This window comes from Lytechinus pictus, chromosome 17, assembly GCF_037042905.1.
Source record: "Lytechinus pictus isolate F3 Inbred chromosome 17, Lp3.0, whole genome shotgun sequence".
NCBI lineage: Eukaryota > Metazoa > Echinodermata > Echinoidea > Temnopleuroida > Toxopneustidae > Lytechinus > Lytechinus pictus.
The window spans coordinates 23222669-23294757 of NC_087261.1; the positions used below are offsets into that span (position 1 = coordinate 23222669).

Consider the following 72089-nt stretch of genomic DNA (forward strand, 5'->3'; position numbering starts at 1 on the left):
ATTACAGACATGACAGAAGTCGATTATGTCAGTTATTGGCAGGAAAACAACAATCTAAGTCCCTCCTTGTTCGTGAATGCGGGATGAATAATAGGCAACTTGTCGTCCACAAGGTTCATCTTTAACAGGAGGTGTGGTTATTTTAGATGAATAGTATACTTGTGAAGGGATGCCTTGGAGAGGCTTACAAGTATCACTTTCTGGTTTGGTTATTCTGGTGGAATAGTACAGTCTTTGAGGAAGTGGAGGAGTTGGGGTAGGATCCGTAGGGGTAATGTATCCATCTTCATTTGCGTGACTGTCATCCCCATTTATAGAGTTCGGTTTGATAGGTTTTGCGTAAGTGTACTCGTGATACTCGTCCGTCGAGCTTTTCTTGGACGGGTCTGACGGGGTTCGATGGCTATGTGGTGATTTCGGGTCAAGTCTAGGGTGATCAGCTTCTTCGTAATAGTGGTTTAGCAGATCCTCTGGAAGGTCGCGACGTCCTGGATTCGGCACATACGCAGCATCAGGGACAGGAAGGCTACCGGAAGTGGGTGGCTGATTTAGCCCTTGATACTGTTGATTAGGTTTATGTGACCGTCCACGACCGTCCTTGCTAGTTAATGGCTTTTGCTGAACAAAGACCGCTGTGGCGTTTCCACGAACGTTTCGCAGTCGCCGACGAATCAGTGCGGCACAACTAATTGTTACGAAGACAGCTATGCATACTGCAGGAATAGTTATTGGAATAACAAGACTCCGGTTTTCATCGTGCCCATCAGTAATTATTGCTAAAAAAAAAGGGGAAAATATGTAAAAAATAGTTAAATAAAGGATTTATGGAAGAAATAAATGTTGTATTACATTTGCATATTTTGGATATAATTGTCTTGAAACATTATTATTAATATACGTGTCACTAACTGTATTAATATTGTTATTATTATTAATTATTATTATTATTACAGTTATTATTATATCTATATTATTCTTTTATTTGGGGGGGTTACATAATTAAATGATTTTTTTTACTTATTCATAAGCTACTAAGTGCATTTACATTTTCCTTACCATTTTGATGTTTTTGTTTAATATAATGAGTATATCGATCACATATACATGAGAGATAAAAGCACCAATCAAATTCGCGATACTGGTTCATTCGGGTGTTCTTGAATCATCATAATTCTCAACAAATTCATGTGTTTATGCATCGGCAACACGACATGCCCTTTTATAAATTCAATTTACAAACAATCGTGATGTACAAGTTAACCAATAATAATACATGTATGTCGTCTATCATTAGTGAAATTTAAACGCGCTGTATCGACGTCTGTGGAATTAATCATTCCATGGCAGTAATTCGGAAATTAATCTTTTATTATTTCTTACCATTCTGATCTGTTGACGGTCCATTCTTACCCGTCCCCTCAAGCTTAATATGTAGTGGAGAACCACATTCCTCACTCGAGTTGATATAAACTGTAAGAAATAAATATGAAAAAAAGTACTTTCATATTATAAGTGTATGTAATTCATTCAAAAGATAGGAAAAAGAAAATGGTGAGCTTAATCAACTCGGGACGAAAAAAATGATATTACAATCCGTCCCTTTGGAGCGGTAAAAGTGTAAATATTAGGAATCTGTTTAGGATTTCTCCAAAAATCAAATTCAAACATCTTGACGAACGTTTCATCAATAGTTCTGTCCGACAAGTTTTCGGTTCTGACAACTTTCTTTGATTTTGATTTGATGAGAAATGGTGTTATCATGGTGCACATGTATTGTCATTCGACTTGCAGGCTGATACTTTACCATGTTCCTTTCATGCTTTTCTATATTTTTATGGAAATAGATTATTGTTTATTATTACTATTACTCTGATGATGTATTAAGCATTATATAATTATGGAATTAATCCTTGTTTACATATATATATTTTTTTTTAGGGGGGGGAATCCACAAACAAAATTTGCCTTACCGGTATATAGAGACACAGAGTTAAAGCTTCCACAGAACATGCCGGAGTCTCCCAGACAAGGCACGCCACAATACGTGTCTGGCAGCGGCTTGCTCCTACACGTCTGCTGGCATAAGCACGAACATTTCGAGCGATTGAAGACACCGGCCAAAGGAAATCCACTTTCTTTACATGCTTGTGTGCAGGACCCTGGAGTTACTGTGATGTTGGAAAGTAAGTTGACGACGTGGTGGAATTGTAAGCATCCGCGGTCATAGCAACCGATGTATTCCCCATCTGTAAATTAAAAATATACATATATTATCATGTACACATGCATTTATCATTTAGGGTTATTATTCCATTTAATCGAATTCATTTGTTAATGTCATTAAGAGTCATTTCATTTCATGCTCATTCTTTTTTCTTTCTCTTTATCTCTTTCTTCTTGTCTTCCTTTCTTGCTATTGATTCTTTTTTTTTCTGTTGATTAATTAGTGGGCACACTGTAAAAACTGTGGTGTTAAAACTGACACCAATTGGTGTTAATAGAGGACCACACCCTGAGGTGTTAAAATAACACCCTAGAGATTGAACATAACACCAAAGAGTGTAAATGTAACAACCATAGGTGTTGTAATAACACCTAAAACTAGCACCACCAATTTAACACCGGTGTAAAAAATAACACCACAGTTTTTGCTGTGCATAGTCCGACAGGCATAGTAGGATTAATGTACAGTAAAAGAAAGATAATTGTTATTTAGTCAGATATTTGTTTAGTTTGTTATTAAAGGCCAAATTTATTTTTGCGACAATGATGTGCTTTATTTATGTATTTTATGATATTTTTTATTATAATACTACGAATACAACATCATCTCAGAAATAATGAGCTTCTCACCAGATTGGTTGGATTGTTAATGGCATGTTATGTATTTGAGAAAGGTTTATTTGTTGTTGTTTTTTTCAAAGGAACTTATAAAACATTCACACAATATTGATATGTTTTACTAAAGCCTTTAGTGCACCAGCAAAGCTGAACATTTTCGAGCAATCAGCCACAGATTCGCTATCGCTATTACCCACATTACTTCTCGATATGCATTGGTGTCTATACAGCATAATGAATGTTTGATCCCATTATATCTTAGCAGCATAATATTGTGTAATTAAGTTATTATTTTGGTATACTAAAGTACTGCAGAAAATTAATATTTAATGGTATATACCCCAAATATATAAATACGTAAATACATGTATACTCACATTCAGCACTATATTTCGAGTCGCTGCCGCCACTAGATCCAATAACGTGACTTATCAAAACAATGGGAATAACATACATCTTCATTTTAACTACGCGATATTTCGAAGAAAATGAGGGAAGGTAGTTTTTAAAAAGATGCCAACACGAGTTCGATTGATTACCATAATAGTCTAACCAAAACTGGCGCAAATCAATATAAAGTCCGTACAATGAGGATATGTGGTATTTATATACCTAGGCTCATCATCTTGACAGAAGTAAGATTGTTCTGTAATTTGCGTTTCCCATCATCAATGACTTAAAGTATGTGAGATGATAAAGCATTTCATAACCGGGGGGAGGGGGGGGGAGAGGGCAGAAACTTGGGGTGACAACATTTTGTTTACAAATAAAGAAGACCCTTTGCTGTTATGCATGTTGCCTTTTAAAATAATTGCAAAACGGGGTTTCCATAATACCCCACATTTAAAACATATTATCAGAACGAAACGTAGTTACAAGACGGAAAGGGCTCTTAATATGGTAAATTTAGCACAACATTCGGCCAGGGCGAGAGGTACGTACCCCCTCTCCCCTTTCGCCTACCCACACATGAAAGTAGTCGAGAGGTTCCAGGCCACTTATGTTCAGTAAACAAATTGAATGAATGCGAGATTAATCACCATTATTGTTAATCAAGGATCATTACAAGTTTCGATCAACAATTAATTTTAATCAATCAGATTGTTTAAGTGTATAATAAAGACATGTTCGATTTGGTAATTGCACGGTCCTTTATATCACGTGGTTCACAAAAGGTTTTTCTCGAGATAAAACTTCAAATATAATTTGTGAATAATCTTTTAAACCATGTTTGCATGATTTGTGTAACCCCAATTAAACCGCTTGTTTATATACAACACACATCGTCACACATCGTGCACTATAGCACACATTCACACTAACTGACTATTACAAAGTGTCACTTGGGGTCCATTTAAAATTTGACCTTCAACTAGGCTGGTTTTCAGACTTAATAAACAGAAAAAAAAGTGAGCATAATGCTGTTTCTGTGTGAAATATGATGATCAATATATTGCCTAGTGTTCGGAAAATTAATCTGGACAGGGGACATCCCTGATGGTTGGGCGCTCCTGGTTAGTTTCTTGAATTTAAAAAATTGCCCCCCCCCCCCCAAAGAAAAAAAACCGAGCTTTCCCTCCCCACATAAACACGCACTCCCACCCCACATACACACGCACACCCATACACGAGGAAATGTTTCTCCATACCATTATACTTATTAATCTTAGAAGGACAAATTAAGACAATGGCATACAATCCATAGAACCATGATAACGTTTTGTAAAATATGCTATGGATATCTCTTAAGATATATTTTGTGTCGGAAATATATAGATGATGTTAGTCTAGGCATTTATTTGTCAGATGAAGGGAGTGATTGAAAGTGAGACTCATTTATAGTTTTATTAATTAAGTTCAGGGCCATTAGATTCTGACACAATGGGCTTGGTGAGAAATAAAATCATTATAGAGTGTAATTTGCTTCCCGCTTACTCTAGTTGGTTTCAAATTCAAGACCTTACCATTATTAGGTGAAATTACCAAAAAATAAATTAGTATAAAAATTGTGTTCATTTTCATAATCATCAGCATCATCATCACTGTCAACATCATCATCATCATCATCCTCATCACCATAATCATCATTATAATCATCATCGTCATCATCATCATCATCATCACAATAATCATCATTATCATCATCATCGTCATTATCATCCTCCTTATGTTTGTTTTGATAAGAAAAAAAAGAATGGCAATGTCCCTGGAATAAAAAAAAGTTGTACGTCAATGTGAATCAAAATCAGAAAATTATTTTTTGTATTGTAATGAGGTCCAATTTTATACATTCATATTTGTTTTATTTCTTAACTACAATTTCTAATTTGCTGGTCATTTTTATAAATGCAAACTTTTAATAAGTATGCTGCTTGTTGCAGGAAATGATCCTCTTGTAATGCCCAGAAAAGACTGCCTATACGAGCCCTTGGGTTCACTGCATGGTGACCCAAAAAAGATAGATGAATACAAGTTTTCGTTTTAATAAGGACAAACATGTAACAAAAGTTTTGTGTAGATACCAATACAGAGCTTTCTGTTTCTTCTACAGGTTTCTTCTATAAGAAAACGGTGAACAATATCAGCTCCCTTTTGCTAGGCAATGTACAATTCACCATTCCGCTTACCAAAAATGCAAGGTTAGGACCGGCAGTAAACTTAAGATCCAGTGTATGGAAGAGTGCAAAATGTTATACATTTATATAAATATATATGTATATAGTGTGATGATAAGTTTACTTCTACCAATCGCTGTAGAGTTGTGAATATTAAACATAAATGAGATGACTTTCCTAAAGAACGAGATAGGATACGGTCATACTTAACTATCACAATAGTCTGTAAATACAGACGCTTCTGACGAAGTCTCAATTAAAAGACGAAAGCTAAAGCAAATAATGGTGTCCTGCGTCATCTGTTGAGTTGGCCTCGCCTCATCTCATTATATATATATATATATATATTTATATATATATATATATATATATATATATATATATATATATATATTAGATTTATATCAACTGTGTAAATACTTCTGTACTTAGGTCCTCACTCACAGGTACGTACACTCTGGTTAATAGCGTTTATTCTGTTCTAAGCATGACATATTATCAATCAGTTCTTCGCGACGCCGTCATTCTATTACTTCGTCACTATCAGTTTTGGAGTATAATTCTAACGTTTGATTTCCTGAACCTGCTGAACGATGTACGTTCCTTGAATAGTATACTTGCATGTTCTCGACGTCGAGTGAATCTTCCAATTTTGCTCCACCGATCGGTGCAGGGTCATTTTCATTGGCATATGCTTTTGAAGGTTCGTCTTTCATATCACATTTCGGTAAACGTGAAGAGTAATAGACCTTTGGCGTAGGATTCGGCACGGGATGTATGTCAGGTTCTGCCAAAAGGTATCCATCCTCAGCAATCCTGTTCACCCTCGCAGGACCTTTGAATTGACTTCGCTCGAGCTTGGGGTAAGTATACTCGTGGATCTCATCAACAGAGGGAGTACTTCTTACAGGATCCCCTTGACCTGAGTCAAGGTACTCGTGGCCCAGGGCGATGCCAACCGAAGGTACAGAACTTTCTACAAAGTCCGGCTCATGGTAGATTCTTTCCTGTAATACATCATCCGATGTTGGCGTTGGTTGCACAGCTTCTTTCGGAATGTTCGGCAGTTCCGGCATTATCTTTGGAGGCTTGGATTCTCCTTTTAGGGGAACTTCTTCTTGAATTGTCTTACCATGGACACCTATTCGGTAACGATCATTGACAGTTGCTTGTCTGTCTGCTCTGCTTGTGTCTTTCACTGAAAGGGGCCTTTGCGCGGCGTGCTTTCGTCGACAATATACCAATATACCAACAGCAACAGACAGTAAGACAAGTGATACTGCAGTGCAGACTGGTATGATGATTGGAACACGTAAATCTGAAGGAGAATCTATATACATGTAGGAAATAAACAAACAACAAAATAGTAAAATGAAAAAGGAGAGGACCGTAAAGTATGCAAATGTGTATCATCGTTTTGTCTGACAATTTACCTACCCCCCAAAAAAAAATCGACAAGTTGTACATTAAATGAATGAATAAATAAACACATAATAAATAAATAAATGAATAAATACATGAATAAATAAGTGAATAAATGAATGAATAAATAAATAAATAAATAGGTAAATGAAGCGAACTAGACTGAAGAGGAAATAATAACAATAACAGTTAAAATGAATAAAGTGGTGTATTTATGAGTCAAAAGTTAATCTTATTCTACTCTGTATATACAAGCAGATGGAATATAACCACTGATAAAGGAGAACAGGAGGTTCATTGAATAATACATCAAGAGCTGAGCGACTGATATGGTGTTGCGATGTCAATCATAAGTCTTACTATTAATTGTCAATTTGTTACTGATCGCTTGTCTTATTTTTAATCAACAAGTATGAAGTGATTGGCTTTCGTGAATATTGATGTTTCACTAGTTCATTGGCAACTTACCACTTGACTGGATATTGATAATCTTGATTGTAGACATCCTCTCGTTACTCTGGTCGAAGGGGTTTTTGCAAATAATGTTCAATGATACCGAAGCGTTCACTGCAAGTAAGAAGAAATAACAAAAAAAAATCAATTCTAGATTAGAAGCACTATCAATAGACTAGGTCATAATTGTATTTCGCGCATGAACAGAAACGTCGTTTGAATTTTGATATCCAAGGTGGGCCACAAAGTGAATGACAGTAGTAGATATTTTAATGATGATCAAACTTGTCCATTAAATTGTTAAAAAATACTTATTTTTAGCTAAATCTACTGAAAAGCAACATCTGAAAATATCCCCAAGAACATGGACCTACTAGTAGGTCCGTGCCAAGAATAACCAACGTGCCAACGGTGCCAGAGTAATAGCATATTTCCAAATTCGATCACTGACGTATCATTGTAGCCATATTCTCTCTCAATTTGAAAAGCGTTTGTTTTTTATCCTAATCTGCTAATGAAAATAGGCCGCATGCCATGTAATAAAATTTGGTCATGGGGCAACCTAGACATTGCTGTCATGCTCGAAACTGAAGATAACGGATAATAACATGAATTGTGGTGATTCAAATTCAGATTCGAGAACATCAATATGAATATTGGTGGATACTACTGATATTACTACTGATAACAATACAACGAGACCCATCATTACGATCATTATATTTGAAATCAAACATCTGTGATAGATGTTTGATACCGATTGGATGAAAAGCAGTGTTAAAGAAACCTACATTTTACATTTAAAAAAAGATTTTGCAGAGAGCAATAACAGAATCATTCTGTAAATTCTCAAAACAGGAACTTTTCTGCAATTTAACAGAACAGGACTGTTTAAAAAAAAAAGGAAAATTATGTTTTATTTCAGGAAATGTGTAGGATTCCATACATCAAATACATATTTTCTGTAATTTTACATGAAACAATGTAAGATCTGGTATTGATTACAGGTGGTCTCGAGACTCTGCTGCAGGAACTTTTTTAAGGATATATTTTCTAACAGTGTATGTTACAATTATATTATTGCTGTCAAGTATATCAGTTACAGGGATTTCTACTTATTCTATTTTTTGTCTGTGCGTTACCTTTGTAAAGAGACATGGTTCTGTACCCTCCACAGAAGCTGTCCCGGTCTCCAATGCAGGGGACACCACACCGGCTGTCTTCCAGGGACTTGCCAAGACATCCTTGTTCCCCATGAGGACAGGAGCAGGAGCACTCTACCATGGAGAGAATGGCGGCAAAGGCAAACCCTCTTTCCTCGCAGGCTCTACTGCAAGTATTTGGAGAGTTCATACGCTTGTCTTTGAAGGTAACGTTGTAATCTTGGTCCAGGCAGCCGATGTTGTAGCACCCGACGTAGTCCCCGACTGAACAAAAACAAAATACCACAGTATAGCACATCTCATTTTTTGTGACGAATTCTTCAAACGATAAGGCCTAGAGGTATTTAGCAAAGCTGAACAGCCAAAAATGTCAAAACGTATCTGCATGTCGAATTTCCGGGGGGGGGGGTCAGGAGCCCAAAGGTCATACATCATATTGAACTTTTTTGTTCGTATATAAACGCACGCATTAAACGCATTAAAATGACTTCCCTGTTACTTTCCCCCAACATGCCTTTCTCTAAAGGTCTTACGTTACACACATCCTACTGTAATTATGGACACTACAAACAAATCCCTGAATAGTTTGACATGAAGCTTCAGCGAGATAGAGAGAGAAAAAAAATAATAAACTGGTAGAAATTACAAAATTGATACAACTCCTACCTAAGGAACATCGGCCATCGCAGTTCGAATTGTCATTCTCACTTGTAGAATTTTCCTTTTGGCTTCTGCACAGTGGAATTAAGATGAAATATAAAATTCCTATCAGCAAAGTATCCATGTTGTTTTGAGACCCAACTCAAATGCATTGTACCTTGTTAAAGTTAACACTATCTTTAGTGAGAACATCGAAACTGAAATTATGACAATTATAAACGACAAAGGACTTGACGTCTCAATAAATGGCAAAGGATAAACTTTTCCCGCAGCTGCTTGCAACTGTGGTATTCGAAGCTCTAAATTTTACTAGATGCAACTGTCGGTGCGAGGCTAGAACCCTGTCGGGCGACCAACAAAAGCAATCATCGTGCGATTGTGGCACGTCGACGCGCTATTCAATGCAATAGCTCGCACGATTCGAACGGATCGACGGTCGAGTCGCTCTTGAACAGTTGTATTCAGAGACCATATGCATGATCTATTGAAACCAATTCGTGATTTCAACCCATATAAGCCGTACAGACACTACACGATCCACTTGCGAAAAAATATAAATATTTCCACATATTGATAACTTAAGACTTAAATATTAAAATAATGGCATGGAACCTAAAAATCGATAGTCCATCCTCTCTCTATAAAAAAAAATGAGAACACACCCTTCTCCAAATCCCGATGACGTTATCATGGGTTGCAATTAAAAACTTATTTGGAATTTAATCTGAAAAGAGAAGAGTTGTGGTGAAAATACATACTAGCAACCATTGTACAGAACCTCAAGTTTTTTATAACTTTTGAGTGGAATCTGAATTTCATAAATGTACAATTCATTCCATTGTGCTTCGTCGAGATAAACTCTACTTCCCGAGATCGAAAAATGGCGATGTTTTTGGATATCATCATAGAATAAAGTGATGATTTGGGATATTGTAACGGGGGGGGGGGAATCTTAATCAGTTGTGAAAATCTGAATTATCGTCAAATAATTTTTTTTAAGTCTTGGATATCTGTTTTTTTAATCATATTTCACATATCTACACACACCATGATATTTCATTACTATTGACATTATCTCTCTTAATGAGTTAACTATTTAATCTAAATTGCTCTTAAGGTTTATTTTCAATATTTTGCTATTATTTCACTAAATTCTGATAACATCTTCATAAGTTGTAATACAACAAAAACAAATAATCAAAAATGTTTTCCCGGCAGCAAAGTTGGAATACTTAGAAAGGGTATCTAACGATTTTAATCATAACTAATTTGTTACGGGAAATACTATTTCTAACCAATTTCTAAAAAAGAAATCCAGCATGACGCAATTTTTACTACATGTTATTTTTTTTCTCAGAAAATCTGAGACCTAAAAGTACACGGAGTTAAACTTAGAAATGGACCCTCTTCATTATTCCTTATCTCATCTTTAATTGATTATATCGTGCATTAAATACACAATTTTCAATATCAATCGAAAGATACTTGCACTTTATTTGACGTCAAAACGTTGTGTGAAGAATAGGGTGTTGGGGAAAGAATTCAGGGAAAAAAGACTGGGAATCAGGATATATTAATTTCATTCCGGCAAGTGATAAACGGATATTACTTCCGCCGGGGTATAAAGTGTACCTGAGACAGGTTCAACCAGAACATTCTATAAACAGGCTTAAGTTTTAATAAATCATATATTTAAAGGATAGTTAAATTCATCGTTATTTGGTGCCAAAAGGGTGGCTTTTTAACACGTGAGGATCCCCATTTGCCTAGGGTTAGATAAAACGATCATGATGACCATATTGCATTGTGCAAGAATTTTCTTTAGGGCGGTCCACGTGGTGTTTTGCCCATTTTATATTAAATGAAGTATTTATGTGAATGTCTCGGAAAAACTTTACGAACTTTGGACTATTTTGGCAAACAATGAAACTCCCTAGTACCGGCCTGGAACTCGATATAGCCGTTAACCAAACAAACCTTGCGTATCTTAAGGTCCAATATACAGTTTTAATAGATCCTAGTCTTATAATAAACACATTCTATGGTCACCTATTTTTACCGGGGATCTCCGGTATTTTAGATGAGTCATTCGAATTAACTTTTATCCATCAGAAATGGGCTTTTGCTCAGTAGAAGTTATGGTGCTTTAAAGGGGAGCGGAAATTGTGTGTTTTTATTTAGAAGGAACTGGGTCCCAGATCCGCTTTTTCCCTCATCAAGAATAGGCTTTGACCTCACAGCTTCCCGGCAAAATATGACATAATCAATGCAGCGAGGGTATATAAGAGCTTGGGATTAGGTTGACTAGTAAGAAACACCTGAGCAAATCTGAAGCATCTAGTTAAAGAAAGAGGTTCCTGTAGTTCATCTAATTCTGATTCACTTAAAAGAAAAAAAAGAGGCTAAGTTGGTCAAAGGCACTCTTTGAACAAAAGACAAAAAAGGCTGATAGATACCAACGCGGGCGAAATCAAGAATCTTCACACCCTAGTTGTAAATACACGTTTTTGATGATGAAGGTACGTAAAAACTTCAAACTATCCTTCTACCTCTATTTGCTCACAACCGCTTATTTAATTTCTACCCCTCCACTCTCTCACTCTCTCTCTCTCCAGCCCCCCTCCCTTCACTCCCTCTCTCTATTCCCAATTTTCTCACATCCCTTTCATTTGTTTTATATCCCAATATCATCATTAGATTCCTTGACATGATTCCCTAAAAAATTATTTACGTATCTTAATTAGTAGTTATTTTGTTTTCTTTAGCAAATTACGTTTTCGTGACTTCAAAAAAACAATTTATATAATACAGCATTAAGCTCTGTTTAATTAAGGTCAAGTAATTCAGGTTTGGCATCCTTTACGTAAACATGTCTACTGTAGGTAGGAACATGTGGTTGCAAACTTTAAAGAGGGGGGGGGGGTGAAATTGCCCGCAACAATACCATATGCATTTCGATCCTTCATATTAAAGCATGTGTACAAGAAAAATTACAGTTATGGTTTATGATGATACTTTCTTATATAAGTACGGGTATATTATGAATCATTGAGGGATTATGATAGAGATAGATGATTGTATTTACATGTATACTCCTAAAAAGCTGTTTATCCTGAACATACAGTTATTTTTTTTCTCTCTTTCATATTTTGTTTTCTTCCCCAGATCTGTCTTGTAATCGTCGCTCTTATTCACACTGTCGCATCGTCACCTGTGCCAGCATCGTCATCATCAACATCGTCATCATCGCCGTATTGTCTTCCAATGAACCAAGCTGACTACGAATCACGAGAAAGAAACGGCCATCTCTTCTATCCAAACCAAGATGCATTCGCCGTTCAGAGTTTTAATATTAGCGACGTGGACCTGGGAAGGAAAGAAGCATCAAGCTGTCCGTATGATGGCCTTTCCAGCGCGAAGAGCTGCCCGAACGGCGCCAAACCAAGTGCTTCTGAACCAACCAACGCCAACCAGGATGGACTGTGCCCGTGGACCTACGTCGAGTGCTTCGACCCCGATCGCATCCCGATGTCAATTAGCATGGCGCAGTGTCAATGTTCAGCGTGTTTAGACCCTTACACCCATATGGCTGATCCTAACTTGCGATGCCAACCTATCTTTCATAATATGAAAGTCCTGAGAAAAACCCAGTGTGTGGATGGTCTCTTTCGATATGAGGAGGAGACTATCAATATACCGGTAGCGTGTGCATGTATGAGACAACGAGTTGCTTAAACTTGTCCCGTGCTGAGCAAGAAAAAACCCGCCAAAATACCAAAGATGACCATCACCTTGCCTCATTTACCATCTATAATAAATTATTTAATATCAGAGATATATTTTGTATTCATATGTAATATTTTTATTTTTGGCCTTTTAATTTATTCTTATATTTGTCAGAAATATTCATTAATTCAAACTATATTTGAAGCGATATTTGTGCAAAATATATATTTATTGTTATAATATTTCATACTTAATCACTGATATTTTTTTACCTTTGTCTTTATTTTTATATGTGTGTTTAAGCAGGTTTTGATAAACAGGTTCTGTTTTGGAAACAGCTTACTCGTAGACCATGTCAGTTTGGCAAATGTGTGTATCCACTGTGTGGAGTGTTTGTTGCGAAGTGATGATTTCTTCAATCCCGTAGTTATAACTTATATTCTTTACATGTATAGGATTACCAACGTGATGTATTACACATGACAAGGATTTTGTTTTCTTAATCCGAAGTCTGATGCTTATTGTATTTATTGTTTGACATTTAGACCAATATGTGTATGCTATGTAACTTATTTGTATTTATCCAAATTATTGATAGTTTTCATATCACATTTGTACAATATATATATATATATATTATGTCAATATGAAAGGACTGATATTTGTTGTGTATGCTATGTAACTTATTTGTATTTATCCAAATTATTAAAAGTTTTCATATCACATTTGTACAATATATATATATATATACTATGTCAATATAAAAGGACTGATATTTATTGTTTGTAGAATAATGTTTCTTTTGCTGCTTTATCATTATTATAAATATTTTTGCGTTTTAGAACGTTTTGCATAAACTGTTTCTGTGAAGCAAACAGCGTGCTCGTAGACAGTGTCAAGTTTGGCAAATGCTTGTATCCATTGTGTGGAGTGTTTGTTTACGAAGTTAGAAATCGAAATGTATTTTGACAGACATGGCATCAATACTAGAAATTACAACTCCTAAAACGCAATCTTGCCAAAATCCAATAAGGAAATTTTCAAACTCTCATCAATATATGCTGCTATAAAAGTCTGGAACTTTTCTTATTTCTACATATTTCTTAAGTGAATTCTTATACATATACTTTGTTTTTACTTTGTAATTCATTTAGATTACTATATTATTTTTGTAACTCTCTATCATCTACTCTCTAGTCATTTTGTTATATTGAATTGAATTTGTTATCTTTATATTTGGATGATTCTTTTTCATATATTCAATCTTTTAAGTTGTTGTATCAGGACCATGATGTAAAACAGCTGTGCTGATCATGTTTTAATCCTGTATAAATAAATTCAAATAAATACATAAATTTAATTTAAGTAAACGGTTGCCTTTTTTAATTGTTTAGCACGTCTACAGTCTTGATTTGAATACATGAACTGTCGTTATTGTTTTAAATAGTCAAAATATATTAATCCTATATTATGTCTAAAAAATGATCTAAATTTTCAAACGATACAAACGTAATTCTTTCTTTGAAACACCAGCTTCTTTATATCATTCACTGTTAAATGTATATAGGGTACCAGTAGTATGACGCCTCTCTCATGTATCTTGTGCAAGTTGTCCAAAGGACATCGTTTATGCTATACTATTGGATTTATACTAATTTAGGCTTCATAGCCATTATCATTATCCTATCAACTGTTTTCTTCAATATTGTTAACATGCATGTGTTAAAATTCAAATTACACAGTAAATTATTTATGGATATTCCAAAAAAAAACATTTGTTTGTTATTTTATTATCAGGTTTTCCACTGTCATGACTATATGGTGATTATACTGCTTGTCGACCTAACGCTGGGCTTTTGCTCTAAAAAAGAATATACATATCATTTAGATTTGATGTTCTTGATGCGTTTGTTTGTAGATTTATTTGAGTAAATGGGTAACTTTGAAAAAAAAAGGCTGACCAGAACGTTTGTTTTCTCTCCCTATTATTTGTTAAATTTTACAAGAAGTGATAAAAGGAACTTTTGGCTTATTACCGCCCCCGTTAAAAATATAATATAACTTAAATAAAAGAGGAAAATAATGTTTTTGTGCATTTTAAAAACCTCGAAATCTAAAAGTACATTTTAAAACGAGAAAAGGAAGGGAAACAAATCGAAAATAATGTAATTTTGCAACGTGAGTGTGTGTGAAGATTAGGTATGTGTGTGCGTACGTGCGGAAGGGTATATATAATTATGTTAAATGTGTTTGGGTGTGAATGCCACGGTGTAGGTGCGTATGTGGGGTTGTCTGTGTGTCCATAAAATTCTAAGGGTTATTCAGGATGTGCTGTATGTGAACGTGTATATTAGTTGCGGAGGTGCGGTGGCCGAGTTGTCTACACTGTAAAAAATATTGGTTTTTTTTTTTACCACCACGAGGGTAATTATATGTCCAACCAATTTGGGGCAGTATTTTACCCAATGCGGGAAGCATGTTGTCAAGTAAGGTTCAAGATACAAGCAACAATTACTTTAGAACGGGCAAAATTTTCATCACACTTGATAAATGAAAATGCCCCAAAGAAATGCCAGAGTTGGGTAGACACTTAATTATCATCTTGGAGCACTGTTACCCACTATTTTTTACAGTGTAAGCCGCCTGACGAGACACAAGCAAGTCTGGGTACGATCCTCGGCCATGGCACCGATATCCGGGAGCAAGGCATATAATTAACGGTGGTATATGCAATCCCCCTTAAAATGAATGAAATTGCTCTAGGCACTACTGGAAACAAAGAGTGCAATAAATAAATAAATAAATAATGACTAAATAATAATAATAATAAACAGTTCTTGTATAGCCGTATCACAATTATGAATAATATATCTATGCGCTTCCAAAGGACTTGTATATTATTACCCGAGCTGTAGCTTGGCAGCCGTAATTACTAAGATTACAGCGCACACGCATTTCAAGGAATACATTCCTGCCGGGTACCCATTTATCTCACCTGCAGCACAATGTGGATAAATTTCTTGCCGAAGGAAATTACGCCATGGCTGGGATTCGAACCCACGTTCCTCTGTTTCAAAGTCCGGAGACTAATCCACTGGGCCACAACGCTCCATCTAAATAAATAAATAAATAAATAAATAAATAGATACATACATACATAAATAAATAAATAAAAAATAATAAATAAATAAATAAATAAATAAATAAATAAATAAATAAATAAATAAATAAATAAATAAATAAATAAATAAATAAATAAATAAATAAATTAATTAATTAATTAATTAATTAATTAATTAATTAATTAATATTAAACAAATAAATGAATAAATTAATGAATAAATAAATAGATAAATAAATAAATTAAAAATAAAAATGAAAATAAATAAATAAATGAATTAATAAATAAATGAAATATATAAACATTTTTCCACTCTTCATCTAGCCATTGAAGTGAACCAGAGTGAAATGAAAACGAAAGAAAGGAGAGGGAAAGAAAAAGAAATATTCATAATAAAAGTCATTAGTAGCGGAAGGATTAGTAGTGGTAGATAACTATACTGCATCATGTCAGTATACTGCGGATAGTGGATATGACACACCTGAACGTGCCGCCAGCGCATACCTAGGCACGTAGGTTTGTAAATCCGTTTGCCTTATCCAATATCTTGACATCAAAAATCGCATTTGATTAAACAACTGTAACGGTATTCTTTATATTAACAATTTTATTTGTTAATTTGATCTTGATCTCTTTGTTTAATGCCTGATATATTGTGATGCACGTTGTAAACATTCGTCCCTATCAGCAACATGTTATTCCGATTTTTTCTTTTTTTCTTCTATAATATTATTATCCTTTTGTCTGATTGTATGACCTTAATGCAAATTTTGTCAGTAGAATTGGTTATGTCAGCACACAAATCCGGTCTGTATATCGACGTACACGCACACCCGACCCTTCACATTCACCCACGCACCTCAGTTTAAGGGGAGGCCCACCCTGACAAAAAAGTTTATTGTAAAAAATCGCAGAAAAAATCATATACATTATTGAGGGGCTTTAAGGAGAATCCATCAGAGAATTGAAATATCATTAGAAATTCGATTATTTGATTTGTGACGTCATATGCGAGCAGCTTTCCTGCAGATGGTATGATAACAACAAATCAATGAAATGTCATATTCTCAGAAAATTGAAAATGATCTTCATCGTACCTTTAGTATATCAATCCACAAATCTTTTTCAAATCTTTTCCTAAAGAAGGAAAATAAAAAATAATTCATCACAAACCATAAAAAACAATCTTTATGCATTTAATATTACATAACATATGGGGCAGCTGCTCCTTAATGACATCACAAATAAATAAATTGAACTTCCAATAACTTTCTTAATCTTCAATGGATTATCGTCAAATCTTCATCGATATTTTTGATTGTTTTTTTTTTCTTCTATTTTTACAACAAAGTTTTCACAAAGTTTCACTCAAACTCATTATCTGTTTATACTTACAATTCCTTGCACTGTCATGACAGTTTTGTATACACAAATTCACATTTCGCACTATACCCGTATGTCCCCTCCGTTAAAATCTAATAAGGTATTCGATCCTGTTAGTTCTCAACAAGTAGTTAAGTTTTTAGAGAGATCAACATTCAATGTGTGTGTGTGTGTGTGTGTGTGTTTTTTTCCCCCTGAAAATCTCAAATGTTCACTTCTATACCTTCCATACTTTTCTGTTTTGTTCTTACAGAGTAAACTTTAAGTTTATTTTGCGAGTCATATTTAGAGCCATGTTACATCTGCAAACGTGCATAAACATAATCATGAACGCACATATAATTATGAATATAATCTTCAACATTTATTTATCTCAAAAGAAAAGTACATAGAAATAAAATATCAAAGCAGTATAAACAATTTGTTCTCTTCACATTAGACAGGAGGTATTTCAATAAATCTTGCCAAAAAAAAGCCGGAAAACGTTTTAGCTGGGAACGCCCAGTTTTGTTCTTCTGGGTTACTCAAAACAGTTATTGATAGGAAGAATGTTTGGCACCATTCAGCTATCTTCATTTTATTATGAAATTACAAAAAAAGAGAAAGAAACCCAAGTTACCTGGTGCTTGTATGTTAAGAGCGACTTAACGAACGACTGATCTTTTCCTGGGATAAATGGTATACACTAAAATGTTCATTCGTGATGATTTAGCGCGTAAGAAAGGTTAACCAGTCGCTCTTAACTTACGAACAACGTTATGAAACGACCCACAGGATGCGGATAGTGACATTTCATTATACCCGGTATATTGTCCGTAAAACTCATTATCCTATTTAACATCAGGCAGTCAATTTGAGCATAGAATACATCTGTACATAAGAAAGATATCCTTTATAACAATCATTTCGCCCTTAAAGTTGTTGTTAAACATATGCATATACTAATTTAATAGAAATATATTTAGAAAGTTGAACATTGTGTGTCTTTAGAGTTATACGTCTTCCTAGAAATAGCAGCATACACCTGTATGCATTTCGAGTAGTTATCACCACAAAAAAAACGGTCATTACAAAATATAATTTTAAATAATTTACACTGGCTCCCTATTAGACAACGGATTATTTTTAAGTTACTTCTCTTTGTATACAAATCTCTCTATAACCTAGCCCCAAAATACTTGTCTGATTGTTTAGAAATTTATGTCCCAGGTAGAAAAACTAGATCCTCTGAAGACCCACTTAAATTAACATATCCAACAAAAAGAAAACAGACCGGAGATAGAACATTCGCCGTTGCATCCTCAATGGAATGGAACAAACTCCCTCTCACAATAAGACAATCCCCAACAATTGAGTCCTTCAAGAAGTCTCTTAAAACCCTTTTGTTCTGGGCAACTGCCTTCATTTAATATGTCATTCTGATTTTTGTTTGTATAAATAAGTTAACTGAAATTGTGAGCGCTTTGGGCCATGTGGGAAAAGCACGTTATAAATATTGAGTATTATTATTATTATTATTATTAATGTAATATTTATATTGTTGTTTTTCTGATACAGCATTTCGGGGTTAAATTGTTCCGATGCAACGTTTCAGGTTTAGATTTCCAATGTATTTTTAAAACGCCCTCTAAGAACCCAAACGAGATTATATCGCTTACAAAATCAGAATGGTGTTAATATTAGATTACTAATGTTTATGATTGTGTATCTAACTGTATGCAGCTCTCGGATTAATGCATGAAAACTCTTTATAACAACAATGATTCCCCTTCTTTACACAAAATAATAAACATTTACGGGCGACGAATTCTATGACCAAAACTTTTAAGAAAGGCTCACATGAGCATGTTTTCATTGAACAAACACTCCACATAGCGGATACAAAATATTTGCCAAACTTGACATGGTCTACGAGTACAATGTTCAATAAACAGAAGCAGTGTACTAGAAGGAAACGTGCTAAAACGCACAATAAGATAAACATAACAATCGATTTAAAGCGCACATCTTAAATATCAGTCATTAGATTTGCATGTAGGTTAGACAATATATGGATACATCATATGGCTTCAATAATAATATATTTTTTATAAACAAATAAGTTAAGCAACATATTCTTAGATAATAGATATGAATACAAATGCATACAATTCTGATATTCAATAATTTATAATTGTAAATGTAAAATGAGGCAAGGTGATGTTAATCTTTGGTATTTTGACGGTTTTTTTCATCATTCTCAGCTTGAGACAAGTTTAAGCCACTCGTTGTCTCATACATGCACACGCTACCGGTATGTTCATAGTCTCCTCCTCATATCGATAGAGACCATCCACACACTGAGTTTTTCTCAAGACTTGCATGTTATGAAAGATAGGTTGGCATCGCAAGTTAGGATCAGCCATATGGGTGTAAGGGTCTAAACACGCTGAACATTGACACTGCGCCATGCTGATGGACATCGGGATGCGATCGGGGTCGAAGCACTCGACGTAGGTCCACGGGCACAGTCCATCCTGGTTGGCGTTGGTTGGTTCAGAAGCACTTGGTTTGGCGCCGTTCGGGCAGCTCTTGGCGCTGGAAAGGCCATCGTATGGACAGCTTGATGTTTCTTTCCTTCCCATATCCACGTCGCTAATATTAAAACTCTGAACGGCGAATGCATCTTGGTTTGGATAGAACAGATGGCCGTTTCTTTCTCGTGATTCGTAGTCAGCTTGGTTCATTGGAAGACAATACGGCGATAACGTTGATGATGAGGATGATGCTGGCACAGGTGACGATGTGACAGTGTGTACGAGCACGACGATGGCGAGATAGATCTATTGAAAGAACAATAATAAAATAAAAATAAAAACATATGACACCAATGAATCATAACTTTGATCAAAATAAACGTATAAGGGGGAGGGTTCCCCTGAATAATTGAGAATCGTTAATTTCTCACTTCGTCTTTATTGATTTCTGATTGCATTATTAGGCCTTCGTCTCGTTTGAAGATAATACATTATTATCAACCAGTATAGGCCCTATCTCTTTGATCACGAAGATTCCTTGAGGAAAAAGAACATAATGAAATTATGAATTTCTATAACTCCACTGATCATAGGTTTAGCTCATGAGCACTGTACCTAATCATTTTGTCGAGTGGATCCACAAGTCACTAATTCGGTCCTTTATAAGCTCATTTGTCTTTGTCTACAGAAGGCGAATGTATTGAAAAGATATCGCACCCATTTATAACCTGCATTATAGAAAGCTTAATGTTGTAATTAAATAATAAAAAAATAGAAAGGAAGAAGATGTTCGTGTTATTTGGACTTTTCGATGACAATAATGATGTCTATGAAATGAAATGGAAGAAAGCGGGGGGGGGGGTCGAGAGTTTTAAAAGACGTTGAATAAGAATGGACAGAAAAATAATACAACGAGGTATGATAACTCTACGTACCTTCATTATAAATAAGAATATATTTTCAAAGGAGCTGCAAAGGAAATTATTTTGATTCCCGTGGTTTGGTAGTAGCAAGCTTTCTTCTTCTCTGTTTTCTTCGTCCAACTTAGCCTGTTCTCACGAAGTGAATCAGAATTAAGTGAAATACATAAGACACGTTTCTTCGATGTTTCTGATTTGTTGGGATGTTTCTTTCTCTTATATACACCATCGTCGCCTTGATAATGTCATTATTGCCGGAAAATTATGAGCTCGGTTCTTTTTCTGGCTCAGGGAAAATAGCGGATCTGGGACCAGGTTCCCTCTTTATAATTAAAGCAAATGATTTCCGCTCTCCTCCAATTATGCATGCCAATACGCCATAATTTCTACTGCCCGAAAACACATTTCTGATAGTAAGCGTCCATTCGAATGACGCGTTTCATTCTTGGGGATCCCCGGTAAAACTCAATGAACACTGTATGTGTCAATTCAAAATACATGTTGATCCTAAAGATACGATGTGTTTATTTGGCTAACGGCTATTTAGAGGTCCAGGCCGGTACTACACAGTTTCATTGTTTGCTAGAGTAGTCCAAAGTTCGTCTAACTTCGGCCTACTGGGCACGCATGTGGAGCACTTGTAATTTTTTTTTTTTCAAGTCTAACCGGTAAACTGCCCATTTCTTAATTTGAAAAAAAAAAGTTTTATTTTTGACCAGTTACCTCTGTAAAAGAATTAGGGTTAATAAATCACCCATTTAGATAATATATATGGCGATGTACGGCTAACACAGACGATGGTGACAGCAAGACCAAAACGTCAAATTATAATATCTGATAATTCATGTCTGACCAGAACAAGGTATGCCAGCCGGCTCATTTTGAAAATAAATCAACATTTATGAAAGCATTCGGTGACGAGATATCAATCATTACATGAAATGTTTAAATATCCCTAATTCTTCAGCCAAATAATAACAGAAGCGATGTTATTTTTATTCCCCTGTTTGGTGATCTCCCTTCCTAAAATTAGTGGCGAGTCATAGACATGCACTTGTCAATTAGCTATATCGGATTAAACATCTTGAGAATGGGCTGGGTCGAATGAATATATTTTGCCTTCCTGTTCCATTAAGAAAAAACAAGCCCTTTTTTCAAAATATGGAGTAGACATCTAAATTAGTGCATGTGTTGTGGCTCCCTTGAGAACCGCGGCATCCAGATAATTATATGTATTACTAAACTCAAAAACTTCCCTGAACTTTGCTACACCAAACATCAAACTCTCTTATCCAGAGCCAATTAAAACCTTGTTATCTGTTTAATGGCTAGTTCAACCCTTAAATCCTGCAAATCAAGGGCAATAATTGAGATTTTATAGGCTAATTTAAAGGAATCACAAACCGGGAATTCACTGTTATAATATATCAATAGTCCTAATTATGTTTTCTGGAAGCAAGCACCGCAAATCACATTGATTGTTGAGTTCTACAATAATTTCATGCTTTTTCATTATGAATTACAACCTGGGTAAGGAGAGGGGCAATCTGGTTCATTTTATTTTTCTCTGCTTCCTTTTTCTTTCTTTTGATCTCCATCTTTTTATCAGTTCTTCTTCCTGCGTGTGCTCTCTTTTAATGTATTCATCTAAATCTATCATTTATATATTTATATAGTGTTTCGGAGAAAATACATACTGGCGACAATTAAGATCCTTCTTACATGACGTCAAATTTATCAAAATAAATTGAATGTCTCATTTCGCGATGACCTTTGGAACCATTCAAGTTCAAAAACAAGTAGGCCTTCCTAAAAGAACTTGAAAGTCCAGATGTAAATAAACAAATTATACGAAATACAAAGTGTCATTTAGTACGCAGGTAATGCGCAGAAAAGACAAAAATAGGTCTTTTTTGATAATCAACGTCACCCAGAGTCACATTGATTTTGATAATTATGATAATTGAGTTTTCTAGGAACAATGAATACTCTGACCATACTTCCCAGTTGGGTAAGAACATCCGTCCATGTGTTAAACCCCAATACAACACAATGGAGTAGGAGGAGGGACCTACATTTTTTTCGACTTGCTATTTAAGGTCGCAAAAGAAAGATACATGTACGGAGCACACGCAACGTATATTCTTGTTTTAAATAATACCTGTATTTATCATATAAAATGATACTTTAAATTACTGAACAATAACCATATTGAAAAATTAGTTTAAGCAAATCAAGCACTTGCGTTGCATTTTAAAAAAAAAAATGTTATGTTTGTTTAACTACATGTATGTCATATCTGCACTTGTTTGTATTACAAGAAGATAATGCTATTGCTTCCTAATAAAGTGTGTATCTTTCCTACCCAATTTGGAAACGAACTAATACCAGATTTAATATTCACGATATTGCTTATTTCAACGTCAGTTTCAAAACATAATAATATTGAAATACTAAATGTCTTCGAAAATATATTATCGTTAAATGTTAAAGTAGTTGAACCCCATGCCATCTGACCACTCACCCGTGTTTGTATTGCTTTACTAATGTCCATCATACTGAAAACAGAATTTTAAACTTGAGCCCCCCCCCCCCCTTGACAATCAAATAATTTCCCTAAACATAGAAAACAAGAAAACAAATGTACGTACACTGTTCGCTTTTAATTATAACAATTCAATTGCATAGCTTCTTCCGTCGAATTTACCCCCCAAAATAAACACATTATTCAGCCTTTTCGAGGAAAACCATTGCATGGTAATTACAACAATACCGACATTTATTCATCAACGACCTTTTTTCTGTCGGTTTATTTAGTTGTCACTTCCTCCCTTATAACCAAAAATACCCCTCCCGAACAGTGCCTCAAATTTGATAAGGATTACCGTTAGGGTTGTTAATTAAAAGCTAAGACTAGTCTTCATGCACAGACCTTTGTTTCTCGCAATTTAAATTTTGCATAATGCAGATTCTGAAGTAGTGAGACTACACTGTGTATGCATGCCTCTACCAAATAATTTGACACATAGGCCCTTATTCTGAACTCGGGTTTAAATTAAGCCCTGGTTTAAAGTTGTGGTTTAACTATGGAGAGCCAATAGGGGCACAAATCCCTAACAGTACACATTCAATCTATTTACTCGTATGACACCGAAATTGTGTGGAAATTATAACTGAAGTATTTGTCTTCATTATGAAAGCAACAGGAAAGAAAATATTAAACATAAGATATTATACAATATGAACATTATCTTTAAATTTTTGGCTCCTCAAATTGTTAGCACAGAGTTAGACCCTGGTTTGAATTAAACCTGACTTCAGATTACGGGCCACAGAGAGATTGGCTTGTAGCGATCTGCTGCGTCCGCATAGCAAGGATGGCGCGAGTGTGGCCGCACCCTTTCGAAAAAAACCGGGGGTGCTTTTCTCGAAAAGATGAGTTGAGGGAGGGGAGCCAAATTAACGCACCTTTTCGAGAAAATTGAGAGCTTTTCACGAAAGGTAATGTTGTACCAGTTGTGTGTCTGTGTAAGTTTGTGTGGGGTATGGGGACCTACGTAGGTTGTTGGTGTGTGATGGTGTGCGTGGGTGAGGTTGTGTGTGTGTGTACGCGCCTAACTGAGGAAGGAAAGAAGGAAAACACGCATATTTTTTTGTGAACGCAGACGATCGTTACCAGCCGAGAGATAGGCGTCTATTCTGTACTCTAGCTATGGTATACATGCAGGTTAAAGTGTCAGATATTAGTCTGTGCTTGCAGACTAAACGAAGATCCCATCTAGGAAATCGATCGACCCCCCCCCCCCCACGTAATCAGTTGTCAATCAGTAATAATAATAATAATACTAATTGGCATTTATATAGCGCTTTATCAATCTACGACTGTCCAAAGTGCTTCACAATTATTCAGTATTACCCGGTCACTGGATTCATAGCATTTCAAGCTGCATGTTATTTGCTAAACCAACCACAATGACGGTTGTTTCCTACCGGTACCCAATTAGCACCTGGATGAGAGTGGCAAAGTGTGGATTGACGCCTTGCCAAAGGACGCTAGGTCATGGTGGGATTCGAACACACGCCCCTCTGATTACGAGGCGAGAGTCAGAACCGCTACACCAAGGCGCTTCCACAGTAGATACATGAAAGAAGGGTAGTTTTGATGCTCTAAGAAATGAATTTTTACGATTTGGGATAATTGAGACTGACACCCACTCCACACGAACACATTCTTACACACCCGCACACACGCACCGTTACACACACCATCACATGAACCTTAAAACAAGCAGGATATGGGACGAGGATGTATGTTCACTTGATATGAGAAACTTAAAACATGTGAAAATTGATTAATGGTGACAATTCAAGTCAGAAAACAATAAATTCGCAATCGATCGCCTGCACACAAAGTGCGCAAAAGAATGAGACATGTCACAACGATAGATAAGTAATCATACCCATTTATTTCATAATTGTTAGACAGTAATGTTAAATGAATTTGTAATTGAAATTTAAAAAGAGAAGGTAGAATGAAAGCAGCTTTGATAGGGTAGATCATGAATGTTTTATTAAAATGAATCCATCAAAATCAACGGCTTTACGATTTTTTCCCTGTTTTGTTAAATAGATAAAAACCCGGATTTTTTATTAATCAGTTAAAACTCAATTCTCCCTCAACGAAGCATCCAATACGACAAAGCCTTTCAATTCAGATTTTACAATTTAGAGCATTTATTCTAATTTTGATCGAAACGAGGACACCGTCCGACCCATCTGCCCACAATATACCTTTTGAGAAACAAATTGAATTAACACTGTTCCCATTTTTATTGTTATACCCTTCAAAATGTATGTGATCATTTAAATATTGATTATCATTAGCAATATCCCCACATAGTGGGTACGTTATATTTTCAATCGTCATTACTTGACATATTTTGTTTAAACATGACCTTATGAAGGCTACATACAATAAGATTTTCCCATTAAACATCGCATTATGATATTGAATACGCATGATGATATTATACAGAATACATAAAATGGTACGTCATTTATATTATGATAATGAATACTAAGGATAAACATAATGGCTACAAACTTGTACCATTCTAGCACAAAACTATCAGATTTTGATATTTTCAAAGAGTTCAAAAGGCATATCATGCGAAAGTAAAACTAGGTTTGCCTCAAATCAATAATATGAGTTTTGATTTACAAGTCCATTAGAGGGCTGCTTCGTAAGTTCGTCATATAATCGTGGACTGGAGCCCAAGTACCATAGGCGAAAGGTGATATTTTGGGAAATCCATTTTGTCGTCATGAGCAAATTGATATGCCAGAGGACGTCAAGGGAGCTTAGGCCACCACATTGTTTCGTGTTGTATCACTCCTCCGAGTTTGTATGTCGTGCACATAAAACATAAAATTATGGTGCTATACGTAGCAGTCCTCTAGTGAACCACGAAATCGAAAATGGTACAATGATAACAATAACAACACAAGTCCGATAGGGTACCATTATCAAATTTGATTTTCAAATTTTAGATCTCGTATTATAAAACAGGTACTAATATGCCGTGCGCCTCATAGCATAAAACCTTACCCTTGATGCTCATGAGTATAGGACTTTATTATTCTTAAAACTAGATAACATTGAATATGATTATGGGTTTTCTATAGATGAATCAAAATTTACTCGCTGATTAAAAATCATCTACAGGGGGCCTGGAGGGTGGTTTAATTAGGCTATCCTCTGGCGCATGCAAGTGCAAGCCACCGGAACGGCCAGGTTCTGTTCCTCGTACCTGAACATCCCGCGGGCGCACTCGGTTTTCTTCAGCACCCTGATGTTCCTCATGACTGGGGTGCACTTGAGGGCGGGGTTTGGAAGATGGGTGTAAGGGTCGAGGCATCCCCTGCACTGGCACTGGGCCACCTGCAACGCCATCGGGATGCGATCCGAGTCGAAGCACTCCACATATGTCCATGGACACTGGACGTCCTCGTTGACTACCGCAGTGCTGCCAGGGGCTGAACCTGATGGGCAAGATGAGTTGCTCGGGAACCCGGCGTAGGTAGTGTTGGAGCAGGTATCCGACTGGCTCCGTCCAATGTCTTCCGGTGAAAGAGAGAAGGACCTGACGGCGAATGCAGCTTTGTTGGGGTACAGGTCCGCCCGAGGAAGAGAATGGTTGGAGACACAGGTCGAAGGCACTGGGTTGCAGTAGCTGCCAGCGATAAGAGCAAAGAGAAAGATTGCAGTCACGGCGTTCTGTAGTGTAAATAAAAAAAATAGGACAATATAATTAAGGTAATGAAAACTTTGTGATTATCGCTCAGAACCAACTTCATGAACTTGAAATCTGGTAAGCAAAAAGCAGAAGCGGTCATAACATCTGCATGAACAAGGCGATAATTAATCAATATAATTAACATAACATAATTATACCCAATGAATACACAAATTATTACAACAAAGTTCCATTTGTCAATACTGATTTAGAATGGATACGATATTTAAAACGCATCTTTCCATAACAGTTGTAGATTCATTTTTGGGCAGTATTACTAAAGCACCAGAGTGCTTCTAAATTCATTTTTTAATGTGAAATGAGGCAAGTGTAATAAAACCATCAAAATTAAGAATGTTGTGTACACACATAATGGAAGTATTCTTCTTTTTTTCAGGCTCTCAGTTAATGATTTGTGTGGAAAATGAAAGCCACATGGTCTCGATCCGAATGGCAACCGTACTGAAAGAGAAATAGACAAACAGTGTAGGCTGGATATCATATTTACCTGGAACATGATTATATGTTTCTTGCAGTCGATGTCTGTACTGTCGTAATGCCGAATAATGCAGTATCTGAATTATTTCGCTGTGTCAGTGGCGATGTAGGCCAATAGTACATAGATTTCAATCTTAGATTCCACTTCTGTTTCAGAGAAATGATTGTTGATTTCCTCTCGAATTGCCGCCACTTTATACCATTTTTTAACGGATCTAAAACACATCATATAAATGATAATAAAGTGAACGAAAATGATTTCCTCTTTTGTTAATTTCATTTGTAACCAGTGGTAGAAATAGATTGACGAATAAATCATTTGTCTATAATCAGATAATTTCCCTGCTTTGATTCTTTCTCAACATAAAGTAAAAAAATATTGATCTATAGATATATTTCCAAAGTCCCATTTTAGATATCATGACAATTTTGCTGTCCCGACGAGGGGAAAATATATATTTTCTTTTTCCTTTTTGTTATAATATGTATGAAAGAAATCAATGTAATTTCAATCCCATTCATAGAATTAATATCCCATTTTAGTCCGACTAATAGAGATATATTACTGTATTGTCTCAAATGGGACAGGACAACCGCTTTAATTAGTTTTGTTTCCCCACTATATATTAATATGATTCACAAGAATAATTAAATTCTAAAATTCGTTTTAACCGTAATCATGGTAGGAAAAAAATCCGCATGATTCTACAATGGTCATGAACTTCCGCTTTTCCGTTTTGGAAAACATAGCCTATGCATTTTGCATAATGAGTCGATTCCCTATAAGTATATTTGCTTTTGTTTCCTTCCCTTTTTGTTGTGTAATAATGATTTTCATTTTGATTGATTTGGTATATACTGTTATATTTCGCATTCTAAGAATTTTGCAATTGGTCAAATTTCAATCACGTGATGAAGTTGGATCATCATTTTGAGGTGATAGAACGTTAATGCTTCGCTGATCCCTTCAGTCCACAGCGTCACGTCGCGTTATGAAAGACGTTGGGTACGTGCGAAATAAATGTGCATTCCTTTAGTCGGCGATTTTTTTTACAGGGGGTACTGTTATAAATTTGAAAAAAAAAATCAATACAAAATGGAGGTCAAATAAGTCACGAGAAATTCGCTCCCCCCCAAAAAAGAGGGTTTCACTACAAAATAAAGGTAATTTTAGTTACATTTTTCAATTTTTACACATCTGCCAGAATACCTGGAGGTGCTGCCAAATGGGAATGATACACGCAGCACCCCCAAGGAAATTACTGGGGGTGTTTCAGCATCCCCGCTTACCAGAGCCGTTTTGGTCGGTTTGTTGGCGGTTCGACTAGTAACAATTACCATCGAACGCAAAGCTTAGGATCTGATTAAGTTTACGATTTATCACGAATACGGGTTCCATCCATGACAACAACCATGATTTCCAATTATAGAAAAATTATTCATCTGAGGAAAAAAGGTTGCTACAAGTGTCAGAGCTCGGGGATATTTAACAAGCATCCTGCCTTCTCTACTCGTATGATCCACGGGGCATTAAGGTTTTAGTCCACACTTAGTCGAAGCAATACCCGGTGAAGGCCGAAGGGCGGAAATACACTAGTGCTCAATTCCGATAAGCGTCCAAACCACTTCGGCTGGATTTCCAAGTTGTTCCTTTCTCTTCCTAATTTCACACGCAGGGAAGTTTAAAAGTTCGATTTTGACTTCAATATCATTCTTGAGACCCATGTGTTAGTTATGCATCACTTTCCCCTCTCGGGAGTGTTACTTTGGTGATTAACGTATATTCGTTCGGATCAGAATGACGCATATTGATTTAAAAGGAAAGAGTTTGAATGGTTCTTGGGCGATCGTTCCGTAGCTTACAGATTCTTTTCCTAGGCTAGTCGGTGCCACGTTACGCTGAAACTCGAAGATGCTTCATTGATATCTCCAATTTGAAATAAATATGCAAGTGTACATAACAAAGTGACAGCCATGACCTGTACGTCTTGATGAGGCATCGATAACCATTTTTACGACCGTCTTTTCGTTCTTTGCTATTGTCTTGCTTTGGGAATAGATGAACTGAAGTGGATATAACATGGTCTTATGTATCGTTGGGATATTGACCATCCTTGGAGCTACCGCAAGAGCTATCGGTAAGTTACTTTGACCCAGTTGTACCACATGAACATCCCACACATTTTTGTTTTACACGTTGGTATGCAAAAAGCTTTATTTCATTCAAGATAAAGGGGCAATGTTGGTAAAAAAAGAAATGTCTTGGTCAAGGGTAGTGCCGGGAATCGAACACCTGACATTCATGGTGCAGTACGGTGCCTTAGACCACTCGGCCACTGCACCTCGCAATCGGCGAACTGATTTGCTCGATCAAGCCATATTGGCCGATATTTTTGGCCGATCTTGAGAACCTAATCGGAATCGATCTATCATAATCGGTATTAGTCTTCCTTTATGTGACAGTCACACCAACGACAGTGACTCCAGATCGACCAAGGACATATATAAGTATTATTAGTATGATGGCAGTTTTCATTGTGACTGCAGCAAGATATTGAAGTTCTGGGCCCTTTTGATAAAACTTGTTTTAATATCAACAGTTTTAAGCTACTGAAATCATTTAATCTGAGAGAAAATTTGAGAGAAAATTTGTTATAGAAATCGTGCATTTTTTATTGTAACAAGTTTTTTTGTGAAACGGCGCCCTAGTGAGACACTCGTTAGGCAGAGCGTTGCCGATCACCCTTATCAATTAAGGTAGCTAGAACCTGATCACCTTGCTGATCAAAAAATTATATATTTATATTGATCAAGTTTCATTGAATATCGTGCTGATCCGTTTGGTTTTCATGGTTTTTGGGAGACAAACAGTTGGGAAATTTACTGCCACGGTTTGTATTGTATTCATTTTTTTACGTGTTTTAGAATATTGGATTAAATCGTTGCTGCTCCCCCCCCCCTTCCTTGTTCATCGTCTACATGCATATATACGGAAGCTTTTCGTTCCTTTTCATATTCAAATTCATATTCATCTCTTGAACAAACTATCTTTATGCTTTTCTTTAATATATTGTAATTAAAAAAAAATCATATTTTAAAAAAAATAAAGGGGGAGTTCAGAGTAAATTATTTCGATTATTTTATTTCGGTAACTTTATACATTCTAACTCAAGGAATCTTAGTATTAATTTCGGTTTACATATTATTTTGATAGGGTGATATTTATTCGTTGAAACATTTCAACGGCACATAAGGAATATTGAACCACGTCCCCACATACTTACTATCTTGTTGTATTTTCTTACACAAACAGAGGCATCCATGTACTAGGTGGTATCGCACTTAACCATGTTAACCAGTTTAAGAATGTCTACCCCTTTTCCTCATATAGGCCTACGTAGTACTAAGTAGATGATCCATACATTAGGAAATATTAAATTTACCAAGCATAATATAGACAAGTCGTCTGTGACCTATATTCAGATTTAGATTTGAGTTTCTGGTTTTAATTGGGAAAGTGCCAACGTAGATATTGGGACCTCAAGTAACATGTGTCATACGCATATTATCATGTAAATTTCATGCATGTACCCATATGCGCTTATCTGTGTTAGTAATGTAATGGTTTTCCACCAGTTCTCATCATTTCACAATCATAACCTGACGTAAAAATTCAAATCAACTTGAATATTCACCTGGATTTTAACGGATTAAACCTTCTTGTGTTTTTTGTAAAGTTACCCTTGATCACGATCACGTTTAGCCGATGATTGCTTTTTAATCACACTTGATATAAAACAAGCTAAAATTTGGAAGATGATGTGCTAGAGAGCATATGGATTGATGCAACCAATATATACTTCAATTAATAATCACTTTCAGTGGCGTAATGAGCGATAACAAAAGTGGGGGGGGGCATTGCGTGTGTATCTATTTTGTTTTTAAGTCCCGATCAAACAATCACAACGTCAGACTTTTGTGAAATGACGTTAGTGATAGACTAAGAAAATATTTAGAAAGTAGTATCATATTTAAATCCTTTTCTTCAATTCCTTTGTCTCTTTCTCTTTCTTTTTCTTTTTAAATTTTTTGGTTGTGGGCATTTTTTTTCTGGGGGGGCATATGGCCCGAAAGCCCCCCCCCCCCCCTCCCTCCTCCTCCACCTATACTGCAGTGATCGATTTGGGAACGCGTGCTTAATAATCTAGCATGTCTAGTGTATGCTGGCCAAAATAATAATACAATACATTGAATTTGTTGGCAATGGAAATTGGATAATGACTGATAAAACAAAATCTACTTCTACTTCTGAAATTAATTTTGGGGTAGCTGCCCCTTTACAAGTCACCAGTGTATAGGCTTGCCTACACAAGTAACATATTCACACGCAGGCACAAGCAAGTTCAATACGTGCTACTTATCAGCATGATATGTGAGTCATATGTTATGATCGTCATTTATATACCGCTATAATGAGCAGTTTGTGAATCTTCTCGAGACAATGTGGATTAAAAGTTTGAACCTGGCGAAAATTGTCATCGAATCCATTGCACTTCACCCGTCTAACTCGAGAAGGATTATGATTATAGGTTCAAAACCGCTGGAATATAATACAGGTAGTCATCAATACATCGTTCAGCTCATTTGTTGGTGAGAACGAAGCTGCGTGTAAAAATCAGCTTCGGAGTTTTAAAAGAAGATCAATAAATGTGGCCATTCTTGCTGGTCGCATCCACATTTCATGAAGCCATTGACTTCCTACATACTATTGGTTTTAATCATTCATTCGTTTCAAATAAAACAAAATAGCTACATACAAAACGATTCAAATGATAAAGTACAGCAAAATAGACTGTCGAGAACAAACGAGTGGAGGAAGGCAAAGACAACCTTATTTAGCTGAAAAATTTATTTGTCGTAGATCTTAAATGGAGCAAAGGCTGGTCCTGGAGTATTTGTTTTTACTCTGTTTTGTTTTGTTTTCATTTATTATCAACAGCTTAGTATAAATCATTCTCATAATTATGCATATCTAAAAGAAGAATTAAAAAGGTCAATTATTTAAAAACTCGATTGATTTGCCATGAATTCAGTTAGAATCATGCGTACAATGAAATGAATTGCCTGAGTATTAACATTATTATTTTACCATGTTCACAGGGAGGAAAATGACAAGAATTGCCAAAAGCGATGGTGCGGCCTTATTCATTTCGTTTTATTCGAGGTTTCACAATGTCCTTGAAATGTCAGGGAAGGAGATTTGAATACGTTTGAATTAAACGGCCTTAAATTTACAATTTTTGATCATTCATTTTTTGTCGGCGGGGGGGATTCTATGAACTATGTTGTCCTTCTCTTGCTCTTAAACTATGCCTTTGAACAAAAAATCTTATTTCTCACAAAAACCAACAGCTCAGACCCAAAGAAATGAAATCAAGATAATACCCCCCCCCCCTTAAAAATAAAGATTTAAAGTTGATTTTTTTCTACAAAAAAATGACAATCAATAAATGATTTAAATTACATAAAGATCAATTTAGTTAAATGAAAACGGGGTTTCCCTTTCATTATTCTGGCTGGATTTAAGTACCGGATTTTTAATCACTGCATGAATCACATCTTCGGCTGGTTACTAAGTCACACTCGCCCTTACTGCAACAGGTTCAAGTTGCCATTTATGCTGTAAGCATCGCACCGTTAATCTTCTGCGGCCTCCAGCGAATAAAAATAGATCATAACTAGAGCCATCGGTTTACTATCCCCTATTTATTCATTGTTTGTGTGTGTTTGTTTGTTTGTTTTTGGAAGGGACAGACCATTCCTGTTTCATCATCATTCAATTAGTTATGAAAGCATAATGAGGAAGGGGTCGTCGTTTTGGCTATGCTTACAATGGGCATTCAGCGGTGCACCGTCCCAGTTTAGATTTTAAACTCGAAACTCATTTATTTGATTACGAACAGACACAGAGTTGTACGTGTAAATTATTATTATAATCACTGTTTGCCAGATGCTAAGTCCCTTTTCGAAAGTTCGGAATTGTAAATCTCGAGAGGTATATGGTATGCAACTTGTTCAAAGATTGGTTACTGAAACTGACCATGGATGTTTCTAGGTCATTTAACATACTTGATTGGACGTATAGGAAAATCGTCAACAATTTCGCGGTTCGTGTATTTGCATGGTAAGTAAGATCTACTGAAGGTCGCACGAATTTCAGCATTAAAAACACAACAACAACAAAACAAGTTCCAGGTCATATTGTGCATATCTTTTGTCGGTTTCATTCCGCGTCTTCATAATTTAGAAAATAGGCATAATGATCAATTCTTCTTCTAGAATAATTACATTCCCAAATTTGACATTTCTAAGCTAAAATTTAGGCAATGCCCTCTTTATGTTTTGCGTTTTTTTCTGTTTTATGTTTTTTTTCTGGCTGTTATACATTGACCGTTAATTTCTATAATTATAATACAGAGGCTGCTCTTTTTTTCAAACTTTATCAAATCAGATGTCCGGCTTGTCAACGGGTCTGCTCCGAACGAAGGACGGGTCGAAATCCGGCACACGGGCTCTTCCAATTGGTCAACAGTTTGCGGGACATACTGGGACATCATTGACGTCATAGTCACGTGTCGACAGCTAGGCTTCCCAGGGGCCCATGCATCTCTCAAGCGGTCGGAGTTCGGTCGAGGGAGAGGACGGATATCAAGGACGCTGCTCTTTTGTCGAGGTGGTGGGTAAAACTCCGGATATAAATTGTTCCGGTTGCTACCCATCGTAAATGATAATACCGGTTATTTGTTTTGTATTTCAGAGACATATAAATAAACTGGAATGTACATACTCATATCAATGGTATTAATTGTATTTCAAGTGATTTCAGTTTTGCAATAATTTGATATCAATATGACCACACCAATTTTATTTAAATAACAATACGCCGGAAAATGATAAATAAAAATAAAGAAAAAAATTACAATAAATCAAAAAATTAATTTAAGAAAAAAGGTAATCGTTGCCACTGCACCATTACCACAACAAGACTACCTGTTCACCTTTACAAGTCCAAGACGACCTATGTATTCTCAATTTTATCACAAGGAAAATAAAAGTCACACGACGGATAACGCTCTTTTTTTTCCCCTGTTTTTTTTTTACTCACTTTCCTATATATGTTCCCCTTTCTTATTTTGTCACTTTTTACTTCACTTTAAAAAATACAACATGGAGTCAGTCGCCTCTGCCCTTGCCATACTTGCAGCGCCGCTTAAGTTCTATCATTCATGACATTACAACGAAGATATAAAGTAAAATCGCTTTTTGAAGGCGATGTATATGAGCTGGTGCTTTTTTTTTCATTACGAAAAGTTGATATATTTTTTTTTTCTCATTTGTCATGTTTATAATAGGAGAACCTAGTTTGAACGCGTGCTCAAAGTCAACGTCACTGGTATGCAGAGATGGTCTAACGGCTGGTGCTGTTTGCCAAGGTATGGTCCATATTAACACAATCTTCGTCATCATTAATATCATCATCGTTACCATCAACATCATCATTATCATCAAAATCAGTATTGTTATCCGCATCATCACAATTGCCAATCCCACCCTCGTCATCAACGTCATAATCCTATGTTTTATTAACATCATCACAAATGTAATCGTCATCATCATTATCATAACCATCAACAACATCAACAAAACCATATCAGATAATGATTAAAGTTTTTAAAGTCTTAATAATTGTTCGATTTTACTATGTCAGGGTCTAGTTGATTTATATAGGCTAAGTTACCGAATTAAATGTTGTTCAAGTCTCATAATATTTCGAACGCCTTTAAATTATATGAAAACTACGCTTGAATAAACAAAATTACTAAGCAATACTAGCTCAAATACAATTACGGCAATTTCCCTGAAGCATGGGGTATTATTTTACTTAATAACGATAATCTCTGTTCTAATATTTTACTTGACAGATAGATACGCTTTAAAGCTGGTTTGGAAAATAGACGCAAAATTTGGCTCAATATGATACATCCGATATTGATATAACACATTCTGTCATCACAATAGTATCTCGGGTTCTATCATAAATTGATTATTTCAGCAAGCTACCGGGATAATAGTTTCCTCTTCCGTGAACGAGTGATGCTTTATTAAGTTGTCTGTCACAATAGCAGGATATAATTTATATATCAATTGCAGATGTGTGGCAAATAATGCTATTGTACTGCCTTTTTGTTTAATCCGGTTCCACTTGTTCTATTTTGTATGATCCATTTTTATGATGTATTCATTTATCTTTTTATTCATTTCAATACCATTATTTTGCAATCGAACTTTGGTCAATTACATTCATTTATCTACTGGTATTTTGACTTATGTAATTGTTAAAAAATTTATTTATCGATTAATTTATTCGTCTATGTATTCATTTATTTCTAGTAACTACCCGTTTCATTTCTTCTTCATTTTAATTAATGTTATTAATTTGTTTATTCCGTTGTTTATATATTATATTCAATATCTTTGATGCTTTAAGAACTTACAAATTAAAAAGTATATGGTCCTGTGAAATGGAAATATTGAATTGTAGAGTATCTAAAAATGGAAGCATGACGTCAATGTGAGTGAACATCCCGTTACCCGCAACATGACCTCATGCTTCAGCCTCGAAATAGGAATTTCCAGACCTATTTCTGTTCGACAACATGTGCAATAATTTTGCAATTCTGAACTGCACTCTGCGTATAAAATTTGAATGAAATTCAGTAATTTTAGAATATTATTTCGATTAATCTTCAGGAATGGTTATTCATCAGCAGTATTTTCTGGACAACGTAATTTCGCAAAGATTTTTTAAAGATTATCTGTGTGATAATGTTGGTTTGTTGATCACTACTCCTTGAATATGGAATAGAGTGTTGATGTCCGTTAAAGAGGGGAGGTCACCCTGACAACAAGTTTATTGTAAAAGAATAGCAGAGAAAATAATAACAAAATAGTGGCGAAGGTTTGATGAAAATCCATCAAAGAATACACAAATTATAAGAATTTTAATTATATGATTTGTGACGTCATATGCGATCAGTTTTTCGACATATCGTATGGTAAAAAAAATCAATAAAAAAAACATTTTCTCAGAAAATTTAAACTGTTATTAAACCTTCATTATATCTATACGCAGATAATTCCGCTCCTAAAAAGAAAATAAAATATATATCATCACGAACCATTAAAGAATTACTCTTATGCAGTTTACAATGACATAACATAATGGCGTAGCTGCTCGCTTATGGCGTCACAAATACAAAACGTGAAATTATATTAACTTTCTTAATCTTTAGGGGATTTTCTCAATTTTTACCAATATGTTTTATAATTCTTTTGTGTTTTTTATAACAAATATTTAGTCAGGGTACACTTTCCCTTTAACAGGTCGTAGGGTGAATCACTACCCCTGTGAATCTGGATGTTTCCTCTAACCTAATAAATTGACACTGACATGGTTCCTACTGTTTTACTGTTTGTATTGTGTCTGGATCAGTGCATGGTGAGAGGGTTTGTTAGGGGTGGGGTACAGATAAATACCACCCCCCCCCCCCCCCTCAAAAAAGACAATACAAATGGTATAACAATGACAAAAATGAGATATTAAGTGAATTGATAAGAAAACAAACAAACCAAGCATGATAATATAGGCACTGTTGACAACATAAGCAATTAAATTAACAACATCAACAATCATCGTAATAAAGGGGATGTTCGTTTACATTGCCCCCCCCCCCCCTCCTCCCCCACCCTCATAAAAAGGGCATTAAAATGGCGTGTTAGAATAGTTATAGATGAACTCTCAGGGGAAACCAGCGACCGAGCGGGGGAGGGGAGGGGGTAAACAATGTTGGAAAATAGCCCCTTTTCTGCAATCATCGATTTATAAAAAAAACGTTCATACACATTATTAAGTATTTATTTTTCAATAAGGCTTATTAGTACGCAGGTAGGTATTTTGTAAGCTTTAATTAAGATGCCGACATGTGACGTTCTATCATGTGTCTGTGATGTTAATAATGCGGCATATTGATGAAGAAATAGCCCAAATGTTCAAATAGCTTTGGTGACTTTTCGCGTGAACCCAAGGATTTCCGTTCATATGGCATATGACTATAAGCACGGTCCACATCTGTGCTGAGAACTCCCGACGGAAATTTCCGTAGCCTTGCGTTAGAATGTGCAGATGCTGTGGATTAGTTATATTTGTGTGTATACTTAAATAAGGAGAATAGATTAACTTGCCCCAGTCCATCTTCTACCAAATCAAAATACTGAAGACCATAATGTGCACATCGTATTATATACCTGTTAATAAGGTTAATAATGATAATGTTATGTCCAAATAATATAAAATATATGAAAAAATATAGATACGTTTTGCACCGTATTCTGAACATACACAACACAACATAAAGAAATAACATATTTATGTCAAGTTAAATAGTGAATTATATATTATTATGAAATGGACAATTATGACAATTTGATAGATTTGTATTTACTCATTTATTGCTTAAATTTAAATAAACAGTGCATCTGACATTCTAAATAAATCGAATTTCCTCTAAGTAGGATGCTAGACGCTGTTATCGTTTTTGTTTTTTTTTTCATCGACAAAGAAACATCATTATCACTAATAATCAATTGTGGATACCGGCTCGATTTTTAACATCAATACGATTTACATATGCTTTCATATACCATCACAGAACCGGGGTATCTTGGTTGCTATGGAGACAAGACCCACTCCCGAGCACTTGCGGACGTGGTCCACATCAGCAGGAACATGACGGTAATGCTTTGCGTGCATTATTGTCATGCCCGCGGTTATCCGTATGCGGGATTGGAGTACGGCGAGGAGTGTTACTGTGGCGCCCTTGGGTCAAATTACGCCATCTACGGCCGGTATTGGGATTCGGCCTGCCAGCATCCGTGCAGTGGGTACGCCAACGAGAGATGTGGAGGTATAGGCCGAATTGCAGTTTATAATAGTGAGTAATTTACCGCAAATTTGACATCGCCTTTTTTACGTCATAGCATATATACATACATTTCATTAAGGAATTGTACACTCTAAAATATAACGTGCTCTATCTACACCTTTGTGAGCTCTTATAGAGTATATACTTAACGGCCCCATTTCATAAACAGTTGCTAAGATAGCAAATCTTGCTGAAATATCACCTTTCTTTTGAAGAACCAATCAAAAACAATACTCTTACGGTTGTCATGGTAGTGACTTTCCAGCAAGACGAGCTATCATAGCAACGTTGTTTTTATGAAATGCGGCCCAGACGCTGATCATGATTTAGGGCCTGCAGTACACGTACATGTAGTGCTAAAAGCAGCACATGGCGTGGTGCCACTATGGGTTATTCCGAGTCCTACTTTTGCATTTTATGTTAGAAGGTAAATGACCAATGTCTTGTTACGACATAGGAGACTAAACAATATTTTAAAATCAAAACCTGGATACGAAGTGGTGATTACTTGTTTATGGAGGAGTAAGTCTCCAGGAATACCTTTTTACGTGAAAAACATTCGCACTCAGTGAACGGTTGACCATGTGCAATCGAATTAAAGGACATCATAATGTTATTTCTGTCAAGAACTTTTTAAACGCAATAATCATCGATTCGATTCAGGTTGCATTCTAATTGATATTTATTATCATGTTAATAGCCAATACTATACGACAGATTTAAATGTGTATGGAGTTGTTAACGAGTATTTATGCACCGTTTGTTCCCCCATTTACCAGCAAGCGAAACGATATCCACATCAGCCACTTTACCGCCCCCAGTGCCGCATACGCCGACATCAACGCAAGTCATGTCGACGATGTCATTATTTCCGACGACAACGACAAAGAGAGTAAGCGCCGTCCACGCGACATCACCTGACACCACGACGAAATCATCTCACGTACAAACCCAAATGATCAACGGAACAGCTTTCAACGCGCACACATCCAGTAAGTTATATACCCGCGAATCTGATTGGACCACAGTCGCAAATGCATATATGGATGACGTCACTTGTGACCAATCCCGACGTGTTTCTGTCGTTATTGAGTTCTCTCCCGTGTTTTTTTTTTCATTACATTTATTTTATTTTTACATCACATGGAAGAAAGCATAAAATTATGATCAGTAATGGATAAAAGAGAAATCGTACTCGAATTAAAAATGTTAAAAGTGTGAAAATGTGGAGGATTTACTTTGTTTTCTTGCAGACATTATAAAAATGTATGAGTATCAAAATCAGTGTAACGATAACATGCTCAAATGTTGTGGAATGGGCTTGCAACTTCTTAGTGTCGTAGGCTTTCCACCAACAATTCTTACTCCCACAAGTACCTAATTAGATTTTGTTTAACATTTATTAATAAAGCATGATAAATAATTACAACACCGCTGAGAAAAAGCCTTCCAGGGACATTGCAATTAAAAAATAATAATTGTAAAACAGCGGTTCCCCGTTCAGCGCGAATCTGATTATAAAATTTTAATTAATCACTTACCCCCAAAGCACAACCACACACACAAAAGACACTCAATGAGGTATCTTTTTAAAGCTGTCGGGGATTCCCCCTATTGATGCTGTACCCAAATAAAAGGCACTTTGTTCCAATTTGCTCTTCCCCCAATTATGTGGGAATTAGAATAATCCTGCCACACTTGCTAAATTTGTTAGATGAAAATATTTTTATTTTTTATTTTATATTTACGTCATTATCAAAAGGGGCATCAAAACTAGTTTACCAAATAGTATCCGCAAATAATTTATAAAAAGAAAACTTGATCATTATCTGCTATAGGTTCACTAGTTATTTTGGGAAATCGGAAACCATGATAACCTTTCTACTAAAATGGGTTAATTAGATAATCGAACATCATATAGCTCAATTACCTCAAGTTTCTATCAAGAAAGGTCAATAGGTGCTTTTTTTTGGAGTGAAATTGTCAAAACAGGTCACAGTTCACTAGGTTAGCTCATGTTGCATGTAGAGTTTATATACTGTATATGTATACATGTATATATATATATACATATATATATATATCATATTTGCAAAGCTGAGTTTCTTAAATCAGTTTCCTTAACTATCTAACAGTGCAGGTATTGTGTAGGACAATGCTTAACGAATTTTATATACATGTATATGTTTCTCTTTTTTTTCAAGATGATGAAATGAGATACCTAGCCGTCATAATGGGAAGCCTTCTTACCGTTGGGGTTGTGGTTATTTCTTTCATTCTCGTCTGGAATTTCAAATTGAGGTAGTGAATTAATCTATTTGATATTTCAAAGTTAACAAATACATAATTACGTACAGTTTTATGGAGAACGTTCCTTTGCCCATGCTGCCCCTTCAGTTTGGAATACCATCCCATCATATGTAAAGAACTCTTCTCCACCCAAGTTTAAATCCACTTTGAAAACATACTCATATAAAAAAGACTTTTAAATGAGTTAGTGCCACGATTGCCAGCAAATTTGGCAGTGATGTGCGCTATATAAGCATGGTATTGTTATTATTATTGTTATTATCATTATTATTGTTATTGTTTTTATTACCATCATTAATGGTAATAATTTTATTATTATCATTATCATTATTATTATCATTATAACAATAATGGATAAATATAAATTTTATCGGAATAAAAAAAATAAAAAAACAATTTGCATTGAAACTCATGTCAAAACTACTTGCCAAACAAAGTTGCATGGCAAATGAGACTAAATGGTATCAAAATACTTTATAGTCAAATTTTATAAACAGAAGACGGAAAAGAAGGATGATGTTTGAATCATTCGGACCTCTTTCATTATTTATAATATATATGTTAATAAATTGATTGTGTTTGTATGAAATGTTAGCACATCATTTAAAAAATGAAATGCATGTATTAAATACAAATAGATTTAAAAAGACAAAATAATGCATTATCTAGTTATTTTGTGCTTTCGAATATGCTGACTGTGAAACGTTCCCAAAAAGTTTCGCCTGTCCAATCATTAATTCTAAAAATAAACCGCTGCATGATTGTTTGACGTCACGATCAGCAATTACTATAGATAACAGTTTCTAGTTCCCATTGTGTGCATGGTCATAAATCATACAATACACCTTTTCCAAACCAACTCTTTATATTTTATCTATATAGAACCCGGATGCGAGCCATCGAGGACAGTCCATTAAACTCGACCGATACAGGAAACAACTCGTCGTACGAACAAGGAGACAAAAAAGCACAGCTCGTTTATTCCGACCTTCTTACGAACGATGTAACCAATAACCATTACGAGTCATTAATTACTTCCGGGGCAGGGGAAGAAGACGTGCCCGTTGCGCCGAGACACAGTGAACCACCAGCGGCGGTGGATAAGCGAATGAGAAGACACACGAACTTACCTCCACGAATTCCAACATATTTTCCTCAGCCGGATTTATATGAAAATTACAGATACTCTTATATGCAGTGAAAGACATGGAAAGTAATGGACTGAAATCCAAGGTTTTCAAATATGTATTAATGAGATACTGTGTAAAAGTATTATTGTACGTGTATTAGCCATACGGTGTGTTGATTATTTGTTCATTTTGTCTATATAAAATAAATTTTAATCTGCTAGTTGATTAGATGCGTTTCTTTATATAGTCTGTGTCGAAATGGGGGAGGGGTGTAGGCGGGTGGGGGCTCGGAGTGGGGGAAGTGGCAGGCCCCGCTCTTTTTGTCTTTTGACGAATAACTTATGTTTAATTCCTTTCCTGTTTTTGTTCTATCAAACTGAAATATACGTAGGTTTCATTCGAATAATACTCCCTGTGAATTTTGTTCTATTGAAACTCTGAATGCATACATTCATCCAATTAACAAACATATAAGCAATAAATTCGTGTGGTAATTTAGCTCAATGCAACCGAACTTTAGTTTAAATTTCACCCTTGATTATCCCCAAAGTAGTTATGTTTTCTTTTCACTTTTTTCAAGAAGCTCCTTGATCAAGAAGCTCCTCCAGTTACTCTTGTTATTTTTTGTTGCCGAATTATTATTATTGTTGTTATTATTGTTATTGTAATTGTTGTTATTATTATTCATATTGAACCATTATGTATATTATTGCTGTTATTATTATAATCGTCATTACTAATACAGTCATTATTATCAATATCATATCGTTCTCACTTCCAATGGTGGTACAAAAGAGAAATTATGTAGGGGTATATTTCCCTTTTGACTTTTTTATAATTTCCTCTTTGAACAGTGCCTGATCGCGACAGCAGTCAGTCATGTAATATGTTAGAGCCGTAAACAATTTCTTAAGACTGGTGGACAAAATTAGAAGGTTAGTCAAAGTCACCAGTTCAACTCTGAAGACTTCAAGATTTGTATATCTTAAGCAAGTGACTATCACATGCTCCATTTATCCACGATGGATTATGATATTTGCCACAGGGCAATATTTCATGCTATCGCCCGCACCAAATGTCCTTCAGTGCTTTCAGGAATATATCCCGCTTCAAGATGGGTCTGTAACCCCAATCGTTCAGGAGAGGGGTGCTTTATCAAGTTTCGTTCTTAAGAGTCGAAAGTTTGTTTGACCTTTTTGTGTAATGCCACTCATTTATATTTCTTAATCACTAATGGTTTATGTTTCGCAAATTAATTAGGGGGAAGGGGATAGATGTATTTATCAATTTGTGAAATTATTTGTAATAACATTTAACCTCCAATTTCCAAACGTTCGAAATGTATTAAGTTATTTCATTTTAATCATTCTTGTATTTGCTTATTGCCAATATGCTTCTTTATCATTGTTTTATTATATGACGTTTTGCAGTTCTTCATGTACGCACGTCCTTTATCTAGCAAATTATATTTTACTCATTAGCAAATTAATGAGAATCAACTCATTTTTTTTTCTCGAACTGCTAAGCCAATTATATCCATGATTTTAGTCACTGCTTAATTCAAATTACAACGAACCTATTCATAATCCAATGATTCACATAATGAATCTTCGTGGAAGATAATTCCTACTAGAAACAGGATGTGTCAAAGGTTAAATTCATCTTCATATCATATCATTTTAATTCCCTGACTCTATAACTTATGCATAGGCCCTATAGTTACACGAAATCAAGGTCAAGAAGAAAAGAGTATATGGATGGTTAACTACTTAAAAAATAAATACCAAACAAAAAAAAACAAAAAAAAAAAGAAAACTAAACGCTTGAGACAGCGAAAGAAAGTTTCGTTCGTGCACTACCTCGTAAAGACCCCCCCCCCCCCCCCCCCCCCCGTCGTAACATCGTAACAAACGATTTTTTTTTAAGTATTGTGGGATTTCCACTCTATTGATTTTTTTTTTTTGAATTTTTTTGGTTGTTCTTTGGTGGCAGGCACATCAAATGATTTCTCCTTTCAATGTCAAATATCATTAGAATATTTAACAGATTTATGTGTTTATTTTGTGTTAACTGAAATAATGTGATCCATGAATTCACCAAAAATGTGCGGAATCCTCACATCATGCAAAAAGCGTATATGTAATGGGTCCTACAAATGCTGGTGTATTTATCAACTTTATAATTTAATAAATTAATGTATGAACTATATATAATTATGTTCATATTTTTTTATTCGTGTACGCAGTCGGAAGATGGTGGTGGATAAACGGATCAAAAGCTCAACTAACACTTCCAAGGTAGGGAGGCGCTAAGAATGTTTTTTAAAGTATGTACAATTAATTTGCCCAAAAGAAGAAAAAAAGTACAATCTTACTTTCATATTCTCATACTACTCCTAAATAAAAATTTAAACTAGATGCTAATGTACAGCGTTACCTTGGCTCGGGAGAAAGATCTACTTATTATTAATAATAGACCTTAAGCATGTGACGTCATAATCTCATAGCGCCCTCCCTCAGAGGATATAGGAATACGCGTAAACGGAGAAGGGAGATGCGGTAGCTGCAGATTATTAAAACATGCGAGGCAATGGATCCGGCCTCTCAGATGGTGGCATGATCATGGCGTGAATGCTATTCGAATTTGATTAAAATGACATTTAGTTGAGGTGGCTAGCATGTCCGAAAGATGTTAAAATGATGTCACCAGTTATGGACCATTGTCATAATATCATGTATACCAGTTTGTAGAAGAAAGTTGAGGACAAGCTATCGAGTATTGTGTGTAGCGCCATCTTGTGTTCTGAATCTACAAAAAAGCACCATGCCAAGCTTAAAGGAGAAATTCGAACACACGACATAAAAGCAGGAATTAACTCTCATTTAAAAAGAAATATCAAAACAAAACATACTACAATAATAAAGAGAAACGAAACAAAAAATGTAGAGAAGAGGAATATAATTTGAAGAGCTCACTTGCAAAAGTGTTTAGGTCAATTTTTCATCAAATTTGATTTTTCTGTCTCAATATATAGACTTTTAGTAGCTCTATAAGATGATACCAAAGAAAAGTTGAAATTTCCATTAAAGAGTTATCTAAAATGGCAAATAATTTTTTTTTCAAAAGGGGTTAGGTCCATTTCAGTTTGGTTGCAAAAGTGGTTAGGTCCACACAGAATTTTTTTTTTGAAAAAAAAAATTCTAAAAAATAGGAATAAAGGTAAATTTATTTTATACCCAATTTCATGTTCTCGTGGTAGGATATCATGAAAATTTAGTTTCGCATAAGAATATTGCGATATGGGAGAATAAAAATAATTGATTTAATTGGAGTGGACCTAACCCCTTTTGCAAACAAACTCTTCTGAAGTGCTCATTTGTCAAAAGGGGTTAGGTCCATTGTTCATAAATTGTATTGTTTTCTGTCTTAAAACCACTAAATTTTTAGTCGCTCTGATGAAAACAAAGAAATTCAGAAATTCACACGAAAACGTGAATAAAAGTGGCAAAGAAAAATCACATTTTTAATCAAAATAGATTGGATTGCTTGCAAAAGGGGTTAGGTCCACAATGATGATTTTTAAAAGAATATATAGAAAATAAATTGAAGACAGGTAGATTTCTTTTATACCCAATTTTATGTTCACATTACAGGGTTGTACATCATGACAATTTAGTTTCTCATAAGAATATTGCAATAAGCATGATAAGTGAAAATTAAAAAAACATGGTTTTTTTCTCGAAATGGTCCAAAGTGGACCAAACCCCTTTTGCAACTAAACTCTTCATTTATGAAAATATGTATATATGTGGGTGTATTAAAAAAGAAATAAAACAATGACATTACATAAAAATGAGCCAAAAGTGGGGGGGGGGCTGACCATGCTAAAAGTCACAATCATATGGTCATTTTTACGTTTTTGTACACGATTTTGGAAAAAAGTGGGGGGGCTGAAGCCCCCCCCCCCCCCCCGGTTTCGCGGCCCCTGATGAAGACCAGTAACAACCACCAGAAACAAGACCAGTATAACATTCAAAACCAGTTTCATTTTTAACTGGACCAGTAAAATTTTAATTGGACCAGTATGACCAGTTAGACCAGTAAACCGACGTTCCAATTTCCAGAGCTACCAGTTAAAATTCTACTGGTCTAACTGGTCCAGTGGAACTGGTTTTTCCTTCTGGGTACGTAGGTGACTGTCGAGTATAATCTAGAGAGATTGAAGAGCGCCATCATCATGATCATATTCAACAACTACTACTCTCGACTTAACAGAGACCCGTATTCTGTAATCAGATTTAATGGTCTGAAATTGCGGTTTAGTTATGGATAGTAACAACACCCTCATACAAGTTCAAACTATCAAATCATTTGACATTCAAACTAATCATATCTTTATTGGAGTAATTACTGCAATATCAATAAAGAACCAACGCAGCAAGTAGAAAACAGAATGTTCAACAAATACAAAAATTATAAGTCCAAGATTTTGTAGTCTGATTGAAAGCCTCCAAAACAGAGTTTGCCCTCACCGAAAGGGGGGGGGGTGGGCTTCTGGTGAAACCTGGAGACAGACTGTTGAACCTTATTATGCAGTCATTCCATGGCCATACCAACGAAACCGACTGCAAATCGACCAATGGTATTATTCATCGAAATAGCGTTATTGATTTTATCGGTCAGGGGTCTGCTCCATACTTGGTGAGACTGTAGCACTGGCGTTCAGAAGGGGGAGGGGGCTTGAAGGCCATGCCCCCTAAAGGAACAAAACAATAAAAAAAAAGGCATTTCCCAAGACCAAGAAAAAAGGCAAAGGAAGAAAGTGAGAAAGAAAAAACAGGGATAAGATCAGATTTTCATTTTAGAAAATGCTCGCTCGCTCGGAACCTTAAAAAAAATGCCACACGCAAATTACGCTACTGGGATGTGGCACAAATCAGTTAATTTTCAAGAGATTTTGGCTGCAGTCGATTACCCTTCGGAGGATCTTCTGTAATTGTTTTCACTCTAAGATGGGTGAAAGTGACGAGCCAGCGATGGTTGACTGCTTTTAGTTTCGAACCAAACTCCATCTTGCCGAGTAGGTCGTTAAGATGAAGACACTTTTCACACTTGTCAGACATCTTGTTTTACCCAGAAACACATGCGAATTATGTGTCAACCACGTGTAATCGTTCAGACTTTTGGCAAGATTTTGGAAAATGAGGCTCACGACAGTTCGTCGACGGCAGTGGGCCATGAATTAAATTAGTTAATTTCAAAGACCACTTTGGTACCACGATGACGTCATAGCACGATATTAGGAAATATCTGAGCTTTTAAAACTGTATTAGTATGTACATGATATATATATATATATATATATATATATATAAAAGATATACACGAAGAGCAGGTATCAAAAGCGCATTCAATGTTCTCCGAATTCGACACTTGCAAGGTGAAACATATTATAGTGAATTTGCTAGAGGTAAGCTGTGGATATTGTTAACGCATTACAGTTACTGCTGATGTTCCAGTGTTGAAAATAATGAAAAACCATGTAAAGATGATAAAACGTAGACGGACCTACCGAAAACAATGTACAGTACATGTAAGAAGGAAAGTAGAACTGAGTTTGCTTAACTTCCATGAAAGTATTTCGCAACTCTATAGTGTGTTAGCCACGAAGTCAAACCGTCTCTCCCGCGTGGTTTTCCGTTTTATTATATTCAACTTGGTTTTATTAGAGAAAGTTCAAACACTTCTTGTTCATTTAATCATGGCTCTCCCCACCCCCACTTCCTACGTCCCCTGTCCCCTGCCCTTTTATACCCCCCCCCCCATTCCCCTCTCCATCTCTCTCTCCATCTCTCTTAATCAAACTTCCCCTCCTTTTTTTGTCATCTCTCTTCTCTCTCTGTATGCTATGATGTAGTTGTTGGTGCATGTTCTTATCACAAACCCATACGTTCTAAGCAAAAACTAAACTTTCAACTTATATCTGAACCTTGGTCTTTCTGTTTTGAATTTCCCAATAACGTGCTTTGTATGCCGCAAGGAAGATGTCAACCGTAATTGAAGCTGACGGATATTATCCGAAAGTGTTGGATGTACCCTATGGTGTCGCGGATGACAAACAGTCAAAATGAAATTGAGCGTGAGTGTAAGGAAATCAGTAATCCGTGATAACTGAAAATAAATATAATGATATAATTCGCATGAGGTGTTTCGCAATGTCTTCATGATAATTCATTTATAGTCCATTGCGGTAGGCATGGTAGGGGAAGAAAGAGGGAAATGCAAAAAAGTATATGAAAAACATATAAATATACATATAAAATATTTGTTCGCTCTAACTAATTGAAATATTTTTCTAAGATTGTTAATCTTATTAAGATATATAGAGTTTTTTCATTATCAATATCCTTTTTACATTTACGAATGATATCATTGAAATGTTATTAACACATAGCAACGTAACGTGTTGACGTCATGGCGGTATATTGATTTATCAATATCCCGTTCTCTCTAGAATAGAGCTTTCATAAGTTACAACAGGATTTGAAGACAAAAAATTCAGAAGAAATTTTACAGACGTTTAAGGTTTAGACGTCTTACAACTACAATAAGACATTAACATTATACTTTTAATGAGACGCTTATTAGAATCTGTCTTGATAATTAATGCGAAGATGTAAAAAAAAATGTGAGTTATCATAATCGGATAATGGAAAATTGTAATGAAAACTTTGTTAAAAACTTTAGTTTGGAATACCATCCCTGAAACCTTTTGAAAGTGTCATGGTAACATGATTGTAGTAGCTAGGAACTGAGTATCTAAAGGCGGAAGGGGTTCGGGACAAGGGAGTATTAAAATGATATAGAAATGGATGAGAGTGTTTATAATAATAATAATAATATGTCAATTTATATAACGCAGTTACTATGTGCATATACTCAACTGCGCTTTAATAATTGGGATCATATTATTACCCCGGCTGTAGCTAAGCCGCCATATCAATGGGCGCTAAAGCGTTCAAGGAATAAATCCTACCGGGTACCCATTCACCTCACCTGGGTCGAGTGCAGCACAATGTGGATAAATTTCTTGCCGAAGGAAATTACGCCATGGCTGGGATTCGAACCCACGACCCTCTGTTTCAAAGTCCGGAGACTAATCCACTGCGCCACAACGCTTTAGTGGTAATTTAAGATATATAGTGGGTATATGTGTATGTTTATTCATATGTTATTTGTTTTATTTCTGACAAAGGGACTACATATTTACATACTTATGTCGTATTTTTCTCAGGGAGGGGGCGTTTGAAATTATAATAACAAAATTACCATCCCTAGTAAAATGAATGTTCAAAAGTGAAGCTATGTGCTGTCATTCATATTAGGTTTAATGATTTTTTTAAAGACAATTTTGAATGATTAACGATGTTAAAGGCACTCAATCGGTAAAGGAACGAGAGACTTTTGCGAGTTGATAATGATAAAAAAGGAAATAGTCGTACGCAGGTGATGTTCAACCCTTCGGTACGAATCTCCGAATGAATACGGAACTAACCGAAGCGCGGTTAAACGAGATAGCGCGGATATATATACACGCACAACGAATCAACGATTACAAACGGCCTTTAACGCAATAATTATCAAGTGGCTGCCCCCACATGATAGGCACGGTCATAATTCTTTTCAATATCCCAGTGGTTGGGTGTGAATAATGGCAGTGATTAACGTAAAAGGTTTCGGTTGTACTTTTCGAGAGACAACAATGACGGCGATGTTAAAGCGGGCGTTGTGGGGTGTTGAACTAATTACCGAATCGAAACTAATTTATCCAATGGTGGCTTTGTCATCCATAGTCTATTGGATCTTGTACACGTACATTAATCTTCATCATGTTCATCCTCACTTTGTTATTCCTGTTAGTAACTTACCGCACACCCATTATGCATTAGTATGTATGTATGTATGTACGTATGTAAGGGTGTATGTATGTATGTAGGTAGGTAAGTATGTATGTACGAATAAATTTTAGGACAATTTATAAGATCTTTTGATGAATTCCGTACGAAACCGGCATTCGCAAACGTAACCGTTCATAAGTTCGCGGGTTGTTGGATGGTCTTATCCATTTTTTGTCTTACGTCGTATGGAACCCTCTTGCTACGGGGCTCTTACAACAACCATTGACATTATGTAAGACGTTCGTAGGTGACTCGTAAGGCGTAGGTTAAAAATGTGTGCATCTGTTGTGAAAGATCTTCGTACGATTGACTTGAGAATGTCGTAAGTTACACAATGACGGGCTTACAACAGAGATTAAATGGCCGAAAGTCTGACGGAAAAAAATATCTTAAGACATTCTTACGAAGAACCCTACAAATTGCACAACCGATTTAATAATTGCGTTTCTCAGGAAAGCCATTCATTGTTTTTAAGAACGTCACAAAAAATCTATGCCCAGGCTATGAATATCGTTAAACTCCAGAATTTCTAAGAACAGTGAGATTCGTGCGAACACCTCGTTCGTTCGAACCTTTGTGATCATAGTTTCCCGTCGTCATTTTATTGTAATCCATAAAACATTTGTGTAATTCTTGACATCTGTCACTTGTAAATATATATATATGTATATATATATATTTAGGAATATTCATCGTGATCAAGGAAGTAGTAGACTAAACTTTATTTTAATCTAACATTTAAACTGATGAACGGCCATAAAAGTCAAAATCAGGAATCTTTGTAATCCAGGGGATTGGAAAATAAACACGCTATTCTAACATTCTTCCACGCCAAACTTGGAAATGTTCTTATACACAAGTCATAACCGGAATAGTTTATATATCCGTATTTCCGCAGTATCCACTTGGTTTGTCCTTATGAAGAGAAAGTCATGAACATTTTCATTCCAATCAGATAAAAAAAAAAAAAATGCTGAACTTCAATCTCCAGTTCTCCTGGGAGATTGACGCATTCTTAATAGCGCCATCTTGGGATACAAATATGTCGGTATAACAAACCAATACCGTTCCGTTTGAAACAACCACAAATCCCGAAGCACTTAATTGACAATGTGATTTGTTTCTCATCAAACAAACAAAAAAGAAAAGGACATAAAAATCCGCAGCAACGATACGAAATATGACATTTACCTTAGATATTATACAAGTGATAACAACCACCCCCCTCTCCCCCTCTCTCCCTCTCTCTCTCTCTTTTCTCTCCCTCTCTCCTCCCCCTCCCCCTCTGATACTAACCCTTCTAATCTGTTCACTCCATCGTCCTTATCAACTAAAATCACACCATGTTTCTTTCTCCTTCTCCCCCTTTCACCCCCCCCCCCCAAACCAGGGGTGGACCCAGGTTAAAAAAAGGGGTGCACATTTTTGCCGAGGAAAAAAATGACAAGCCCCCCCCTAAAAAAAAATAATTAAATAAAAAGTTTTTAAAACAAAATTAAGGTCATTCGTCCCAGAAAAAATATTAACAAGCAAAAAAAAAGCTCTTCACTTTCAAAGGGAGGGGGCACACTTTTTTTTCAACGGCATTTTTACACTACAAATTTGTATTTTTCTTCTCAAATAGGATGGGGCACGGACCGCTGTGCCCCCTGGATACACAGAGCATGTATTATAGTCAATTATAACCCCCCCCCCTCCCTCAACAAAAAAGGAAAGGTGCACGAATAACGCACCTGAATAACGAGGAGCGTAGATTGTGAGACGGTCCTTCTTGAAGCTGATGTTATTCCTTATAATAGGCTAATCCCATCTTATCTCCAAAACGTCTTGACCTCATTCACTCCGATTATTCATCCCCTTTGTTGTAACAAAACTTTGTATTGAAGTACTCTTCCCGAATGAGTCATCAAGGTAGCCCTAGCAGTGGCGTACCTGGGATTTTTCACAGGGGGGGCAAAACCGTCCGCCAAAAAATTTGACAAGCAAAAAAAAAAAAAAAAAAAAAGGTCTTCAATCACAAACGAAGGATTTCGTACCAGAAAAAAATTTGACAAGCAAAAAAAAAAAAAAAAAGGTCTTCAATCACAAATGAAGGATTTTGTACAAGAAAAAAATTTGACAAGCAAAAAAAAGGTCTTCAAGCTCGTCAGGGGGGGGGGCAATAAAGGTTTTCAAGCTCGTCAGGGGGGGCAGGGATACGTCCTTTGCATGGGTTGTAGCTCGTCAGGGGGGGCAGACTGCCCCCTCTGCCCCCCCCCCCCCGTAGGTACGCTAGTGAGCCCTAGTCAGATATGAAGCATGTTCATACACGCGACAAAAAGGGGGTGGGGGAATTGAATATCGATTTTGAATCGCGATTAACATGATTAAACAAACGTCATTGCTAGTTATTATTAATGTATTTATCTATTTTTTTTTAAATCTATTAATCTATTTAATTATGCATTTATTAGATATAAGTTTGAAAATAGCCGAAAAATACGGCAGTTTTTTGTGTGTGGGGTTCCTTTCTTATTGTAGATGTATAGGAATACTCGCTTTATATATTAGGCAGCGCGCAATCGTATAATATACAATTATTGAATGTTTATGAGTGCATACGACAGAATACTTCACGAGGTGAAAGCTGAAATGATTCTTTTTATCTTTCACCGAATAAAAGGACTTTGATCATTGTACAAATAATAAGAACATTCATTATTTGATTGATGTGCCATCTAAAAATAGATTCTTTTTCATATAAAAATTTATGAATTTCGATGCAAAGCAATTATGTTCATGCAGTGCGAGCTCGGTCTGTATAGATTGTCGCAGTAAACACGAGTGGTTTTACTTGTGCATGCTGTCTAGGTGTGCGCGTATGGCAAGCCGTTTTAACCTTTATTCACATGTTCTGATATCAAGAATTAGATTTCTTGATATCAAGAATTCAATTCTTGTTAAAAAAAATGAATTCTTGATATAAAAAATGAATTCTTGATATCAAGAAATGCATTCTTGATATCAACCAAATTAATTATTGATATCAAAAAATGATTTTAAGTGGTTAATAATGGGAATTCTTGATATCAGGAATTGAATTCTTGATATCAAGGAATGATTTTTTTATATCAAGAAATGAACTCTTGATATCAAGAAATCTAATTCTTGATATCAGAAAATGTGAATAAATGTTAAAACGGCTTGCCATACGCGCGTGCAATGGACAAAATCGTATTGATCCAAAATTGCACGGTTGATGACGTCATTCTAAAATGGACTGAATGATCGATATGACGAGGATCTACATGTATCTAGGTGTCATAAATAAAGATTGATACCTATTTGTGTGCATATCATCCATGCCATCTATCGATGTCAATATCATGTCATTTTTCATGTCATGCAAGTTATTGGTGTTTCTTCTTCATTCCGATTCAAATCGAGATATTTCTATTCACTGTCTTTGAAGGTTTAAAAATAAAGAGAGAGGGAGAAACAACAACAACAACAAAAACAACAACATAAATTTGGATTGCGATTCAAACATCATTTCCTTTGTGTAAACGCCCCTAATGATTTGCCCCTTGGGGATCATTTTTTTTTAAATGATTTTATAACTATCTCTCTCTCTCTTCGAAGTGCGAAGAGGGATCGTCCAAGCGGTTGAAAATCGAAATGTCCTATGAAATGGATAAACTACAATTTTCAGGTTCGTAAAAATGCAGCTATAAAATTAATATAATAATAATAATTATATTCCGCATTTACAATGTATATAGCGCTTAACACATCGGAACGACGTCTCTAAGCGCTTTACAGATATATTATTACCCCGGTCATCGGATCATTGCATGCCCGCATACAATTTATGCACCTTCTCCACTCCCTGGGGAGCATTCCAACAAGAGTTCCAAGGCTCAATTGCTAAGCATACTACATAGGCTTTCGCATCCTACCGGGTACCCATTTAACACCTGGGTGGAGAGTGGCAAATTGTGGATTGACGCCTTGCCAAAGGACGCTAGGCCATGGTGGGGTTCGAACACACGACCCTCTGATTACAAGGCGAGAGTCAGAACCGCTACACCACAGCGCTTCCACAATGCTTTCCAATTTAGATATTGTATTGTTAGTTTCTGTAAGAAGTGAACACATGCCAGGTAGTAACTGACGCTGCCGTTAAAAGTGAAATAAATGATGCCTTAATATGAATAGGTCTAAGATATGTTGGTGTTGTTACTATGACCTATGTATAATCATTATCATTACTATAAGTATTGTTAACACTAATGTTGTTATAATTATTGTTAGGAGTAGTAGTAGAAGTAGTAGTAGTAGTAGAAGCAGTAGTAGTAGTAGTAGTAGTAGTAGTAGTAGTAGTAGTAGTAGTAGTAGTAGTAGTAGTAGTAGTAGTAGTAGTAGTAGTAGTATTAGTAGTAGTATTAGAAGTAGTAGTAGTAGTAGTAGTAGCAGCAGCAGTAGTAGATGATGCTGTTTCTGTAGAGACTGTTGATGGAGTTGTTTTGGTTATTAGTGTAGTATTAAAGGTCAGGTTCACCCCAGGAAAGGATTGATTTGAACAAATAAAGAAAGATCAAACTAGCATAACGCTGAAAATGTCATTAAAATCGGGTGTAAAATAAGAAAGTTATGACATTTTAAAGTGGTGCTTATTTTTCACAAAACAATGATAATTAATGTACAACTCAGTGACATGCAAATGAGACGGTCGATGATGTCCTTCACTCACTATTTTTTTTTTTTTTTTACAATAAGGACCACCTTGACTGATCCATATCGTATTAAACATTGGTAATTCTACATGTTCAGAGGAATTGATTGCTTTTCACTTAACAATGAGGAGGAAATTATAATATTTCATATTTCATATAATGAAATACAAAATAAATAGTGAGTGGATGATGTCATCAGTCTCCTCATTTGCATACCGACCGGGATATGCATATATCAACTATTTTGTGAAATGAAACGAAACTCTAAAATGTCATAACTCTCTTATTTTACATCCGATTTTGATAAATTTTCAGTAGTAGTCTCTTCATTTGCATACCGATTAGGATATGCATATATTAACTATTTTGTGAAATGAAACGAAACTTTAAAATGTCATAACTCTCTTATTTTACATCCGATTTTGATAAATTTTCAGCGTTATGCATGCTTGTTGGATTTTTCTCTTCTTATTCAAATCAACTTTCTGTTGGAATTGCCCTTTAACAACCTATTAATTTTGTGACAAATTCTTCGTTCCCATATCCTATTTGTGTGTGTGTATGTGTGGGGGTGCTCTTATTTGATATAGCTATGCTTCAGAATGTTTAGAGTGAGGTCGTTCCCCTACGACCCAGGTCACAATCCTACATCAATGTGTCATAATGATGCGACAGTTTTCCAAGTAGACGATCTTATTTTAGCATTGTCATCTCTCTTCGTGTCATCTCCATTTCTCTACGAACAAGAAAAGAAAAGTTTATTAAGTACTGAGAGATCGGTCGACGCAAACTTATAAACTTTCAACTAACCCTTAAACGATACAATATGTTGCCATCGGAACCGTCCTCGCAATTATAAAACGTGTCCCCTACATGAGTGGAATGCAAGGGGGAATCATTCCACTTGGCGCTCTTTACAAGAGCATGCCGTCTGCATGGACGGTTTGCATGATATGATGCGTTAAAAAAAATCGCAGTAGGGAGAATGACCTGGCATTAGTTTAAACATGCATATCTATCGATTTCAGAAATGTCTTAGAATGCAACAAAAACAAGACCATTTGATTACGAAGATGTTTTAAGTCAGCATCACTTGACTTTTAATTGATTATTATACAACTCCCAAGAATGTTCTGTAATCTGATTGGTCCAAATCGGATCACATGATATTCAGCATGATATATTGCACTATTGCATCCAAAATGCATTATATCCTACATAGAGTAAATCCTGTATAGTGATTGGTTCAAGTAGCATCATGTGACCGAATATATTTCAACTATGATGTTGCGTGACGTCAGACCTCGATATATTTTTGGATATACCAATATTCTGACGTCATTATTTCACAAAACTGGATATCTCGGCGCACCTGCTTGCGCGCTCTCTCTCCCGGGCATATGCGCATGCAAGTCATGCATGCAGCTCAGCGCGATGCGTCAGCGCAGACACTAATCTGCGTTCCGCTGAGCGCGGTGGCTCGGAGAAAAGTAGGTAATTCAACGCAAGTAACAGGACTTTGCATGCTCAGCGCATAGATTTTGGTTATAAATTATTAAAAGTAGGATATAAAACAAATATATCAGGCGTTTCATTCGAAAGCATAGTGGGAATTATTAATCCTCGGTTGGACTGGCAAAACTACTATATTTCCCTCGGGGCTTCGCCCCTCGGGGAAAAATAGTAATTGCCAGACCAACCTCGGATAAATAATTCCACTATACTTTCTCAAAGCCTGATATATTTGTTTACTATCCTGCCAGGAAATGCACTATCCCGCACTCTGACGTCAGAGTACAACAATGCGATGCGCAACACAGATCGCAATTACACTCAATGACGTCATAATAAATAACATGTAAGTCGCATGTCAATGACCATAATTGATCCTAAAGTGATGATGCCATAATGGGATAAGTGGTATGGCTTGTTAAGTCAAGTTTCTCCCTCTTTTTTTTTTTGGGGGGGGGGTGTATAGTAAACAAATATATCAGGCTTTGAGAAAGTATAGTGGAATTATTTATCCGAGGTTGGTCTGGCAATTACTATTTTTCCCGAGGGGCGAAGCCCCGAGGGAAATAGTTTTGCCAGTCCAACCGAGGATTAATAATTCCCACTATTCTTTCGAATGAAACGCCTGATATATTTGCTTTATATCCTACTTTTAATAATTTATAACCAAAATCTATGCGCTGAGCTTGCAAAGTCATGTTACTTGCGTTGAATTACCTACCATTTCTCCGAGCCATGCACCGCGCTCAGCGGAACGCAGATTAGGGCCTGCGCTGACGCATCGCGCTGGACTTGGCCGGGAGAGAGAGCGCTAGCCGGTGCGCCGAGATATCCAGTTTTGTGAAATAATGACGTCAGAATATTGGTATATCCAAAAATATATCGAGGTCTGACGTCACGCAACATCATAGTTGAAATATATTCGGTCACGTGATGCTACTTGAACCAATCACTATACAGGATTTACTCTATGTAGGATATAAATGATAATAATTATATTGGATGGCTTTACTTCATGAAATGTCATAAATACTCCACTTGTAAGGGCCAATATTCCAGTCATCTTCGATTCGTGAAATGATTTCCCAAACTCTTGGAATATTTCTGGTATTCCATTCTGCATGTTCTGAGCCATCCAATATAGTATAAATATTCGATATTTAATGTAATAAAATACAAAATAAACAGTGATCGGTTGACGCCATCTGTTTGCTCATTGGTTATTTACCAGGATGCACATACAACTGCTTTGTGACATTACGCTAAACCTTAAATCATGTAAATTGTCATCATTGACATTCTTGACTTGTTGTCCTCTTTTTTTTTTCAATTTTTTTTTAGGGGGGGTGGACTTGACCTTTTAGCATGTTGAGGGTGTTTTCTTAATGTCGCTTGACGCTTGTTTGCAAAAAGACGATGAAAGGATAAACGAACACTTTTAAAGAAAGAAAAAAAAGCGATTTAAAAAAAAGGAAAGAAGAAAAGCGAAAGAAGGAATAGGAACAAAGAAAAATGAAGTTATTTTGCGACGAAGCAAACAACACGAAATAAGGAGCAAAAATCAAATTATAGAAAACAAGGTAACAATTGCAAAGAAAACAAACTATAGGCATGATAGGAAGAAGAAAAATGAAGAGAAGCAATTATTAGAGAAATGGAAGGGGGCTTTCAGTATAGCACGAGGGCTGGGTCGAAAGGAAATTTGGGCATGGTTACAGGTAATGTAGGCGGAACTGATAGTTAGTTGGAAAGAATTTCATCAGGTTATTAGATTTGAACTGAACAAGTTCACGAGGTCATTTCTAGTTTGAAGCCATTCGCGTAGAATGTTTATTACTATAGAAAATAACACGAAGAAATATTATTTGAGTTCGTGACGAGACCTCTAATTCGAAAGAAAAAATAGTTAAACGATATTTTCAAAATATCTAAGACTATGATTATAATTTATTTTTTGCACGATAATATAATTTCTTGGAACTTTTATTCGTTTCTTTTTAAATCAGGAACGGAAGGTTTGCTTAACTATAAACCATTAATACGCGATCATAAGCATCAATGTTTATATGCTGACATATATAGCCTAGGAGATTTTACGGACTCTTTCCAAAAAAATTTCGGATACATTATCGCCAATCACATAATCCGAGCGCGAAGCGCGAGCAGATTTTTTTTGTACATATACTTAGACGTAAAAAGGAACGTTTTAAGCATTTCTTTGACATGTAGAAAAAAAATTATGGGATAAATTTTTCAAGAAATAATTCAACAGAAATACGAACTTTCAATGCCCATCCTCCTATTCTGACGTCCATGTATTTGGTCCTAAACATTTGAAACGCCAATTAAATCAGAATCGTGTTTAAGTTATGAGTAACCAGGACCAGGCTAAACTAAGATACAGTGAAACTGTTTCCCCATCAATATTCATATGAATGATAAACAAGGGAGGGGTATGGGAATATGGCGAACATATAGGGTGTCAAGGTAATTATTATTTGGACACGTCAACAGTTCAATGTTCTGTGGTTAAAATATTTCAAGTACAAAAAAACCTGAGAATTGTGCTTGGAAAGCCATGACAACACAAGCCAAATTTCTTACTTTCGCACACCAGCAGACCAGGCGTCAATTTCCCTAGCGATGACCAATGCGAAAGTTTGTGTGGCGCAGATTTCGGTGGGGGGGGGGGGAGAGATGAATAAAAAACGTTACAGAACTGCTGGATGATCTCGCACATATATTTACATTAAAACGCATATTATCAGATTAATAGCAACCAGATTATATTTTAAAATGAAATTTTCATTAAAAAAAATACGTTGCTGAATACGTTGCTGATTTTGGATTTGCTTCATTCGGAGGTATTAGGTTCAATATCTTCCCCCAATTCCCTCCCTCTTTCTCCTCCCTTTCTCTAGTAAGAAAATGTATATTCCAGGCTAATAAGGCCGCTTTTTTATCACAAGCGGTGTCATTGATTACGAAAAGAAGGGTTTTATCCAGATAATTGTTGGAAATACCTTCTGCGTACTCTTCCCGTTTTCATTTTACCACCGACGTTTATCTATTTTCTTTTATTCTTTAAAGAAGTAATTTTGCTTTTGTGAAGGGGGATAACGAGTAACAGGAGTGGTCCAAATCGGTGTGGCAATTTAGACATAACACTTGTGAAAGGGGATTTATTTCACAACTTATAAGTTTGGGTTTTTATTGAATTGTTGAATGCGATTTAGTCTGGCAATCGTCTTGCACGGACTGGAGTGGAGCCGCGTATTATAGTGGTCTCGTCAAAATGTAACCGGTGTATCAAACTCTTTTGACGCTTTTTGTGACAGAGGTAATCATCCCGTTTATCCTGCTTCAAGAGTATGTTTTCAACCCCAGCCCCCCCCCCCCTCCACCTCTCTCATTCTCTCTCTCTCTATCCCACTCCCCTCGCTCTGTTCGGCTCTCTCTCACCCCTCTCCATTCCTCTTCTCTTTCTATTTATTTGCTGTTCTCCTTGTCGCTTTCCGTCTCCCCTTCATCGATCCTTTCAGAGACTATAGCCGATATTCTCTCACATTATTACACCAAGTCTGAATCCAAATCATTTATTTACCGTCATACCCCTCTCAATTCAACATCCCACCCCCACCCCCCCCCCCCCGATCGACCCCTCTTTCCACCATGTATACCGGACAAAAAAATGCGACAAAATGAAGTACGTTTAAAGAGACCGTATGCTGACATTTCGCGCATTCAAATTGAACTATATATTCATTTTGATGACGTAAGTTACCCCTCAAATAAAACTTGATCTACACACCCAACATACTTCCTTGAAACTGGACTTATGCCTAGTGTTCATCCATTACAAACTTTACCGGCATACCATGAGATAGAACTGTTGAAAACTGGACTCACAAGCGGAAGAAAGTGATAATAACCTATTGTTGTTGACACCAACACTCCCTGGTAGTTATTAGCACGGTCCCCGCAAGCAATAAGCATCTCGAATATTTAGAAGAAAAGAGAGAAGAACACCATCTGACGATGATTACTCTGATTTTAGAAAGATGACCACTTTTATGGATATGGTAGTGACCAATTTGGAGGCCTTGGCCATGCTGGCATCGGACATCACGCCACTAGGTTTCTTCGGGGAAATTGCCGGAAACACTGCGCTGTCTTGGCAATTTACAAAACATCGCGCCATGGGGCATGAAGGGCAATACAGTAATTGCTCAACGATGGCCAATAAACTCAAACCAGAGAGATAAACGCGTGAAATATGTATTTTTTATTCACGGAATTTAGCAGATTACCTATGGGGACTCCTACCTCTGTCATCTGTTTGTCCAGGTGTCCGTGTGTAAGCAAGCGCGTAGCCAGGGGGCGGTGGGGCCAAAAAAAAAAGGCCCCAAAAAGAAAAAAGAAGGGAAAAAAGAGAGGGGAAAAGGAAAAGGGAAGGGAGGAAAGGGAAGAAAGGTAGCTTTGTGGGTTTTTCTTTTTATTCTTTATTTTGTTTCTCAAAAGAGAAACTCCTTCACTCTTGCTCTAATTTGTTTCTCAAAAGAGAAACTCCTTCACTCTTGCTCTAAATTTATACGTATGAATTTTGCTTCTGCGCTTCGCGCGGTTAAATGACAATATTGCAGCTCTCCTTGGCCCTCACCCTTTCTCTAACCCTGTTTTCCACCTCAGCTATATGTGTTCTTGCCAGTTAAAGTTCAAACGAATACATTAGGGCATGGAATTAGAGTAAGGTTAGGCCGAAGTAGTCATCCTTTTTCTGTTCAAATTGATCGCGCAATTTCTGGTCGGGTCGACTCCGGGTGGTAAAATCTTTAAATCAATTTCTGCCATCACCTCCATATAGGCGACTTCTCTCACTTTTCAGCTCATTACTAAACAACCATAATTTGGGGGCAAACAGGTTCCTAATTTGAAAAGAGGAAGGTATAAAATTCGTGTCGTATTAAATGTTAAAAAAGTACCATATTATTTTATCAAATTCTATTAAACTTCATGTCATTTCCCTGCATATTCATTTCCTGTCCTGCTATGCGCCCTCAGTTTGAAATTTTGAATAACACTTAAGTTTCTCTATCATACAGAATGAAGTGCTTCAGGATAAGTCAAAGAAATTATACATTATCCTTATTTATATAATTTCAATAAATCACACAAGTTTCAACTTTTTGCGCACTATTTTCCTTGTAATGAAGTTCAATAATCTTAAAAAATCAATTGAATTAGAGCCGATGGGTTATTAGAGATATCTGCATTTGATGAAACGTCCACCTTTTGAAATTTCAGAGTTTCATTGCTCTGCGCGGGGAGGAATATCTTCCTCCCGGCATATACTCTTCTTCTCCTCTGTTTTGCGAGTTAAAGATATGCACTGTCGCTAAATTGTTTGTAATCTGATTTTTCCAAGGGAAGTATTCAATATAACTAAGAAATAACCCTTATCTCGGGACCCTTTTCTTTGGAAAAAAAACTTGATAAAACGTTTTAGCTTCCGCGCTTCGCGCGTGGTAATTATTATTTCAATTTCCTTCATTTTATCCTCTTTTTTTGTGCGTTCACAATTACTTTTGAAAACAAGGTACAAAATCACAATATAGTCAACTGAATTGGAGCTGATATAGGTACTAGAGACAAGAGAGACGGCTCCCTTTCAGTTTAATTATGAAACACCGAAAGCTTCGCGCGGGAGAGGGAAACTCCCCCTCCCTGCACCCACCCCCTAGGGAGCGTAAGAGTTGGCACGCTTTGCGTGCATTTACCCCCCCCCCCCCCTCCAAAATGAAATCCTTGCTACGCGGTTGTGTGTAAGCGAATCAATACAAAGGAGCTAAACATCGAGAGATAACAATAAAAACATTTTACCTTCCGCATGAAATTTACCTACATTGTACTGCACTCAACCCAGGTGAGGTACTGGATAGGGAAAACAAAATGCTCGAATACCAGAGCGTCCGTAGGCAGCACGACTATAGCCAGGGTATACTTATGCAAAAAGCGCTCTAAAAATTCAGCTCTTATTATTACTAGTAGTAGTAGTAGTAGTAGTAGTAGTATAGTAGTAGTAGTAGTAGTATTGTTGTTGTTTTTGTTGTTATCATTATTATGACATTTTCTAAAACATGTGTAATGCTTTGGCAAGGTTGTATCAACTGAAATTTTATTCTTTTTTTATTGTAAACATTGACTTCTCTGTATATGAAATTATAAACGCTCTCTCTCCCTCTCCCTCTTTCTTTCTCTATCTCTCTCTGAAATTAGAATGCATATATACATTTTTTTTTCTTTACGTGGACCTTTCTACAACTTTATTACAGAGTTAGTGATTATTATTCAGAAGGCTGTTGCCATGGATTATATCCTGCACTTTGCAGCTCATTTCATGTTCAGATTTTCTAAACGGAATGTTATAATTGTTTTAATAGCAATAAAACATCTTTTTATTCATATAGGCCTAATCTACATCATTAAAAATGTGATTTTGAGTTTATTTCGCGTGTAACGAGATGAACGACGCAGATTTACGAAGATCCCATGTTTAACAAGTCGCAATGTCATAATGTGGTGCGACAATGGGTTTTCAAAACAGAGCTTTCAAAATCATACTAGATTGGGCAAGGGATGTAAGTCGTTGGCATGAGCCAAATTTGTTTTGAGTTTCCAAACCTCTTCGGTGGCTTGACTCACAGCGCAAAAACGTCGCCTTGAGTTATCCCTTCGAAACAGTTACTGCTCCCGCAAATCCCTACTCTCTGCTGTCGCTTCTGCTTTCATCTCCCCTCCTCCCTCGCGTTCAAGTTCAACCTTACTTGCTCGTCCAGTCAACCCATGACTCTTCGTTCGAGGAGATAAGCCCAGACACAGTCACAACCGTCTCTAACTTTTCGGCAGCCTATACCCCTTCTTTTCCCCATCAAAGCAGAAGATGGGGGGAAGGCCCTGAGGCGATGTACTTCATCGCCGGTAAGTCATTCGTGGTTGCTGACAGTCAAAAATGGCGTAGCAAGGCGTGTTAATATCATGAAGGGGTGACTGGTTAACGTTTGGACCTATGAGGATGGTAAAAGAAGGGTGTTGCAGATTTGCTCCCGTGCGGCATATGCTCCGTATCTCAGAGGGCATAGCGTTAGAGTTAGGATTTTAATAGAGTTTCTGTTTCAGAATAATGATAATTAGGCTTTATTGTTTTACTTAACGTGGAGATTATCCATCGGAACAATTTTCGCCGGAGCAAATGTCATGGAACCTTCTCCGCTTGCATTTCGATAGGTGGGCATAATACCGCATATTACCCGAGCGGTGTTAGAGTAAGGCCTATATGATATTTGGTAGGTACAGTATATGATAATATAGTCATGATAGTAGAGGAGTTGTAATACAGCCGCATGAGCTCGTGCCTTTTTCTGAGACCTTTTGTTTCAATTAACAGATGTAATGGCGAGTATTAAAAGTGATCGGGACTTTGATCCGGAGTATCACAGTTCAAACAAACTGCTTTGTATTTTTTTTAATATTATATATCATAAATGTGCCGTTTCAATTTGTATTATTTTTCTTCGCTCTTCGTGGTTGGAACGTGCAGAGTTGGGTGCATGGAACAAGCCCACCCCCCCCCCCCACCCCAACCCCTGCCCTTCCCAAATCTGCTCTCTGGCTTCTTTCAGCGACTGAAAATGTCGATTATTGAACCTGTTACTTCAGGAAATGGTTTTATATCCATGCGGTATCAATCACAAGTATACAACGCTTACTTAATAGTATTTATTGAATACGAATTTCATTATCATGCAAATTATGAACATTAATTTAAAGACTAACTTTAAATTTTATTTTGAAATGACTTGAGACCTGAAGAAAGTTTGGGCTAAGGTTTTAGCAAAGTGCAAACGATCGCCCTCTCTACGTGTGCCGAGAGAAAGATTTCTTAAAAACAGAAAAGAAGGAAGATAAAACCGTGTAAACCTACTTTATCCATACTCGTTTTGTCAACCTACAAGAAAGGGATTACACTGGCCGTCGATGTAACTTATTCTCTAAACAACTTTTCACAACGCATATCAATGATCCAATTGGACGTTCCGACTGCGCGTGCGCACTGAAACTTGCTCACTCCACTTTGGGAGCACTTTGCCAAATCTTTGCAGACGACGTTATAAAGTTCTTGGTCGTGGTTTGCCGCTCAGCGGAAGGAAGGATGGCATTCTTGTACTGCTCATCAGGTGCCCAAAAGTGTTTGCTGGGCTGATGTTGATTGGAGAGGGCTTTTTTGTTTCATTTTATACAGTGTTCATCATCACTGGCAGAGGTCCTTCTGTCAGTAAGAGATACTAGTTTGAGGGGCATCGAGGAAAGTGACGTTCAAGACCACACGATCTGGGCAACTTCTCTGGCTTGTAACACTCTCGTCTCTACAAATTGGCATTTATCTTTCGCACAATACTCAGAGAAGTCATCGTCTTTATAATGATTTTGGAATACAAAAGCGTTTGTCGAACAAGTATCTTCCATTGCTACGTTATGCCGGGATCAATTGGGATATCGTTTGTCAATTAATGTATGACATTGTATCTGCCATCGCCTAAAGATTGCTTTAAGCTAAAATTAAAGATATACAATTTTGCTTCGGATTGCCCGTGGATCGATACGATTTATGCATTTTCTGAACAGGTTTGTTCTGAATAAGAGTAATATCGCGTTTGCTTTCAATCTAAAGGGATGTGGAATTGTCTGAGTCCGCACGTCACTTTTAATTAGTCTGATCTTCAGCCTGATCAAGAGACCCCAACCTGTTATTAAAAAATATATATATCTCATTGTGAAGAACTCCTTTAAACTGAGAGGAACACTTTTTTTATACCAACTCCACCCTCGAATAGTTAAATCAGGAGATGAGAATAAACAGGCACCTAACAGACGACATTTAAAGACATCGGAACCACTTAGTATTAAACCGCTATCACGATTCGATCTCGAATATTAACGTCACGACATTCTCTGGAATCACTCGACGCGTAATCCATCGCCCCCTTTTCAGGTATCGATAAATTCGTCTGCCCACGGCTGTGTAAAAAAAAAATAAAGAAAGTCGAGATGCTATAAAATGAGGTAAAACGGCGATAAAAACAACAAGAATGGGAAGTATGTTTAATGTGTCGCCTCAATGACATTAACTACAACAATGGATGGCCTGTCTGTTAGGAAGAACAAGAAACCCGGAATCTGGCTTAAACGACCCGTTCCATTTCACCTTCCAGAAGTAAAGCTTACCACTGGCTTGTCTGGTATTGGTCGGTAACACAAGTCCGCAGCCGATGTTTATATTTGGTTACATAGACTTAAACATTTTGTTTATGGTCAAGTTAATCGAGCGCAAATAAGAGTAATTATCATTAAGTTTGTAACTTCGCGAGTTATCTATTCATGTTTTCTTCTCCCGCCAAGACATTTGAAAGGCAAAGAACGCGACAAACTACACTAACTATTGAAGGCATCACCACATACCTATTGTTATCGTCTTAAAAAAAGCTCGTTAAGTCTCATGCCTTGTTTTCCTGGCGTTGTGCAAGAGTGCTTTTAATATGGAAACAAAACGAAAATGTGATTTTCCTCTTTCTATGGAAATCGGCGAAGGCGTAGGAAACGGGGAAAGCTAGCAAGTGCTTCCATTAATTCTTGTTTACATCAACTGCGTTTAACTTACTAAAGATTCGTTAAGAAGTGCATCTCTTGTTTGGATTGCTTATTACCACCATAGAATTTGGATCAATTGAAGAATCGAAAAGATTGACAATCAATCATATACAGTTGTTTGACAACAATCGAGAAGGATTAACATTGATTGGAAAATAATACCGAGAAGATGGATCCAGAAGGATTATTATTCACTATCGCCTTTCTTTGCGGACTTTTCTCAACGTTGGAAGGAAGGCATCGGGGTAAAGGTGAGAATAAACCAATCTTTAATTAATTATTTTATTTATTTTGTTTTATTTATACAGGGTTGCCCCATCAGTAGTCTTGTACTGTTTTCCAGGGGGCCCTGTAAACAAATATTTACAATATAACAGACAAGCAAATTACATAAGGAAAAAACAAACAGAACATGCAAAATAATAATTAGTGAATACATGAAAAAAAGATGATGGTATATAAGTACAATGTAGGAAAGTAACATTATTTCATCTAGATTTAAAGCACTGTCTTGATCACCATCAGCATTTCATTTATCTCATCCGTTATACCATTGTTTTATTATTTTTAGCGAGTCAGTTTACTGTTTATTTGTAATGAGTGATTAACTGTATGCTACACTGTAAAAACTGTGGTGTTAAAACTGACACCAGTTGGTGTTAATAGAGGACCACACCCTGAGGAGTTAAAATTACACCCTAGAGATTGAACATGACACCAAAGAGTGTAAATGTAACAACCCAAGGTGTTGTAATAACACCTATGGGTGTTAAAATAACACCGTCAATTTAACACCGGTGTAAAAATAACTGATGTGGTCCTCTATGTACACCGGTTAACACCACAGTTTTTGCTGTGTATGGTCCAATATGCGAGACACTCAAATTTACCGTATTTTTTGTTTCTCTTTCTCCTTTTTTCTGCTTCCACACTCTAAAAACGAAGAGCTACGAAGAGCTAATTTAGCTCTCAAAGAGCGTGTATAGTGACTGCACTTCGGAGCCCTGATTTGTCAAGTTCAAATTTGAACGAGAAAAATCAACACTCCTTAGTGCAGTCACTATACACGCTCTTCGTAACTCTTCGTTTTTTAGAGTGCATTATCCGCCTGTCTGATTTTCATGTTGTTTCTTTTACTTCCCACTCCAACGTAATAATAATAATAATAGATAGGAATTGTAATGCGCCAAATCTACTCTGCAGAGTAACCAAGGCGCAAAAATGTGTATTCCAAATTAATAGTTAAAGTATTTGAATGACAGTTACACATTATTCCATCAAACGTGTATTTTATGTCAGTTATGAATTATACCATGAACAAAATTATTATACTTTGAAAAAAAATCACATTTTGTAAAATCGTTATAAACTTATTTATCCAGTCGACTTAGATGATTATCTTAAACGGAACCTTTGACAAAAATTAAGAACATTGGAAACGATAAATGAAGCTATATAACAATACCACCTACGTTCTAGTGGCAAAACGTGTTAAGACGTTTAGATCAACTATTATTGGACTAGTTCTGTGTTGTTTAATTTAATGAAGTCTAAATAGTGTATAGTTGATAAAATAATTACATTACAGAGAACATATCCTTTATTGTCAGATGTTGTATATTCGTAAATATAGGAATCAACATGAAGAGCACCTGTTGACGCAATCACTCCTCTCAATGTGGAAATGGGATCATTGACACCCCTATAACAGTATAAGGAAGGGGTGCAACGTGTGGTAGACGTTAGTCAATTATCTATACTAATTGAGTAGTGATTACCGGCATAATTGGGGAGGAATGTCTCAATGTCGATATTATTTCCCGTTCACATGGGTGGGACCTGAATCTTTCACTAAACTTTCTCCAAAGAAATAAGGAAGATGTGACATGGTTAAGCTATCTCCCGTCCTTCTCCTCTTTCACCCCCTCCCCCCTCCCTCTCTCTCTCTCCCTCTTCCTCTTTCATTCTGGATGCATCTCTCGTATAATTAGAATTGGACATAAAACAATACACATCATGTAAACAAGGAAGGGGTATAACATATCATACAAAAAAAAGAGTTGTAAAACAAGATTAGAAATATTATATATATATAATATATATATATATTATTGTACTGATTTAGTTTGCGATCTTATTCATCTCTCAGTTTGCTTGATTTTCGCCATAATCTGCTCGCTGCGTTGTTCATCAGAAGTTTTTTTTTTTTACATTTTCCCATAGTCTAACGATAAACGTGCACGACCGACCTAAACATCTGATTCAAGTTTTTGCTACATGAGTTATACAGGAATCGGGCAATAACATGAATAGATATGTATACAAGAAAATACAGAGTATCATTCCTTTCCATCGCATATCCCCGTAGGAATCCACTAACCAAAACGTATGATAAACATCATAAATATGGCTGCGCTGTTACGATTTCAATTCATTAGTCATCAAAAAATAATTGTTTGCCAGTATTGCCACACCCTTACAGCCATGGGTTGTTACCGGTGGGCCCGGTGGGGGAGGTACAAGAAATTCAATTTTCTTCCCCATCCGTGGAATGGTTTCCCATCATCGCGCTCACTTAAAAAAATGGTTTAGCTCTTTCCCGCTTCGAGTGAATAAAGAAGTAGGCATGATGGTCCAGTGGTACACTCTAAAAAATATTGGGTAAAAATGCTCCATGAGGGTAATTATGTATCCAACCAACATTGGACATTTCTTTTGGGCATTTGTATTTGTCCAGTGTGATGACAATTTTGCCCATTCTAAAGTGATTGCTGCTTATTTTTTAACCTTACTGGACAATATGCTTCCCGAATTGGGTAAAATATCGCCCAAATTGGTTGGACACATAATTACCCTCGTGCTGGTTAAAATTTTACCCAGTATTTTTTACAGTGTAGGACGCCCTCAAAAGGAACGAGGGTTGTGGGTTCAAGTCCCCACTGAGTCAATCCAGACGTGGTAAAGAAGAACTTTCTGATTTCTTGATTGGGGGACGCAGGGCACACTAATAGTACAATTGACTATTGACTTACCTTGGTAGGCCTAAATACGACGGATTTTTTTTCTTATGAAAAAAAAATCGAAGTAAATAATGATATGAATATACAAATTTGATTTAAACAAGTACAACGTGTGAACGATCAATAAACGATTTCCCTTTTCCATCTTCTAAGGTTGTTCGGATTCTACATATACAACTAACCGTCTACTTTTTAAAGTAAACAATAATAATAATAATAATAACGTTTTATTTACCCAGGGTAGCCACTTCAATCATAAGACTGCTCTTCCAGCGGGCCGTGCATAACATAATATGTTATTATTACCCTTCTCCAGTCTAAATGCTGAACGCCAAGCAAGAAGGCAGAAGGTCCCATTTTTATAAGTCTTTGGTATGACTCGGCCGGGGATCGAACCCACGACCTCCCGTTCATGAGGCGGACGCTCTACCACTGAGCCACCGTGACCGGTTAACAATAAAGGCATGACTCAAATAAGCGCCCTATTCCCTTTCATTCCAGAAGAAAACCTCCTCCTATTCGTATTTTGACATTTTGTTTTAGAGGTAAACCCTCACCCTTTGCAAAAAAAAACAATAACAACAAAACTATGGTGTTCCTCGAAGACCACAACATGATTATCTTATAGTGATGCGTAAATCGACTCTCTTGAATATCCCCAAAAAAGAAAATGGAGGCGGAGAAGAAGAACAAGAAGAAGATGATAATGATTATGATGATGAAAAAGAAGAAGAAGGAGAAGAAGAAGAAGAAGACGAAAAAAGAAAAAGGAGAAGGAGAAGAAGAATTAAGGGGGGAGAAGAAGAAGTATACAAAAAAAATAAGAAGAAGAACAACAACAATAGGAACAGTAATAGGAAGAAAATTTGTCCCAGTGCTGGTACGGACGACAATGGAGATGATGCCGATTACCTTTTTTGCATATCAATGTTGAAGCATGACAACAGTTCGCTCTGTTCTTGATCATTGTCCTACATTTCAAAATTGAATTCAAATTGTTTAAAACAATTGCCAGAAAAAGAAGAATACGACGACGACGAAAAGAAAAAAGGAGCAGGAGAAGGGGGAGTAGGAGGAGAAGAATTAAAAAAAATAATGAGAAGAAGAAGAACAATAATAACAATAAGAGAAGAAGAAATAGGGAAAAAAAGAATAAAAATAGGAAGAAAATCAAAATTATGACAAAAAATTGCCCCAGTGCTGGTACGGATGACAATGGATATGATGACGATTACTTTTATTTCTGTTGCTTATTAATGTCGAAGCATGACAATAGTTCGCTCTGTTATTGATCATTGTCCTACATTTCAAAATTGAATTCAAATTGTTTAAAACAATTGCCATATCCTCACTTTTATGGATTTGAAGAGAAGACACCCTGAATTACTCATAAACCGATAGTATCAAATGACATGCCGTGATATGTCTAGCATTACTCTCTGAATGAGGGATCGTTTGAAAAGCGGAATAATAGTGAGTAATAAATAGGTCAAAATATTATATGTTGCACGAACAAGTTGTCAATATTTAACCATCCATCATTACATTTCACCATTCCTTCTACAAACCTGACAAATGTGCTCCAGTTTACAAAAAGATGTCGCGTTTATGATTTGTAGGGCGTAAACGAGGTGTGTATAGGGGGGGGGGGGGTGGTCGATAGGGCTCATTGATATGATGGGTATGGGACGTCGCTCCCTATAATGAAAATGGAGGCCTTTAATGCCATGAATGGAAAACACCCCCCCCCCCTCTACCATTGCAACCATATCGATGTTACGGTAGAAGGTCAACGGTTGTCAAACACAAGAATGCATTTTATTAGCCAATTAGATGGTATCATAAAACAATTTTCATGACTTTAATCACCTGTTATACGCCCTCATTACTTCGGTGGTACATTGACCTAAATCATTGCGTTGAACCGATTAACGCTAGCGGTCTAATTTGGATAGTAAAGCATATCTCAAACGAAATATCGTTTATATTAAGTACACACCAACTTTAACTTGTCAATAACTCCTTTACAACGCGTTTCACTTTTAAAAGAGTACATGACTTATCTAAAAATAAAAATAAAAACAAGTTTTGAGGTTCTTTCCGTATTATTTTCATGAAAACACTTTTGTTATATATATTCTATTTTCAAAAGGGAATCGACATTTTCATAAGATCTGGAAGAGTTAGCATGTTGCTTCACTTTCAATTCGATTGACCCTCCTTTTCCCCTATGGGTATGGTCATGGACCTACAATGGTATGGTGAAGGCTAATATGGGAGGAATAAGTTGAAGGGAAATTCGTCAAAAGAAGATATTTGAAACGAAGAATAATGAGATGATTCATCAAAACTCCTTTTTTCGGGTGATGCTAAAACAATTCCTCACTTTAATGAAGCTAATTTAAATCGACAACTTGACGTTTTCTTTAAAAAAAATATTTTATGCCATGTATTAATCAATCTGTGAATCGCAAAGTCGCGGCCCAATGGCTGAATAATAATGCGTACAACTAATTGGATCATTACCTATTTCAACTTTCTTACGCATAATGGTTGAGTGTCTTTTTTTCAATATATGACTTTTTTCATTAAAGAAGCAAAAAAAAATTACCTCTACAAAACAAGTCCACACGTAATTATGGACGGCAAATCTCCATTAAAAACATTCATTTTAATGGCTCTCAATAGGAGAGGGGACACGGACCGGATGTACCTCCCCACCACGCCCCCCCCCCCCCCCCCCTCCCGATCAGCCAGTGGCCACACTTCTCCCAAACGTTGAGAAATATCTTTAGGTCAATGTAAAATAAAGCATATCGAAACATTAAAGCAATCATTGTTGCAATATAATTTTAGTCGTGCTCTAACTCGGAGGGTGACTCAGTAAAAAAGTTGTGTTTACATTTTGAGCTTACTGCGATGATGCGAGCCATTCGTCATGTTTACTATGTTTTATTACTTCAACAATGTCAAGATGAGGTCGCGTGTAACCACTTTAAAGAATCGAAAGTAAAGTCTACAAAACCTCGAATCTAATTTAAAGGCATGAACTTATTTCATCCTATTTTCAAAAACATTGTCTT

The 72089-nt window shown here is 36.2% G+C and overlaps 5 protein-coding genes across 5 annotated transcripts in view; 2 read left to right on the top strand and 3 right to left on the bottom strand.

Annotated features, from left to right (window-relative positions):
- The window catches only part of LOC135157314 (uncharacterized), a 3703-nt gene extending 225 nt beyond the window's left edge, over window positions 1–3478 (bottom strand). Inside the window, exons 1-4 of the mRNA XM_064112468.1 lie at window positions 3219–3478; window positions 1971–2246; window positions 1381–1470; window positions 1–776 (exon numbers count right to left, since the gene is read on the bottom strand). The exon at window positions 1–776 is cut by the window's left edge and continues 225 nt beyond it. Coding sequence (XP_063968538.1) covers window positions 55–776; window positions 1381–1470; window positions 1971–2246; window positions 3219–3303 — 1173 coding nt within the window. The 5' untranslated portion in view covers window positions 3304–3478 and the 3' untranslated portion in view covers window positions 1–54. The remainder of the gene's footprint in view (window positions 777–1380; window positions 1471–1970; window positions 2247–3218) is intronic.
- Window positions 3479–5872: 2394 nt separating this feature from the next.
- On the bottom strand, window positions 5873–9446 carry LOC129280083 (uncharacterized). The gene is made up of 4 exons (XM_064112542.1): window positions 9161–9446; window positions 8474–8758; window positions 7347–7445; window positions 5873–6786 (listed from the first exon to the last, which is right to left on the bottom strand). The coding sequence occupies exons 1-4, from the start codon at window positions 9276–9278 to the stop codon at window positions 5978–5980; spliced, it is 1311 nt and encodes a 436-aa protein (XP_063968612.1). The 5' UTR covers window positions 9279–9446; the 3' UTR covers window positions 5873–5977.
- Window positions 9447–11463: 2017 nt separating this feature from the next.
- Window positions 11464–14672, top strand: LOC129280082 (interleukin-17D-like). Its single transcript, XM_064112426.1, has 2 exons — window positions 11464–11673; window positions 12320–14672. The coding sequence occupies exons 1-2, from the start codon at window positions 11665–11667 to the stop codon at window positions 12887–12889; spliced, it is 579 nt and encodes a 192-aa protein (XP_063968496.1). The 5' UTR covers window positions 11464–11664; the 3' UTR covers window positions 12890–14672.
- A 3132-nt stretch (window positions 14673–17804) lies between these two features.
- On the bottom strand, window positions 17805–21007 carry LOC129280081 (interleukin-17D-like). The gene is made up of 2 exons (XM_054916134.2): window positions 20836–21007; window positions 17805–20206 (listed from the first exon to the last, which is right to left on the bottom strand). Exons 1-2 carry the CDS (start codon window positions 20839–20841, stop codon window positions 19640–19642), a joined length of 573 nt encoding a protein of 190 aa, XP_054772109.2. The 5' UTR covers window positions 20842–21007; the 3' UTR covers window positions 17805–19639.
- An 8154-nt stretch (window positions 21008–29161) lies between these two features.
- Window positions 29162–44303, top strand: LOC129280643 (uncharacterized). Its single transcript, XM_054916665.2, has 7 exons — window positions 29162–29752; window positions 34126–34350; window positions 35027–35107; window positions 38384–38665; window positions 39436–39648; window positions 40861–40957; window positions 41849–44303. The coding sequence occupies exons 1-7, from the start codon at window positions 29695–29697 to the stop codon at window positions 42165–42167; spliced, it is 1275 nt and encodes a 424-aa protein (XP_054772640.2). The 5' UTR covers window positions 29162–29694; the 3' UTR covers window positions 42168–44303.
- Window positions 44304–72089: the final 27786 nt, after the last annotated feature.

Bases quoted from the DNA above. Each gene is read 5' to 3' on its own strand.
- LOC129280083 (XM_064112542.1), bottom strand. From the start codon at position 9,278: ATGGATACTTTGCTGATAGGAATTTTATATTTCATCTTAATTCCACTG. The intron at 7,446-8,473 runs GTAACGCACAGA...TCTTACTTGCAG, and splicing joins AACCATGTCTCTTTACAAAG to TGAACGCTTCGGTATCATTG. The intron at 6,787-7,346 runs GTAAGTTGCCAA...ACATGTATATAG, and splicing joins TATCAATATCCAGTCAAGTG to ATTCTCCTTCAGATTTACGT.
- LOC129280643 (XM_054916665.2), top strand. From the start codon at position 29,695: ATGGTCTTATGTATCGTTGGGATATTGACCATCCTTGGAGCTACCGCA. The intron at 29,753-34,125 runs GTAAGTTACTTT...TTATCAAATCAG, and splicing joins AGCTACCGCAAGAGCTATCG to ATGTCCGGCTTGTCAACGGG. The intron at 40,958-41,848 runs GTAGTGAATTAA...TTATCTATATAG, and splicing joins GTCTGGAATTTCAAATTGAG to AACCCGGATGCGAGCCATCG.